The 72089-nt window shown below is 46.6% G+C and overlaps 1 protein-coding gene across 1 annotated transcript; it reads right to left on the reverse strand.

Annotated features, from left to right (window-relative positions):
- Window positions 1-1574: 1574 nt before the first annotated feature.
- Window positions 1575-48636, reverse strand: DUSP22 (dual specificity phosphatase 22; the record flags this gene model as incomplete). The annotated part of the gene is made up of 9 exons (XM_079712702.1): window positions 1575-1762; window positions 2932-3004; window positions 3440-3611; window positions 5241-5315; window positions 13985-14034; window positions 33319-33401; window positions 33847-33924; window positions 36965-36998; window positions 48616-48636. 9 exons carry the CDS (start codon window positions 48634-48636, stop codon window positions 1716-1718), a joined length of 633 nt encoding a protein of 210 aa, XP_079568828.1. The 3' UTR covers window positions 1575-1715.
- Between the last annotated feature and the right edge of the window lie 23453 nt (window positions 48637-72089).

The raw sequence follows: 72089 nt of genomic DNA on the forward strand, positions 1-72089 counted from the left end.
GTGCACACGGCAGCGGTGCTGGCTTTGGCTCGGAGGGCCGTGCACACGGCAGCGGTGCTGGCTTTGGCTCGGACGGCCGTGCACACGGCAGCGGTGCTGGCTTTGGCTCGGACGGCCGTGCACACGGCAGCGGTGCTGGCTTTGGCTCGGACGGCCGTGCACACGGCAGCGGTGCTGGCTTTGGCTCGGACGGCCGTGCACACGGCAGCGGTGCTGGCTTTGGCTCGGACGGCCGTGCACACGGCAGCGGTGCTGGCTTTGGCTCGGACGGCCGTGCACACGGCAGCGGTGCTGGCTTTGGCTCGAACAGCTGTGCACACGGCAGCGGTGCTGGCTTTGGCTCGGACAGCCATGCACACGGCAGTGGTGCTGGCTCTCCCAGGGGCCCTGGCGTTAGAGCCTCACAAACCTCTAAGTGCAAAGCCCAGGGCACTCTGTCCCTCCCTCTCACACTGCACACTGATTTGAGATCAAAGACCCAGGTTCAGGTAAAGTAGCACTAACGTTTTTAGTTTTCAGTGTGTTTCAAGTGAATGAAATAATACCTTCTCTGTGGGTTTATACAGCTTCAAAGTGATAGTTCGTGGCCCACAGAGCACTGATTACTAGGTGATTGTCGTGGGTGCCACGAGGGGTAGGGGCCATCACCAGAAACACTGCTTCCCTCATGCTGTTTCCTCATGCCCCCTGGCATGCCCTCACAGGTGGGCAGTGGAGACACCTCAGGGCCTCGAGGCCTGGCACCTCCACCTGGATGACCTGTTTGTCACCCCGGTAGGCCTGTTAAGTCAGAAAAAGCATTGTGATGCCTGTCCTCCCACACCCATCAGGGGCCGTTCTGGCACAAAGTGTCCTGCCCCGAGCCCTTGCCAGGAGCGTCCAGGCACTGCAGACGCAGCGCACAGGTCAAGCCTCCTTCCGCCACTGAGCCCACGTGCCTCAGCTCCTGTGATCCCACCAGACCTCTCCTTTAAGTAAAACGTTCCATCTCCTTCTTCCCCCACTGGAGTGAGTTAGACGAGAGAACGTTGGGAAACTGACTTCAAGTGCTTCTTCACACCAGCTAGTGTCCTTCACACTGAAGCCGAGACTGGAGTTGGAAGATGGCCCTGCGCACCCCCGGACTTCCCTCTGCTCGAGCGGGGGACCTGCTTTCTCTCCCAGGGAAAGTAGTTCACGTCTCCTGCCGTCACTACCCTCCTTCCGGAGGAAGGCAGTGGCCTTAAAATAAAGCAGCGTCACTGCCAGGGGCAGCCTCCGAACGTGCCTCGCGGCGCCCGTGGCAGAAACAAGTGGGATCCACACCCCAGCTGAGGGCGGGCGTAGCCCGTGCAGCGCACGTGTGGTGGAGGCGAGACCCCAGGACGAAACAGCCCAGGAGACAGCCCCCAGGGGCAGGTGTGCCCAGCAGGGTCCTCAGGAGTGGCGACCGCGATCACCGCATGGTCACCGGGTGGGGCAGCAGGGCCCTGAGATGGCCTGGGGGCAGCAGGGCTCCGGGCAAAGAAGGAGCCGCAGCAGGGGAATCAGGTAAAAATCCTTCCCTTGTCAAAGAGGACGCGTAGTTCCCAACGTATGATGACACAATTGCATATGTATTGTTTAAAATGAAAACAGGTGAGTTCACAAATTACTTCTGGACACTGAAAAATGAATTCTGGTTGCTTTTCTTCTGAGCAGCACCTAAACTCTGGCTTTGCAATATTTCAGGTACATTACAGTCTTCTGAGAGAGGCCCAGTACTTCAGAATCCCTGGGGTGGCTGTGGAGAAAGAATGTTACTGGCGACCGATATTAGGACAACATGTCAGGTTACAGGAATAGGTCTAGGCGTTCACATTGTGTCCGCATTTAAGCCTTCAAGCTGACTCCTAAATACTTCTTCTGTTAACATATTTACATTTCTTTTTGGTTTAAGGAAAACATCACTTTAGAGCAAACTGTCTCAGCTGTAGGTGAGAAGCTCCGCGGCTGTGCTTTCCTTTCTTGCTGCACATCTGGGGCCTGCACGAGTGTGGAGCCTGCCAGCTGGCTTGGCCTGACGTCGGATTTACCCACCGCAAAGTGCTCCCAAAGCCCGCATCAGAAGCTTCGAGTGGCCCAATGACATGATCCTTTTCCCTTTGGCTTCAAAAGCAATCGTGACCAAACGCTTTCAACCGTGAGGCACAGTTGATTGGAATAATGAAAAACACTTTTTCACAAACCATTTCATGAGGTAGCTGAGATCAAATCCCAAATCCACAGCAGACACGCAGGCGCTTAATAAGTGCTCAGGCATTTTAAATGTATTTTTAAGTGCAAACCGTGACAGTGCCTTCCCAAACCCCAAAGGTGCATGCAAGCCTTGCGAAGAGGCCCCCAGAGTGAGAGCAGCGGGGGGCTGGGAGGAGGGGAAGCTGGATGGGGGCCGAGGGCGGGCGTCTGGGGTGCTGCCCACACGACCGAAGGGCAGGTGGTTCAGGCGGGCACCACTGAGTAGGGCGCAGAAGGGCAGGGCTGGGCAGGGCCGGCTGCAGCAGGGGGCCCTCCACGGCCACCTCCAAGGGCCTTCCAGCCGACCTCGCACGGGGAAAGGCCGTGAGGCCGCCGCTGGCAGTGCGGCTTTCACGGCAGCTCCCGCAGCGCGCACATTCAGGACTCACGCTCACTCACTCACACGCGCGCGCGCGCGTGCACGCTCCCCAGCCTGCCCACGGGTGTGAGGCAGCAGCGTCTGGGCGGCGCAGAAGCTGGGGGTGGGGCTGCTGGGGTCTCGGGGGGGGCCTGGATCCACCGGGACACCCCTTCCTGTCTGCGGGCAGGGGCGCCGAGGGCTCGGCTAGGTCTCCGTGGTGCAGCCGCCGTAGGCCAGAGGAGGTGAGGCGGGGAGGCCACCCCAGCGCCTGGCGCCAGGCGGGGGCTCCGCGCGCCCCTGCTCTTTGTATTTACCCAGAATGCCTCTGGCTTCTTCTGCATCCCGCAAAGGGCTCTCTCCGTACTCCTCCTTCAGCCACTGGCGGAACTGGAGAAGTGAAACAAGCCAGGACGTCACACAGCTCATCCCCTACACTCCCACCTGTTACCTGATGGTGCAGGTTTGCCCCTATGAACAGGGGCCCAAGGGGCATCGGGCAGTCAGCTCTGAGGCTGGCCAGCCAGTGTCTAGCAAGAGAAATGACTGCTTCTTCCAGGTTCTGGCCTGAGAATGTGAAAGCAAGCCTGACCAAGGAAATGGCACTTGACCCCAAGGCAGAGAAACAGAAGCTAACATGGGGCCTGAGGACGGTGGGAAAAGGGAATGACCGCAGCGGCTGGTGGACGAGGGGCCAGTGATGCTGCAGAGGGGCTGAAGGGGTGTCCTCGGACCAGCCAACCTATGGGGGCCTTTCCAGCCGCCTCCACAAGTCCAGGTGGGCATGGAAGGACGGAGGTGTGTTCCCAGCCCCTGAGCACCCACCTGATGCACCTGGTGCTCCTCAAACTCCTGAAGCTGCCTCTGGAAGCCCAGGTTGGGGTTTGCACAGGACCTCCCCGCACGCACAGTGCGCAGGGCATCTTCCCAGCCGAAGTCGGTGACCGTCATGATGTATGCGACCACCAGAGTCACACTCCTGGAGACGCCGGCCAGGCTGCAGGGCCAAGAACCACACAGGCAAGGGAGGGTCGGGGGCTCTGAGGCTCACTGAGGAAGCCTTCCTGCCTTGGAGTGCGAGTGGACAGCACGCCAGCACATTACTAGGAAATTACTCAGAACATACCAGCTCTCCCTACTTTACGACACTAGAACCTCAGGCATCCTTTACCTGTGTAGCCTCGTTGTTTTATTGGTTTTCTACTGGCTGTGTCTCCGGACACTTCATTTTCTGATTCTCTATTGCTCCTGAGCTCCTCTTCAGATAGTCCCCATTTCCCTGGACAGATAAAGTAACTAAAGGACATCCAGGGACTGGACGGGTCCAGGATCTGAGCAACAAACCCAGGTATAATCTGCAGCCGTTCAGACAGCTTCATGTTTTTAAAGTCTGGTTTTCTTAGGGATATAAGGGCCAAGTCTATAACTTAAAAAACTCATGAAATACAGAAGCCCTTACCAAATATTTTGTGATCCTCTTCACATACATAAGCAGAATGCCAGCGTGGGCACGCTCTGCAGGCCATAACGGTCAATTTTCTCTCACAGGCTGAGTAAGGGGACTGATTTTAAATGCACATGCAAATTACGGCGGTCCCAGAGAGGTTGGGCTGCGTCAGACTTGGAGTGCTCAGCAACGGTTTAAGATGGGGAAGTTTAGCACAGTTCTCATTTTTAGAAAAGCCTATCTTCAGATTGACACAACTGTATGAGATACAAATTCCTAGAATATCAGGCCTGCACATATTCAAGTATAAATAATAGTAAAAAACCACTCTCAAGTAGCGGTTCTTCCTGTGTATCAGAAAAACTGAGAGAGCGTTAAAAAAAAATACATACTCTTGGGCTGCACCCGGGCAGATGCTAACTCACCAGGCACAGGACTCCAGAGCCCCTTGAAACGGCTCTGACTGCACCGCAAAGTGTTTTGAAGCAAATGTGAGCAAATGTCACAAAACCTGCACTTTGTGTTTATTACATGTCCTGCTCTTTGTAAAAGTAAAATGAAAATGGGCAGTGATGAAACAAGGGCCCACATTCCCTGAGTACTTGCGATGTGTCGGGTGCAGGGCACTGTGCTTGAGTTCTGTGTTTCAGAGCAGCCTTCTCTGCACAATGTGTGCACAGGTGTATGTGTATGTACCACACAGACGGCAGCTGAATGCAGGCGGATAGCTGCATAGGAACTGCTCAATTCTAAGAGTCTGTTCAGTTCTCTTTAAAGCAAAGTATAAGCCCCAAACACATAAAAGCTCCCATCTATAAACTGAGAAGAAATGGGCATTTTGGTGTGACAGTAACGCAATGCTAAACACCCACACATGCAATCAAAACTCTCCAGCAAGAAGCAGTGTTTTGCATGGGCACTGGGCAGAGCCCGTATTCTGACGGGATCTCGGAGGAAGGCTGGAAAACGAGTGTCTGTGTCGTGACCTCAACAGTGCCTGCAGAAACCTAACCGAGAAAATGAAAATCCTAAGTGAAAAGGAAAGAAAGAATGTACGGTTCTCTCCGCACAAAAGCAAACAATGGCTAACAAACAGGTGGGGTCAGGTGGGGTGTGCACTGGGCGTTTGGGGGAGGTGAGCAGAACAGGCCCGGGGTCATCTGGCAGGGGCACACGTACCAGTGAACAAGGCAGCCCTCACCTCGCAGGCGGCACTCGTGGATGAATTGAATACTTTCTTTGAAATGTCTTGTCCTGGGGTGAGGAAAAAGGAGAGACGTGACATCTCTGTATTTTACTCAACATATGATGAAAAGAAAAATCCACTGAGGTTTATTGTAAAGGTCTTGAGTTCACAGCTTCAGACCCCAGTCACCGCCCGGGGCTGGAACGGCCTCAGCTTTGAATCCGACCCACACTGCTGAGATCTGGGAGGGCAGCCCATCCGCTGGAATTTTCAGAAGTTCTCTGCAAGGGATCCCTGAAACACACAGTTGCCACTGACTTGTTGGGGGGTGGGTCCTGCCCAGCCCCATGGTCAGTTTGGGTCCCTCAACACTCAGCAGTACAGTGACCTGCTTACCAGCCACCCAGGCGAGGGAGGTGCCCACCCAGTGTGGGCTCCCTGAGCCCTAAAGCCAGTTCACTTCTGACCGTCTGTGGATAGGTCCTGTCTGCCCATCCTCCAGGCCGGGGAAGGGGAACTGCAGCTCCAGGCCCGCTCGGCCTCACCGGATGGACTTCTGGAACATCACCTGGCTTCCCTTAACCTCACTTAGAAAGTGGGAGCTACGTGTCACAGGCTGGGATGAAGAAACATACACCAATGTGCTTTGCAAACTCTGAGGTCCTGCATGAAGATGAAACCATGATCGTTTCTCCTGACCCTCGGCTTTTACACGACCCCCTTCCCCTGCCCCGGGTTCCTGCCCAGCTGTGTGCACGAGCATGTTCTAGATGGGTAGGTGGTTAAGTACAAGTACTCTGAGGGGAACTGCAGGGTACATGCTTCTCAATGTCTCCTGCCTTTGAAGGGCTTATAATGCAGCAAAACACCTAAAGGTGCCCATGGACTAAAGTCACAATACCTACTGAGTACTGATTATTCAGCAGGGACTCTGCTAAGATGCAAGAGATTCAGAGCTGAATAAAATGTAGTTCCCAGCCACACAAACTAGGTCTGCTGTCTCATGTCAGGGTGAATGAATCTAATAAGAATGGGGAAATTCAGGTGGTGGGACAAACAAACTCAGCCAGCTACTGACTGCAGAAGGCAGCAACCTAAGTGCCGGTGCCCGGCTAGATTAGGGCAGCTGGCACAGAGGAAATTGTAGTGGCAGGCCTGATGCCACCATGTGTGGAGGGGCCAGGGTCCCACCCACAGACTCTAGACTCTCACCTGAAACCTGACTATAGAGCAGGGCAAGGGGTGCTTCTGCTGACTTTCCCAGGGGCAAACGCTCCCAGTGTAAACGTACAAAGTGAGCAGGGCGCCGCAACGCTACTCCTCCAAACCCACTTGTTGTAAATCAGGCAAGGAAAGATTCCTGCTGTGATCCTGAAATCCGAGGAGACCTCCTCGGAGCAGGGCTGTGAGGCAGAAGCCAGGAAGGCCAGGCAGCAGAGCAGGGAGGGGCAGAGGGTGTGGCCCTGGAGGCGAGGCTGCCCTGCGCAGGCGGGAGTGATGCCGCCCACCCCGTCTCCCAGCAGGCGGAGCTGGCGGTGAACTCTTCTGATGACTGGGAAGCGCTGGGGCTGAGGGGGTCTCCTCCGTCACCCTGAGGCTGTCGGGGCAGCAGTTCCCAGTCCCTCGGAGGCCCGTCTTCCCTCCAGTTCCGGCCACAGAGAAGTAAAGGGGAGGCTGTGGGCTGGGGGCCCCTCCTGATAAAAGGAAGGGCATCTCTGCCCCAGGCTTCCTGCCAGGGGACTGGGAAGTGGCTCGTGCCCAGAGTTGCGTCAGCCGCTCTGCGACCACAGGTGGCAGGCCTCCGGGGTGGAAGGGGGCTCCAGGAGCTGCTGCCCAGACCTGGAGCACCCACCCCAGGCTTCTTGGGCAGGGAGTGAAGTAAATCAATGTCTTTATAACTTAAAACACTGTCAATCAGATATTCTGCTATTTACAGCCAAGCACTGTCTACCTGATATTAACAAGTGCGATGGTTTTAAAGACACTGAGCCACTCACGTGGCCGAGGAGTGGCTGCAGGCTGCCCGTCCACCCTCTGCCTCGTGGTTTCCCCTGCAGACACGCCAGAGGGTGGGCAGGTTTGACTGTAGGTCCAGGGCTAGGCAGTTCGCCCAGGACCCAGGCTCATCTCAACTGCAGGCTGGTGGCCGAGGGCACACGCCTCCGTACCCTAGGCTGTGGCCACACTGCAGTATCCAAGGGTCCCCAAAAGGCCTCTCCACGCCTGCAGCCCACGCTCTCGCCTGTCCTCTGTGGGGCTTTTTCTGGTCCAGGAGAGCTGTGTCTGAGATGAGACAGGTGGGAAGAACACCCTCCCAGCAAAGGAAGAGCTAATCAGGAAACAAGAGACAACGGCCTGAGCGCGTGGGGAGGACGGACGGCCTCGGAACATACTGTGGAGGCTACACCAGGCGTGTGGCTTGTCCCGGGGACCTGTCGGCCCTGGGGAGGCCACCGACACCTTGCAGAGATGACAAGTGAGCCCCTTTACTGAAACCCCAGGGTGGGAACCTCTTCTGCCTTTCACGCCTGCACGTCCGAAACCACACGCAGGATGAAACCCAGGTCCTAAATAAGGCGTGGTGCCGGGTTCAAGGGTCAGTTTTGCCACATCTCAGCATGAGAGACTGAGGTGGGGTGTGGTCAGCAGGGAAACATCTAAAGTGGCCAGAGCCCAGAGCGTGTGTGTGAGGGGCCCCCTGACAAGGAAGCTGTGAGGAGGGTCTTCCCCCAGCCTTTCCTCTTTCGGCTCTGTCTGCATCAGGCGTCAAGTCCAGGAAAAACCCACCGATGGCTCCTGCCCGTTGCTGTGTTGGGACAAGGGCTCCGGCCCAGGAGCTTAATGATGCCCATGGAGGGCCCGCTCGGAGCCCCACCTCGAAACCTGACTCACCAGCAAGACTGGGCACGAGGCCAAGCCAGACAGACACTCCTAGAAGTGCCTCTTCCAGGGAAAGCCAGGAGGCAGGTGCGCTCAGTGCTCTTGGGGTAGGTTATTTCCAGGGAAGCTTGTGACATAAGCCCTGGCCCGGTCATCACACCCCCTCCTCCACAGTGGGAAATACCCGGGGCTCCGGGCCACACGTTGCTCAACCCTGGATCAAAGCAGAAGCCCAGAGGGAAGCACATCCGCCACAGGCTGTTTCACTGAACGCCGGTTCCCTATTCCTGATCTTTGTGCTGTACCTTTACTTCCACACAAAGACACGCGGGCAAGCTCTGTCGGAGGACAGCCACCTGGGCACGTCCACAAGGACGCGCACCTACACGCGCGCGTGGCTGCCAGCGTGCAGCTGCCGACAATCGCCGAGAGCACGGGGGCCGGGCAAGAGATGCCCTTCCGTGGGGTTGGTACACAGCCCGGCAGCTGTGCCACTGTCCCTTTCTTCCTCCTCCCCAGTCTGTGCTGGCCCTCCTCACTGGCCAGTGCATCCCAGCCCGCCCTCTCCATCCAGAGGCCAAGAGCAGGACCAGCTGGGTTTTCCTGACCTTTGGGGAAGGATGCTGGACGAATCTAGCAAAGCTACACCACATGACGCTCATTCTTTGAGTTTGGACAATCTCTTCTTACTCCAAGACTGCAAGACTTGGAGGCTGTGGTCCCCACTGTTGGGGGGTCTGAGGCGGTCCTGTCCTGCTGGGAAGGACTCTGCTTGTGGGAGGTCTGGCCCAGCACCTTGGGGGGCAGCTGGGCTCACCCCAAAGCCAGCAGTGCCAGACCAGGCTGCGCTGACAGCACAAGCCACAACAAGATCCAGGCCACTTCTCCTGCCCCTCATCAGAGTATGAACATGTGTGTGTACGTGTGTACGCACGTGTGTGCAGTATATAGTATATAGGAAAGCAAAGGAGAAAAAGACCAGGAAAGGCCAGCACCCTTAGGGGTTTTGTCCCTCAGAAAAGAAAAAGCCTATGGGTGGAGTGTCCTCTCTGGGTGTAGGCTCTGGAGGGTGGGCTCAGATCAGAGAGCTGTTTCCCCCTGGGCAGAGTCAGTCCAGACCCCCAGGCCCTGCGCTGACCGGGCAGCTCTCACTGCAGCCGAGGTGAGCGGGAAGGAAACTTCCTCACCCGGAGCAGACTGCACACAGCCTTCAGCACATTTATGTCAAGGCTTCCGCAACTTTTACATTTCCTGCATTGTCAACATTTAAAGAAAAATTGCGGGGAAAATGTGTTCTGTACTTTTCATTTTGCCAAATAAGGTCATTTTAAAAACAAACAGAAAAACATCCCCTCTCTACCATCTACAACATCATTTTACAAAGAACAGTTCCACCCCAAAAAAGCAAGGACGACATAGTCTAAGACTAAAAAATAGGTTTTGAAGTTGAATAAGTGAAGTCTTATGAAAAACGCAATACACATTTTCCACATATTTCTCATTTCTGCGACTGCAAAGTCCTCAGGAGTCATGTATGTGCAGGTGTGTATGTGCATCTTTGTCTGGAAGCAGGACAGAGCACATCAGGGCCCACTTAGCTCTGATCTTGCAAAACTGCTTTTTAACAATAAAAATAAAGAAAAATGTAAATGAGAGAAAAAGAGAGCTGGAAGTACAGAAGACATGAGCTAAACTAAAGAAAACACACACAAGAAGACAGGAGGTGGAATAAAGCAAGGAAGGTTTAATGCAAGCTCTCTGCATTTCTGGTGCCTCTTCTCTCCACAAAAACCCCAGGAACCTGAGACCCTGCTCGACTCTCAAGCCACTGTTGTCACCAAGTTTCTGCTGCGAAGATACGATGCTGCAGCTCCACAGAGAAGACAAAAAAGATAACCCTTCCCTTATGGTGTCTAAATACAAATACCAATCTGATAAATATTAAACTAAGAATGAATAAAATAAGCTGCGATACCTCCAACCATTCACTCTCAAGATACGTTAACACTCCTTTCTTGAAGAGGCAGGATATGGAATCTGATTCTTTGGAGACACTTAGTGTCTTTACACACTTGCACTACCTCACCTAATGCTACAGAAATCGTGTGAGACAGGTATTTCACAGGGGAGACAAGTGAGGTTCAAATGACTTGCCCAGGGAAGCACAGACAGAAAGCAAAAGCAAAAATTTCCAGAAGCCTCAGTTCACTCAACCACTGCACGTCTGCCACTGGCAGAAGGGGTGTGCATTTGAAATAAACCCAACGCCACCTCCAATTCTGCAAATCACACAGAACGTGTCAGCCTGGGGTCTGTGGGGTTGTCGCCACTGTGAGAAGCTGAACTTTCACGTGTCCTGACTTTGTGAGGCAGGGCGGTAGTGGGGACCAAGCAAAAATTCTGATGTGTTACTGTTGTCTCCAGCCAGGGTTCTGCATTTCAAATTCCTGGAAGATCAGAGGGGAGTTTGCGAGGCGTTCGGCCAAGACAGAAAACTGACCTTTCGGGCGCGTCTGCGGTGACCGAACGCAGTTAGTCCCCAGAGGTCACAACCCTCTTACTAAGCATAATTAGCAAGAAGAATTCCTGCTGGTATAGGGATTTGTGGGGAAAGTGTTAGGATATAAAACCTTAAATTATGTCCAAAGTTGGAAATAATTTTTAAAATCTTTAAGTTTAAAAAAATAAGCAATACAGTTTTCTAGAATTAATTTTTGTCATTAAATATAGGAACTCTTAGGCACCAGGAAGTAAAAGTTGCTAGACTGAAGGACTCCTGGTTCTAACTGGGTTTCCAGAGCAGTAAGAGGATTTGTCTCCTGACCATCTACATTGGTTGATGATACAGAAACGGAAGGTTCACGGTCAGCCTGCACATGCTCCTACTACTTGGTGAGTAATAAATACAAGCTACCCAAAGTGAGGTGGGTGATACAGAGAAGTCAAGAGTTCTGCCTGCCAGCGTTAACCGTCTCACTCTATAATGAACGCATGCTCGCTGTTAAAAGGCAGGCTGTGCTTCCCAATGAAATATCTGTAACAGGTAGAGAAACTCAAACTATTTCATAGGCTGTCTCTTAACATACGAAGTACCCTCGAATTCCAAGCTTAACTTCACGATCTCTATAAAACTTCACTAAAGCAAGGAACATTTATAGAATCGTGGACATTTATGCACCTAAATCCTTACTTGTGTATAAGCTTTGCTATTACTAATGGATCAAAGATGAAAGTTTCCCTAAAGAATCACACTCGTGCCTATGAGCACAACTGTCTTTCCCTGAGTTATGGTCTGGACCCCGTTTTCCAACTGAACCCGAGATCGGGCTGCTGCAGGGCTTCACTCACAATGGCAGCAATGGCCACTGCCCAGCTCGACCTGTCACCAGCCCCAAGCTCAGACGCCGCAGCACCCACCTGCTGGACCACACGCTTGGCCAGATTCAAGGAAAGGGTAAGAAGGCAAACCACACATCGTAACAAGACATCTGTACATACTTGGGACAGGAGAGAACTAGTTCAAATCTTAGGAGCTAGTCCTCTGGCCCCAGGTTGACTGGGCTCGGGGCTGGTTTTGCCAGAAGATCTGAACAGACCCAGGAGACGTCGGAAGTCAGGGGACCGGCTGCTGCACCCTCTGTCCCCATCCTTCCCTGGATCACACCTTCCCAGCATCCGTAGTGGGCGTCCTGAGCACCAGAACTACCCTTCCTGTAACTCTCAGGCCGCACCAATGCACTTTGAGTAAAAACACACTTATTGTCAAAAGTGCTCGGAGGTCACAGAGAACACTTCCACACACATGGTCTCATCTCCACAAAGCCTGGAGGCAGGCGTTTGCAGATGAGAGAACTGAAGCTCAGGGGCGTTAGAATTACGGGCCCGAGGCAGAGGGAGCTGCTTTTGAACCTGAGATCTCTGAGCGGTCTGGGTCGACCGCTCACTTGTCTGCACAGGGCAGGACCGCTGACTGCTGTCTTCACCTGGTGAGTCAGGGTCCTTGCCCCAGACGTGGAGCACAGTGCCTGCCTCCACCGAAGCTGAAGAGTCCTGGGGCGGTTGGAGCACAGTGGCCATCTGCCCTGACCACAAACACCCATGGGCTGCTGCAGTCGGATCCTTCTGAAGGGTCAGAATGCCAATCAGGTACCGACAAGTTCAACAGTATGTTAGAATTTCGGTTTGAGATAAGAGCAGAGCAGCCAGTCTAAATATAGCCACCAAAACACGGGCAGAAGATTGCCGTGGTCTCGAGAGAAAGGCAGTGGCTCGCTTCCTTCCGTATACACCATGCCCTCCAACCACTTCTGTTTCTCGACACGACTAGTAACCAAGGAAGTTCTCTGGTACTTCTTCTCCTTCCAGATCTAGGCTACTCCTGTTTTCCTGGTGATCCTATAAACTCTTCCCTCACCATCCTCGATCGTAAAGATTGACGTTTTCTGTGAAATGTGGAGACACAGGCTCTGGGTAGGAGGTGTGGGCCCTGCGTCCAGCCTCCCCTGCCCCTTCCTGGTCTGACTCTACACCTCCTGCCCCTGCCCTCACCTGGACTCTTTCCCCCACCCGTCCATCTGCCTATAGCCTCCCGTTTTTCCAAACAGGTAGACCTCACAAAATTATTGCATAACCTGTGATTTCTCTACTCTCCAGCAGTGAAGAACCAAGGTTGGCTGACATTCAGTATTGGACAGACTTCAGAGGGGTATGATTGTATGGTCTGTACTTCTGACATGTAGGCCTTGCAGGCGATAAAGCTTGAGAACCATGAAGGTTCTCAATCCTGACAAGCCCGTGGACTCCCAAATTCTCAAACACCACAGCCTCTTCCCTGATGAAACGCAGCAACATGTCATTCTGGAAGGGCTGTTGTGTCTGACCTAAAACAGGCAGCACAGGTGAGCCTGAGAGGCTGAGGCTGGGCTGCTGGACATACTGAACAGCCATGTCCTCGGCTCCTGTGCCTCTCAGCCTGCCTGGTTCAAATCCAGGCTCAGGAAAACGTTCATCTAGTCCACGTCACCTCCAGACACCGAGGAGTGTGGTGTCACAGCTGTAACCTCGGTGGTCTCCAACCCCTGTCTCCCATTCGCCAAAGCCCAGTCCCACCGGTCCTATATGACTGTGGGGAATCTGGAAAGCAGAGCGACTATGAATCTCTCTTTGGAGGGACAGACAGAGCTAAAGCGGCACCAGACATGTATTCAGCTGTGGGGAAGAGAGGGCAGGACTTTCCTAACCAGAAAAACCTGGTCTCTCAACTCAGACCAGCTTTCCAAGGATTCCGTCCCTCAGGTGGCCATTGGCCACGTGAGGCTGCTAGGCACTTGAGACAGAGCTGGTCCGAATGGAATGTGATGTAAGTGTAAAAACCACACCAGATTTTGAAGACTCTGTATGAATAAAAGGATATAAAATATCTCATTTTTTAAATGCTGAGCACATGTTGAACTGATAGTATTTTGAGTATATTGGGTTAAATAAAACATATTACTAAAATTATTGTCACCTGTCTCTTTTCTACTTTTTAATGTGGCTCCTAGAATATTTAAAATTATATGTGTGGCTTGTATTTGTGGCTCATATTCTGTTTCTATTGGACAAAGTGCAACAGCTTCCAGGGAAAGGGTGAACATGCTCAAGGTTTGGTTTGAGGCACCCTTTACAAAATGAGGCTCCTCATACACACCCCACCGTCAGAGCTGCACAATGGAAGGACCAGCAAACCAGGAGCACTGACCTCTTGGGCCCCCCACCTCACCGCAGGGCAGCAGCTGTGCATCGAGGTCCCTCTGCTCTGATGACTTTAAGTCCTCTTTATCTTTAACATGTCCAACTAGTACAGAAAAAAACTTACAGGTTTTGAGATGGTGAATCCGCTGCTGGAATGCACAGGTATTTAACCCCCTGTGGAATGATAAAAAATAAAATAAGATAAAAAGATGATACTCTGTGGAGAAAAATATTTAAAGGAACTATTTACTCAGGTCAAAAAATAAAAAGTAAAAAGGAGAAGTTTTTCACTCATCTTCTATCGCCAAGGAACCGGAGGAAAACTCTTAGTTAAGTTCCTGGTCATTTTCTATGACCATGCACACAAATATATTCATGCTCTAGTTTGTAGGTTAGACAGGGTTTATCAAAGAAGCGAGATAATTGAGTCCTTCCCAGGAAGTGTCTACAAGTTTCAAAACTATCATCTCTGATGCTTGTTCAAATACTCTACTCTTTAAATCTATTTCATTTAAGATCCTGAATGGCCAAAAAGGAAGCACTGATAGTAAAAGCCTTATCATGATGACATGTTATATGACAGTCTTAGGAGGAGGAGAGTTACAGTTTCACTGATGCAATGGTAGGAGCTTCACACACTGGAAACAATTTGATTTATTTTGCTTGCTTTTCAGAAGAGTAAAAGTTTACATACCAAACTAATGTTTTTAAAAGAATGACCCAATTTGAAAAAAAATGAACTTCACATTGTTCACTATAAAAATCTATAAAAATGTTTATGTAAATTCATACTATAAAAAATCATGCCAAATTTGAGTTTTATTAAAAGCTTGGTTGCCTCTTCTTTGGAGGCATTTAAAGTATAATTCAGAAGGTCTTCAATGTCAAGTAAAAATACAAAGTCTAGAAATCTCAGCAAACTTTGCAAAGGAATATGGCTTCATGAAGACTTAAATAAACCACTTTTAAACCTTTCTCTCTTGATAGCCTAATCTAACAGAATCTAGCCACCAGGTCATAGATAATTAATGGGGGGAAACATTATCAGAAACTAGAAAAGTAACCAACCTAAGAGAGTCAAAGGAGGAGAAATATGTGGAATCATGGTGCAGACAACCACAAGTCCCTTAGCAGTTGAAGGCATAAAATTGTTATTTCTAGAATTATTTGCAATTTTTTTGCAGTTGGTCATTAAAACTTTACACTCAACTCATATCATTAGGAATTTCTGTGCTGTATTTGCTAGTGCAGTCTTGTGAGGAACATGTGGTCCTTCTCCCCGTTGTGGGTCCCACCTTCCAACCCAGAAGCTATTGAAACTATGTTTCTTAACCTCCTTTGCTGTTAGGGTGCAGATTTGAGACCTGGTTGCATCATCTGACACACCTACTTGAGGCAGATTTGGAAACAGGACACGGGAAGGGTCAGATGGGTAAAGAGCACCTGCTCAACAGGTGCAGGTGGTGGCAGAGGCGGGAAGTGCTGGGCGGACGTGGCAGCAGGTCGCAGTGGGCAGTCGCATGTTGTGCACTGGGTGTTGTTCCTCGAGCTGCAGTTGGCAGCCTGTCTCTCCAGCTCTTCGGAGGAGAGACATGGCCCTCGGCTATTAACAAGCCCCTTTCTGCTGAAGTGCCTCAGAGTGGAATCTGTTGTCTGCAACTAAGATCTGAGTGACACAATTCCCCTTCCTGTCCCCCACCGTTATGAGAGGTCAGAAAAATCATTTCTCCTGCTTATTTCACACACACACACACACACACACATGTATATGAATATATGTATATATATATTTTTCAGTTTTGAGTCAGTCATGACATCTTCCAACAAAGGCTCCTTTGGATCTCCAAGAAGATGGGTTTTACTGCTACTTGTCCGCAGAGGAACACTCCACGTGTGGCCAAACGTGCTAACACGCTACGGGTTAGCTGCTGGGAGAAGAACGTGAAGCAGCAGGCTGTCCCTCACTCAAGCTTCGCTTCGTCACCTCACTGTCTCCTTCTGTCTCTGTCCCCGTCCCCCTGGACTCCGGGCATTATGCTCTGCTGGAAACAGTGAAGCAGCTGCCTGAAGTTCTAAAGCACCTCCAAAGCCAGAGAGGTTTGACAGCCCTGATTTGAAGGGAAAGAAAATGGAAAAGGAAACGATACTGTTAAAAAGAGTCATTTCGCGCCTCCCCTCGTGGAGGCCAACAGGCTCGCTGGTGTAGACACACACTGCTCATCTTGTAATCCGCCATTGAAATGACTCATTTACTTTTTTCCTTTTACTCTTAAGTGAGAGTTGGCTGGATCAGGCCCAGAAGCTTGTGAAATACTTCCCTCCCACACACTTCCCCCAACTTCCTTCAGACCAACCCTTCCAGAGGGACGGGAAGGGCTCTCAGGGCTCCACTTTCCCTTCTCCTGCGACTGGCAGGCGGAGCAACTTGTCAGTCAGCGATGCTGAGGTGGGTCCCTCTAATGTGGGATGAAAGCGGCTGCCATACTTTCCGACTGACAGCCCCTTAATTCTGCAGAATCCAGAACTCGCCCAGCCCATACGTCAGGAGGAGAGAAAAAAATGGAGAAAAGGAAGAGAAGGAGGGGAGGGTAAATGGCTCTTAGCTTATTGAGAGCGTCCACCATTGACGCCAGCATGGTGTTGGGGGAAGCGCCCTGCTTCTTCAGGGTTCTCTGGACGGGGTCTCGTTCCCCTCTGTGGTGCTTGATGTACGAAGGGAAAGAGGCCAGCACCACACAGCAGGAGCAAGCCCGGAGAAGGTGGCAAGGGGTGTCCGCACTCCGTGCCTGCCGAGGGTGAGGAAGCACCTTTCGGCCATGTGGGTCCCCTCAGCCTCACTAGCTGGGATGGGCACGTGGCAATGACGGCTTCCCATCTGTGACACGTTTAAGGAGGAACACAGGGGCTCCTGGCCACAAGTTTGGGGATCCCCTACTGCAAAGGAAGGATGCTGAAAATATAAAATATAAGATCATGTTCTCTCAAACACAGAATAACAGCAATAATAACCTTCCCTGGAATGATGCCTGGCATACCACAGGCACTTACTAAATGTCTGTTGGATGATAAGAACAAGGTGAAAATCAGTTAACATGAAGATCACATCGTAAGAATAGTACAAGGGAAGAAAAATATTGTGAAGTGCCCAGGCCTTCAAAACAAGACCACAAAAACAAGAGCCACGCCATGCTGGGGGCACGCGCGCACACACGCTCCAGCGGGATACAGCTAAGAAGCAGCTCACCGTGATCTACAATAAGAAGGGAACAAACTATGCAAATACAGTGAAGAAAGGAGTCAAAACTGTCGAAAAGGTTCAGTTGCTCACCACCCAAGAACGTCTACTTATCCTGGCTTAGTCATTAACAAAGCACAAAAAGTATCTTTCTTGGAGGCCACAGACTGCAGAACATAAGGTGCCTGAAAAAAGGCTTCAGATGCCTGCACATGTGTACAATTCAGTTAATTACTAATTCAGAAAGCAGCAAGAGTGCTGGCAGCGTGAAGGACCTCAGCGCTAATGAGAAAGCTGGACAGACTTAAAATTACTAAAGGACTGGGCTCTGCAAATGTTTTCATATGATGTGGAATAGAATTTTTCATCTACTTGGACCTAAACAAAGGACCATTCTGCTGGAGTTCAGAGAGACATATGTTTAGCTAAGTTACGGAAAGTTTAGCAAAAAAAATAAAGAACATCTTATTATAGGACAAAATTCTAGAGCAATCTGAAAAATTCACAAGTAATAGAAACAGCAGCAATGTTTTCCCTTACTAGAGCATTTGCTAGGTGGTATTTCCTCCTTCATATTACCGCTAATATTTTTTTTTAAACCCTAAAATCAGTTATCTTCTTTGAAACAAAATTCTTACTAAATAAATAAAAATTCAGTATTTCCATGATACTTCAAAAAAGTGATTGTTGGAAAGCTAATTGACATTAAACTTTTACGGAGCTAATAAGTGTCGAGTTACAGACTCTCAACTTAGAGAGCTGGTCCAGGAGTGCCTCCTGAAGCACAAAAACAAGCTCAGTTAAGACGGCCATGGTTTCTACGAGGGGCAAAGAAAGAGCAGCCAAATGCTTTGGACTACGTGACATTTTGAATGGCCTCACATGTCCTGAGAATGGCACCAATGCTGATGAAATGGGAACCAGAGGGAGGAAAAAGGCAAAAAACATATACACTAAATATTCACAATACCAAGTGACACATCGATTAATGTGACATGATGTCACACTAATGTGACACAATGTAGGGAACAATTAGGAAAATACAGGAAAGAAGTAAGAGTTAGGTGGGATTTGCCAAGGAGCGTTTTTTGGATGAAGTTTTTGTTTTTGTTAGGCTTTCAAAGAAGCGGTAGTCATCACTTGACTGAAAAGAAAGTTTAGAAAGTATTCCAGAGGCTCTTCTTGAACAAAAGGTTAAAGCTTTCTAAGTCCGTATTCTCAAAAGTTCTAATAATTTTCAGTTTTCTGTTTCAACAAGCATAGTAACCACCAAGAGTCAGGTTTTTGCCTTTCTTTGGGTCTGAAACTAAAGATTACACTTAAAACGATACATAGGCCAGTACTTGAGAAGCAGGGCTGAGGCTCTGATTTCAGGACTCGTGAAGGGATCACACTCTCTCTTGTTTCAAGGACAATTTCTAAAGTTCACTGTTCTTTTCTTTCTGAAACATCGTAAGTAAGAGTCTTCTGAAGAACCTAGCTGACGTTCTACTTTTCAAAGGAAAGGCCAAGCCCTTCAGAGCTGTCTTCTCTCTCCCAGGCAGCTAATGGAGACCAGTTACAGAAAATAACTCCTTTCTGCCTATTTACAACCTAAGAGGAAACGTCAGTAGGAGAAGCAGGGGCTCACTAAGGGGCCAGAGTCGGGAAATCCAGGCAGAAACGACATAATCAGAAACCTTGGTTTCTCATTTATCCCATTCAGTGCCAGCAGCAACTTGGCTGTGCATGGGAGGACCCCTGAAGAGACTGCATTTTTCCTTTGACCAGCATGTTTGGGGGCTGTACCGCACGGCTTGAGAAAATACGCTGAAGACCCCACGAAGAGCTAGTTTCACCACCTTCCCAAAAAACTCTGAGTCCAGAAAAGAAACATAAAATTAAAGAGAATTAAATGTGGCGACTTCCCTGGTGGCGCGGTGGTTAAGAATCCGCCTGCCAATGCAGGGGACATGGGTTCGAGCCCTGTTCTGGGAAGATCCCATATGCCGCAGAGCAACTAAGCCCGTGCGCCACAACTGCTGAGCCCCCGCACCCTAGAGCCTGTGCGCCACAACTACTGAGCTCATGTGCTGCAACTACTGAGCCCATGTGCTGCAACCACTGAAGCCCGTGCACCTAGAGCCTGTTCTCCGCAACAAGAGAAGCCACTGTAGTGAGAAGCCCGTGCACGGCAACAAAGAGTAGCCCCTGCTCACCACAACTAGAGAAAGCCTGTGCAAAGCAATGAAGACCCAACGCAGCCAAAAATAATTAATAAATAAATAAATAGGACTGGAAATACAGTGTTGAAAAAAGAAGAAGTAAATTTGAACTGTCTCACACCTGATCAGAAGCAGGACCACAGCTTATATACTAATTTTTAAGAAGTCTCTCTCACTTGAGACAATCACTCTCTCCACTTTTTTGGTGTGGTAAAATATACATAACATAGAATTAACCATTTTAAGTATACAGCTCACAGGCATTAAATGTATTCACATTCACATCCCTGCCACCCATCTTCAGAACCTTTTCATCTTCCCAAATGGAAACTCGGTCCCCATTAAACAATAGCTCCCACACCTCCCAGCCCCTGGGAGCTCTCTACTTTCTGTCTCTATGAATTTGACAACTTCTGCACTTTTATATAAACCTAAAGGTAGGTAAACTCTGAAAAAATTAGTCTGGCCACACTCTTAAAGGTCACATACCCAACAGATGGCAACTGCTGACTTGAAATTGCTTTTGGACAAACATACCAGGTTTGACAGCCTCACTGTCTGTTTCCAGGGCCCCTCCTGGCAGAGTCTCAGGGCAGAGATGCCCAAATCGTTCATGTACGTGGAAGCCAAGCCCAGTTCCTGGCACATACATTTTGATTAGTATTTTTCCTCGATTTAAGAATTTTCACCCAGTCAATAACATTTTAAAGGGAAAAAGTACAGTACAAAATTATATCCATAAAGAGATTACATCTGGAAAACCCGATGTACGTCTGTGGACTAAGAACTGGAAATCAGCATAAAACACCAAACAGGGTAGGTCCAGAGGGTGAGGTTCCCGCCATCTCTCTTTTTGGTTGTTTATACCGCAGCAAAAATCTCAAAGAAACTACTGTAGAAAATTACCCCAGAAGTTAAATGCGGCCCTTTAGTTGTGCCATATAATACACGTTTTAAATCCAGGTTCTAAACCGAAGATGCATTTTCTTAACGTCCCCATTTGCCACTGATTCTTCCTGCATCAGCTAAATTTAGGAAACACCACCACAAATAACAACTTCCAAGAACTCTGTGGTGTTTGGTGGGGAGGGGAGGGGTGGGAAGGTCAGAGTGGAGAAACAAGATTTAGCCCTCAGTTTGATCTTGTGAGAAAAAATGCAAATGAGAACCCTCCAGCACCTGCTGGCTTCTTTCAGGTTAGTCAAAAAACGACATACATTTGACTCCTCAGGTCAACAGGTGGAGAACCCAAAGGCTTATTTTTGCTCTAACTCCTTTTGCTAACACGGGCACAGTCCGCTGGAGTCCCTCAGGCTGCGAGGGCGGGCGATGGGGAGGTCACGCCAGCCTAACCACCCAACCCTCTTCTGCGATCTGGGTTCTCTCTGAAGACCTGCTGGTGCGCGCGACATGACTCATGAAAACTGGGCAGTTTCGGCAAAATCTCTCCAAATCGAGCAATTCTATGGTGTAACCTAATGGGTGTTAATGCTACACGACCATGTTGAAAGTAACCACGAATGAAACACTCCTCAGGAGTGACCAGCAGTGGACCAAGTTTGCCTGTAAAAGACACAAAGGTGGATTTTTATCTGATCATGTGTCTCGGCTGGTGAAACACCCCGTCTGCAAAGTAAAACGACCCCCTCCCAAGCTCTGTGGCTCTGTTACGACCCCCCTTCCTCCAGCTCACCAAGCCCGGGCACCTGCTGCCTGAGTCCCCCAGGTGTCCTGCACTTTCCTGCCCACCCCTCCCCAGGCTCCTGTGGGTCCTTCTCTCCCTCAGGAGTCCTGGGGGGCACTTCCTCAGAAAGCATCCCCGTCCCAGGCTGACTCCAGCGATTTCTCTAACTGCCCCCCAGCACCCAACGGGCCGCACAGGGTGCCGGGGCCCCAGCACAAAGGACAGTAATTGATTGGAGGGTCAGTCTCTCCCTTAGACCCCAAGGGTGCCGGGGCCCCAGGAGAGAGGACGATAATTGATTGGACGGTATCTCCCTTAGACCCCAGTTTCCTTCAGTGCCTGGGTCCCATCTCATTCATCTTTCTTGCAGCACCCTAGCACCTCTGTCTCCAGAGATCATCAATACATGGTCACTAAGTGAAGGAAGGGAGATCCACCTTTAGAACGTTAAATTCCAATGTGCCCTGAGAGTCCCGTGTCCAGAGGTCCCTAGAGTTGTCAGGAAGCACCACCCAGGGCAGGCAGGCAGGCAGGCCAAGCCCTCTTCAAGGGCAAAGTCTCCATCTGCAGGGTCCTATGAGCTCTAAATCTCAGCAGGATGCTGTGGCCGGTCTCACTAACAGTGAAAAACTATTACTAAGGTGGAGGCTGGCCAGATGCTCAGAAATTTCCAGGAGTGCATTAAACTGGGGACTCAGTGGCCCCAAGTTTCAGACCCAAACCAGGCCCCTGGAAGCCGCTGGCTCAGTCCCTGAGGTGCACCCCAGCTACGTTCCCTGCCACCTGGTCACCAAGACCAGAGGTGACAAACAGGCCCGTGTGTGTCCGGACACAGCCCGCCTGTTCATCTGCGTGTGGCCGGCAGCTTCTCTCAGGACACGGTGGGAGGGGGCGGCGGAGTGCTGCTCGGAAACCTCAGGGTCCTAGAAACAAACGTATTCATCATCTGGCCCTTGACAGAAGGTGTGCTGAGCCCCCGTCGGACAGTGACGCTTCCCATGGAGCTCATTCGGTAAGTCACACATCGCATTTCTCTTCCACACATGGGATGTGAGGAGACAGCCTTGGGATTGCCTGATCCTAAACCATCACTTGTGCTTGGCTCTCTTCCTCGCTCTGAAGAGAGGCACAGAGGAATTTCTCTCCAACACAGGACTTTTTTTTTTTTTTTTTGGCAGTACGCGGGCCTCTCACTGCTGTGGTCTCTCCCGCTGCGGAGCACAGGCTCCGGACGCGCAGGCTCAGCACCATGGCTCACGGGCCCAGCCGCTCCGCGGCATGTGGGATCCTCCCGGACCGGGGCACGAACCCGCGTCCCCTACATCGGCGCCACCAGGGAAGCCCCCCAACACAGGACTTTTTAAAAAAAGGAGATTTGATTCCACCTGTGAAGCACTGAGCGGTGGGAGGTGCTAACAAAGAAACAAGGTGCGTGTTGTCACCAGCACAGACCAGGCTGCAGAGGTGTCGCCCAGGGGTTTGGGGGCGCCCAGCCCCTCCTCCGCAAGGAGCTCAGCATTTGCAATGTTGTCTGCGGTCCCTCTTGCAGGTCGCCAAGCAAATGAGTCCAGACTCCCTCCCTCCCAATGGGACGAGACCTCCCTGCAGGCGAGTGGCCAATGCTGCAGATTCCACTGGGGCGCAGTCCTCCGCACTTGAGGAGCTTTCTCTAAGCGGCATTCAAGGTCCCTCGGGCCTAACATCACGTCCTCCAAGTGGGGTCAGACCCCAGAAATGGTGTGTTTCGAGGATGAAGCAAACACTGACCCAGAGCAGGGCACTGCCCTGCGAGACAGCCAGTCCCGCGTGGGTGGGGTCAGGGTAAGGACACGCAGAGGTGAGATGCGGTAAAGGCCAGCGCGTGAGCCCGTGACTCCCGCTTCTCCGGGGCGTGAGGAAGGGCGCGCTCTCCAAGGCAGGTACGTGCAGACGGTCAGATTGCACTGGATCTCCCTGCCGCACGGGTCGCTGACATACCACAGTGTGGGGGCCCAACCTCCGACACTACAGGGGAGGGGCACCCTCCTTGCTCTACTCGAAGAGTGACTCTGCTCCGCTCAGTGTCCCAGGTCTCCCTTGAAGGGCAACGCTTCACCAAGCCCTCCCTCCCAGAGGGCTGCCGCTGAAAGCAAGCTGACGGGCTATTTTTATTTTGACAGCTGCATCCTCTCGCAGTGGGCACAGAGGGGAGAACTGTGTGGGGAGGCCAGAGGTCCCTCATGGGGGTGGGCAGGACGTCAAGACAACTGGTTGAAACCACTGGTCTTGATGCCACTGCAAGTGCAGGGGTGGCGGCAGGAGAGGGTTCCAGCGGAAAAGTGGGGAAGCGTCAGGTTACAGGAACACGGGAGGGGACGTGGGAGAAGCAAACACTTGGGAAGGTAGTTCTTTGCCGTGAGTCAGGGTGTTCTACAAGGCCGTTTGAATTCAGTCCCTTTGGGTTGATCTGGGGATCTGGGAGTGTCTTCCACTTGGATTCCGTGGGGCTGGTCTGGTTACACAGGTAAGTTCAGGTTGGACCAGCTCCACCGTCGCTAGGCCCTGATGACTCTGAAGGCCCGTACAGTCGGCAATGACCTCTGAACTACTCTGGCTAGGAACAGTTTCCAGGACTGGAAGGCTCAAGCCGAAGTCCAGGCTCCACTCTGTCATCTGAGATGCCTCAGGTGATCACACAAGTCAGGGCAGCGTCCCTCTGCAGCCACTGGGACAATGCAGGGTGGCCTCTCCTTTCTCTGGCTCTGGCTCTGGCAGTAGTTCTACGGGTGATCTTCCTTTAGTTGGGACAAAGTCTGGGAAGCAACCAAGCCTGTCCACAGCTGGCCCTCAAGAGGAGGAGGATCCCACTCAGAATCCAGATGCACCCGTGTCCTCTCCGTCAGCCAGCCTCCACCCTCAACGAGGATTCAGTGATTTCCCCTTAGAAGAGAGCAGAGCCGCCTGCAGACGCCCAGCTCAGTCACGGACGTTGGAACCACACTGTGCTCCTCGTGGTGACAACTGAGAGGAGAGAAACAATTTCTCACTCCAGGCCCGGGGCCTCCGCCCGTCCTGCCCCGGTACACACGCAAATGTCCCGCGACATCCCAGGAGTCAGAGCACAGAGAGGGGAAGGCAGGACCTCGGCTGCAGCGAGGCGATGGCACCAGCTGGTACTGTTGCTTCACACCCAGCTTCTGGAGTCAGGTTGGGCCACTTCCCTTGCAGGTGTGGCAGGCACAGGGCCCACTGGCAGTGCCCACCTGGTAAGGAATTATAGGAGCACCTGAAAATGGCAAAGCTGCTTAGGGTTTTATAAGGTGCCCACAAGGATTCTACTTTGTCTTATAAGACGATTACTATGCCACCTTTCTTCTGGTTCACGCTTGCTGGAGACCCATCTCCCATCCTTTGGTTTCTGACCTTGCGGTGCCACGCTGTGGAGGTGACTGCTCTACGTCCCGGTGCCCCAGTTCCGCCCTCACGATGTCTGTCCAGGATGACCATAAAAGCTTCCCAGCAGTTTCTTTGGTGTCTGTCTCCCTCACTCCATCCCATCCCCTAGGCAACATCTTGGAAAAGAAATGTGAATGAGTCACCTGACTTTGTTCATAAACCTTTGCTGAGTCTCTGCTTCACACAAGACGAAGCTCAGACTCCTCGGCTTGACGAATAAGACCTTTCCCCATCCTCCCCGCACCTCCTCCTCCAGCCTGGCTCTGGCGTTCCTGCCCTGCTGAGCCCTGTGCTCCGCACACCTGGTGCCCTTGCACACCTGGTGCCCTTGCACACCTGGTGCCCTGCACACACGCCCTCACCCAGAATCCTTCCCCCGCTCCAACTGCCCCTCGTCACCACCGCTACCCAGCAGACCCTCCTATCCTGGAGGGTCACTCCACACTGCCAGCTCTGTGGCGAGGCCTGGCTGACCCAGCGGGGATGGTGCCCCAGGCCCCTCAGCTCTGTCGTGCACTCGCAGCTCGTGCCTGTCTCTTCTTAGTGCTGGGCCACAGGTACTTCTCTTTGCATTTTATCCCCAATCCCTGCTACAAGGTAGGTGCTCAATTAACACTTGCTGAATCTGAAGGAATAACTCCCAATTTAGCCAAAAGGAGAACTGAAGATGGCACCACCCTCACCCCACCACGCTGACCACCCTCTCACTCTGTAACCAGACGACATCCACACGTGTCCTTATTTCCCCCTTCCTGACCAGCCCGGAAGGGCTGGTCCTACTTGAGACACACCTCCCCACTGAAGCGGACACACCAGTCCTGCAAGGCTGCCTCAACGCTCCTCTTCACAAAGTCTTCCCCAACCCCCAGTCCATGGGCATAAGGACGTTGTATAAACAGACCAACTACCATCCAGCACTTACGGGCAATCCTGCTGCAGTGTGTCAGTGCACACTGCCATTCCAGCCGGAGCAGAGGGGAGAGACCACGTGTCACACGCTTCTCCTGAGACCTTGGTCTGGAAATCCTGGCAGATCCTGCCACTAGCATATTCCCCGTTGAGGACTCTGGGAAGGGTCTGAGCTAGGAGAGCCCCCTCCAGAAGCAGCGCTTGGCGCCCATGCTCAGGACGTGATCGCACAGGGGCGTCTGCAGAAGAGAGAGGAGACGGAAGCTCAGCAGGAGATGCTCAAGAAACTGGGACTTGACTGAGAGGAAAAGTCTAGGAAGAAGAGTGTTTTGCAAAAGTCTTCAGTTACGTGGTGGAGGCTGGTCAGTAAGTGTGAGAACTAGAGAGAGTGCCCACAGCTGAAGTGCCAGGAGCTCCAGGGAGCCGGGCAAAGGGAAGTTAACACACCTCTTTCACTTAGAGACAAGAAGCCCTGCTTTCCCGCCTGGAACCAACGCAGGCCTCGGCAATTTCAGCCCCTCTGGCTCATCTGCGCTGGAATTCTGGCTTCAGAATTCCACTTGTCACAGAAGGCCAGCAGCCAGGGGAGCTGCCTTCTTCGCGCTTGACGGCCCACACACGGGGAACTCAGACACAGCTGGATTTGAGAAAGAGCGATTACTAGACAGTTTTCGATATCTACCATAATCATTTCTATTTGAGTCATTTCTATTTAAGTCTGGGGTTGGCTTCAAAGAAATTTACCTCAACACATGAAAGCTGCAAACTTTTGGCACAGGAGGTGCCACCGATACTCAAACACTTTACCGGAGAGATGGAAACAACTGTCAACCTGAGAACGATCCCAGGTCGAACAATGATTTGCTTTCAAAGGCCCTGGACCTCATCAGCAATTATGATAGTGTGGTGGTTTCTGTAATGCCGGTAAAGTAACAGAACTCATCCACACTGACCAATCCGACCAGGAAACCCTGCCCAGTGCTTCAAGGTGTATCACTAGGGGATCTGTGAATCCTAAAAAGGACATAAACTCATTTAACTGAAACATTCAAGTAGAAGTACAACATAACTGATATTGAAAATAAAATGTGTACAGTTGAAAGGTGTGTCATGGGCTTTCTTCTCCCTTTGAAGATTAAGGTGACTACAAGAGATGCTTTGTATCCACTGACCGAGGAGGAGGACAAGCATGCAGTGTGTCTGAGGTCACACATTCACACGTGAATCCATGGGAAACATTGTTACCAAACATCACACATTCACACGTGAATCCATGGGAAACATTGTTAACAAACATCACACAGTCACACGTGAACCCATGGGAAACACTGTTACCAAACACAGAACCCATTCCAGCCAAGCCTGCACATCCAAATGCAATCTACCTGTCACTACTCCAGACACCAGGTGTGGCCACCTGCTTACCTTCCTTCCCTACCTCTCTTCCTTCAAAATGATACTATGAAGATACTCCCATTGTAGAAAATAAATAGAGAAAAAAGTGAAACTCATCCTTTCCACCCTCTTCTCCTATCCTACTGCTCTTTACCATTCCTAGGAGTCTGATGTGGTCCTTTCAAACTCTTATCTGTACATTTACCCACTTATTTATGTACATACAGGAATACACGATTGATATGCAATTTTATACAAATGGGATCATATTGTGTATATTATTCTACAACTTGCTTCTTTTGCTCAGCAATTAACCTTTTCCTGTGCACACATGTAAGCCTTCCTCTTCTTTGTGAACTGCTGCAGAGTGTTTCTTTTACATGGATGTATCACAGCTGACAGGTACCCTTCTGCTGAATATGTGGGTTGGCTCCAATTTTTTGCATTACAAACAGAGCTGCAGTGAACCTCCCTGCCTATACCTGTGTGTACAGGACAAGGCATGTGGCTTTCAGCAATTCTCTTCCTCGTGCCAGGGCAAATGTGGCCAATAGCCCCTGTGACTTCAAGGTCATGGACAGGAGGGGCCTCAGAGTCCTAAGAGCTGAGCTGACATGGTCACCAGGTAGGCAGAAAGGCAGAGCTGGGTCTGCCTACGAAGCCTCCAGAGGAGGACAAGGTAACCAAGGTCTCCCTAATGCATCAGAACACGGCCCCAGTGCCCGGAAAGTCCTCCCAGCCTTTCATGATCCGGCCACAAGCCCCCGAGATCCGAGAGGATGTCTCAGCCAACCCTCCCGACCTCGAGCTGCCTTGGTTGCGGCCAGTCTTCTTTTAATTGGTCGTCCACCGTCCGTGTCTTAGACTGTGCTTTCCTTGTAGGACCAGGCTTCCAATGCACACCAAAGGTAGATGAAGCACCGCTGAGAGGTCAGCCAGAGAGTCACAGAAGAGTCACGTGGTTGCAGGAACTTAGCAAGAGGGAATTCTGAACTGGAGGCCACTCCAGCTGTGTATGGCAGAACATCTGCACCTGCCCAGGCTTCCTGACAGTGGGGGGAGGGCAGTGAGGCTGCGCTGCATTAACAGACCTCTGGCCTCACAGATCACTGGTGGTCAATATACCATTCTTGACACTGCTCTTCTTTCACACCCTGAAGTCAGCCACAAATGACCGAAGACATGGCTTCTCACTTGGGAGGGGAGCTTAAATGCACTCGGCTCTGAGTTTGTCAGCAAGCATCTGCAGAACCAGATCCAGGCTGAGTGCTGGGGAGACCAGGAAGTCCAACACGGCAGAAATCCACTGTCTGCAGTGGCCTGAGACCAGCTGAGGAGCTAGACCATCAGACGGAGGTCAGACAGCCATTTGATGGCCTGCAGGGTCTGTCACAGAGCACGCACAATTCAGGGCCCAACAAAGAGTGCAAACTATAAGTATTATAGGAAAAGGGGAAGAATTCCTGAGGTTGGAGGTCACTGGGAGTATCCTTCTCAGAAAAGGAGCTGGGCCAAGGTCTGAGGGAGGGTAGGACTTGGGTGGGCAAAAGAAGGGTAGAAGAAAGAAGCGGACACAGAAGCACAGCTTCTTAAACTTCAAATGCCATTTCACACCTTGGACTGGGCTTGTTTTACATTTAGGAAGCCAGCAAAAATTTTGAGGGTGAGAAACGGGGTGGGTCGCCAGACAGAAATGCAGCAGGGGAACGAGGTCCCTACAGGAGCCACTCAGGCTCTCAGCACCACTGTCCAAGCAGACTGGGCATCTCTTGGAGATACACACCTATATGTACAGACACATAAATAACAGTAAGTATCAGAACCAGGAGAAGTGGTCAACTACAAACAAAACTAACAAAATTAACTTCTGAGTCTGGATACCTCAAGAAAATGTCTTTTGTGTTAAAGGAAATATAAAACAGAATCACCAGGAATAAATGCTGGCCTACGAAAACATCCTATTCTTGAAAACAAAAACAAAAACAAACGCTTAAATGGTTCAAAATACGAAAGTCACAACTTAAAATGGGAAGAATATCCAAGCCGAACTCAAGCTCAAAAAATCTATCTGGCATGCATGCAATGCCCTGATTTGAATATATGTATATAAAGTATTTTTTTCTATTTAATCCTAAAATATAAATCATTTAAAAATTAAATTGTTTCTGTTATTAGCCCAGTGAAGGAATGAGAATACTTTTTAAAGCATTTTTGTTAATAGTGAAAAATAGTTGTTTCCTGCAGGTGCTCTGGTTAAATACCCAACATGAAAAATGAAACAAACTCTGAAATTTTTACATTAGAAAGATAGACTTCTGGTTCTTTTTTCAGAGGAAGGGAGAAACCTTTCATTGCTCAATATTACTTCCTCAGCACCTACAACAACACGGGGTTTCTGATTTGAAAAAGCACTGTCTTTGTGACAGGACTTTTCACCATCCCTCAAATCTGGAGCAACCAGTAGGCGCTGAAAACACGGCTCACAAATAAGGAAACACTTTCAGCAAATGCAGGCCACTGCCCCACCCAGTCCTCAATGTGGAATCGGAGGAAGGGATTTTTCTCCCTTAGATGTTATAATTACAGATTTTGGCTTAATTCCTACTTGAAATTCATCTACATGGCAATGATTTCTCCCCTGGCTCTGCCATCTGCTAGCAGGTGACGTGAGCAGGCCACCAGGTCTGGTTATGCTACAAAGGAACCAGGACACTGCTATCCTCCAGGCTGGGTCCCCAGGGTCCATGGGGGATGAGAAGGACCGATGTGATTCCGTGGAGTCAGGGCCCCACCAGAAGGCATATCCTGGTACTCTACTAACCAGAACGGTACCAACCAGATTTTCTAAATCCCCAGTTGTCTCCAAAGGCCCAGCCAAAAGCCCAGCACCGCAAATGCCTCCAGACTGATGTGGTAAAGGAGGAACCTTGTTCTCTGAGTGTTTCCTGCCCTGAGCCTGATGGTCATTATTAGTAATATGTATAAAAGAGTTACCGTGTGTATTTTGTTTATTCACTGAGGGCTTCACCATGGCAGACACTGGCATTCACTTTATCTCTAGCACCTGTCCCAGGGACCTGCATGTAGCAGGAGCTCAAGAGTAAACCATCCACTCCCTGCCTTCAAATGGAAGAATTGTCTGGACAGGGGACTCGACAGTGTGAGGAAGGCATTCACAGAAAATAAAACAAAACAAAAATACTGCTAATTAAAAGTAAAGAAGAGCAAAACTCTGTGCTGGTGATGGTTTGGGGAAAGAGGTATTTTGATACGCTGCCAGTGGGGGTACAAATGGTACAACCTTTCCAAAGCTGGTGTCAATATCTACTAATACTGCTAAGCAAAGTCAGAAGCATCAGTCATGCTAGAAGAGGACCAAGGCAGTGAAGCATTCTGGGAAAATCTCTGGCCTGGGAGAGAAGATCCAGGTTTCCATCAAGCCATCTAAAACAGCTGTGGGATTGTGAGGGTCCCTTCATGTCTCTGAACTTCAGCTTCCTGTCCACATAGTGATGGAGTCAGGTAGGTGACCTCTAGGACCCTGTGCAGCTGGGATTTCTACAGCAAACAAAGAGCAGCAGCATAAAAATGGAGCCAGAGCTCCTCAAAATCTCAGACACTAGTTTAGAGCTGACTCAGGGAGCATGAGGCTCCTAAGTTTCTGCCAAGTCTCTAAGACTCTTTATTCTGGAAGATCTAACCCTCAGATACTCTTCTGAAGAGACAGCAATTGGAGCCTTGGACCTCTTTCCCTCCACTGACCACCTCGCCACAGCGTTCAGAGGATAAGCAAACCTGATCTCATCCACCAGAGAAGCACCTACGGTGTTGTGCAGGGCGGCAAGGCTCACAGAACTCCCGCATGGATGTGACAGGACTGAAACCTTTCTATTTTAGATAGTAACAACCTCCCCACTTCCAGCCCAGCCCAGCCCAGCCCAGCCTAGGGCTGCCCAGAGAAAGTTAGGGCCTGTTCTATAAACATGCATGGCTTTGAAGATCTCAGAAAGGTCACGAGGTGCCAGCTCCCTCCTCTCCTATCCCTTATCCCTCCACCCTTTATCAGGGCCCTGAAACCATCTGCCCTCTCACCTCATCCCTGCCCTACTTCCATCCAAGGATCAGGGCCAGCAAAACATGGAGCTGCTGAAACATAAAATCTATCCATTAATTCCGTACTGACTCCAAACAAGTAATTTCCCTGACTCATCTCAGGCTGGGTGAAATTATGGCTTCTGGAACTGAGTTTGAAATTTAAGAGAGACAACTGCCTTTATGCATCAGGCAGAGGGCTAAACAAAGGTCTGGAACTTCTGGGACCCTGGCGAACTTCCTCGATCCCAATCACTTAAGGCAAGCATGCCCGATCAAATAACTTTTGATGCCTCAGTTTTCCCCACTTGTGCAATCAGAGAGTCTATTGCTTTAATTTTTAAACTAAGAATATATTCATGAATTACTTGTGAAGTTAAAAATGAATAAAGTAAGAGGGGCAACGTTAAAGTATGTCATGCTGTAAAACGAAGGTCTAACCCTTAATAAAATGAAATCACAGGAAAGTACTTACTATCAAGAGAGGTAATAAAAGCACGCAAAGGCTGAAACAGGATGTTGCCAAATAAAAGCAGTCCCGTGGGGAAAAGGCAGTAGATCTGGTACCTGGAGGCTCGGACCTCTTTCCCTCCACTGACCACATCACCCCAGGGCTCAGAGGATGAGCAAACTTGATCTCATCCATCAGAGCAGCACCTCCAGTGTCGGGCAGGGCAGCAAGGCTCACAGAACTCCCACGTGGAGGAAGTTCTGTGAGCCTGAAGACCTGGTATCTGCACGGAAGCCGCAGCGTGGACGGATTTCGGGGCCGTGTTCCTACCTGACAACGTGTTGTGCTGAACAGGGCAAAAGGGTGCGAGGCAGCCTAGAGGGAGAGGGTGGGGAGGACATCTATGCAATTTATTAAAATAAAGGAAACCTCAAGCCTCATCTTGTGATTTAAGAGGAAGTAAATCATGACCAGTTTACATTTAACTTATCATCTAGGCCATAGCTTGGCTATATGTTTAATATAAACTATTGTTGATATATGAAAAATGGAGTAGCTATTTTCAAGGGCAACGTTAGGCTCCAGAAACATGATGTGTTGTTGTTGTTGTTTCCAATAAAATCATGCTGCAGCACAAATTACAGCACCTTAACAAAACCCATGAGCTAAAACAACAAAGGGAAGTGCAAGCTCAAAAATCTGGAGAAAGGAACAGAGGTTTGTTCACATCCCACCGTCCTCTGTATGGTGATGTCAGTAGAATCACTTATTACTCTATATCCTCATTTATTTGAAACTGACTGAAATCTGGCAGTTCTAATGGCCAAGTAAAAGAGATAAATTTGAAATAAAAATATATTACCTACTGTTGTATAATATCAATTTAAGTGTAAACTGATTGAACTAGGATTATTTCTTTCAGAACAAGCCACACCTCCCTCTCCAATACCCAACCCTAAAACAGAAAAACATACACATCACAACCACATTCGTATTATTTTCTAAAAAGAGGTAGTTTGGGCTCTGTCAAGGCTAATAAACAGAAATATATTTTGCTCCCAGCCAACAGCTCAAACCGTCCATTAGGGTAAAATTGAAGATGCTTTTGGAATTAGTGTAAAGGCAGACACACCCTGTTTACTTTAAAACCTAAAACACAACAACAGCTTCTGCACTGGCAGCCTGCAGAGAGAAGCCCCGGAAAATCTGCAGGGACAACTTATCCTCTATTGCCTTTTTTTTCCTAGTAAATAATTGAGCTTAAATGGAAAAAATCAGGAAATGAGCAGCCTGAATTCTTCTGGATTCTAAAACGGGAGATAATCTTGAAAGGAATTAAAATAGGTTTTAAATGTCCTTAAAATCCAAAGGGAAGGGCTTCCCCGGTGGCGCAGTGGTTGAGAGTCCACCTGCCGATGCAGGGGACATGGGTTCGTGCCCCGGTCCGGGAAGATCCCACATGCCGCAGAGTGGCTAGGCCCGTGAGCCGTGGCCGCTGAGCCTCCACATCCGGAGACTGTGCTCCGCAACGGGAGAGGCCACAACAGTGAGAGGCCCGCGTACCGCAAAAAACAAAAAAAAACAACAAAAAAAAGCCAATCTGATTAAAAAATGGGCAGAGGATCCAGACATTTTTCCAAAGAAGACATACGAATGCCAGCACGCACATGAAAAGGTGCTGAACATCACTAATCATCAGGGAAGTGCAAAGCAAAACCACAGTGAAACCCCCTCACACCTGTCAGAATGGCTCTCAAAAAAAAAAAAAAAGAAAAGAAAAGAAAATCCAAAGGGAAATGCAGCATCAGCTTGTTCTTTGGCATTTAGCCAAGAAAGCCAAGCTAGCAACGTAACAGGAGGACGATCAGAAAAAGAAGGCATCCTCCTGCCATGCCATGCCCCAGGCACAGGCACAGATACGGTCTGAGCACAAGATTAACACAGCCAGTGACAGAGGAGCGCACTGGTGCTGGAGAGAACACGGCTGCTTCGTCAGTGCCCCCTGGACCCAGGAGCACAGCGCAGACACGCGTGCAGCTCAGTTCTCTCTTACCTGCAATGTTGGCCTGGCGCTGTCGTGCACAGAGAGAATGTGTGTCACCTTGTTCTTGCTCAATTGCTCTGCATCTCTGGCATCTGTCATAGAAGAAAGAGGAGGACATGTTAATATTTTCTGCAAGTGAAGTACTCCTTAAGTTTAGCCGGCAAAAAAACACAAAATGACTTGCATATTTCTCTCTTAAAAATTCATAACTGACTAGACCAGAATAATCTAGACTTAGGGAATCTAGGATTATTGCTTTTAGGTATTCTGCAGATAACTAAGTTTATTTCTGATTGGCACATCTTTTGTTAAAAGTGGTCATATAAAACTTGAAATGTATTTAGATTAATAAACATTATAATCATGAGTGTTACTGTTTAAAGGAAGTCACTTCGTAGTTGACACTTGTTAAGTTGTAGACCCTTAGGTTAGTCTTTCACATAAAACATGTAATAAGAAAGATGTTTTAAATATTTTTAAACTACCTCTTAATGATTAGTAATCTAAGTTAAAATTAAATACAAAAAAGCAACTTACTATATAAGATATAGGAATCTGCCAGACTTATCAACCCTAATGTCAAACAGCAGGGAATGGCTCCAGATGCAGGTAAGACTGTGGTTTATAACATCTACATTCACTTTATGGCAAAACTAAAAATGGAACATTTTCTGGAAATTCCAAACAAAACAGTCCATAAGTTATACGTTGGTTATTAATTATCCGCATATGAAACTAAGGAGACACCAAAATTACATTCCCTTCCAGTGATCATACCTGGAGAAGAAAGTCGTAATAAATCCCCTCAAGTTGGAACTTCTGCTCATCTACAAAACAGAGCCCAGCAAGAATCAAGGAGGTCCGCTCCCCCTCTGCCCCTGTTCTGGCCTGGGGCAAGCCTTTTATTTTAAAACGTCAGTTTTACTTTAAGACTCTCTTAACTGCCGCTACAACCCCAAGCAGCCTCCACGCCCATCACACAGGACCAGGCCCGGTAGACCCTCCACCAACTAACTACCCCAAGCCGGTACCTCAGTGAGTTTTGAATTTGGCGGGAACTGGAATTATTTAGGGTCCCACAGGCAGGCAGACCCCACATGTTCACCAAGGTGTGGTTTTCCAGTCCCCACCAGTATGTGCATTTTAGACGAGCGGTGAAACAAGGTCAAGCTGGAGCTTTCGGCGCCCAGACACGGCGGGGCAGCCGAGGAGGGAGAGGCCTTTGGGGTCTCCAGAGCAGCGCCAGGCACTCCAGGCCAGGCTCGTCCAGATTCTGACTCCACCCAGGACTTGAATTTTAAAGACTGTTTAAATATACGTGTTTTCCTTTTTTAAAAAACAGTGTTATTGAGATAATTCACATACCATAAAATTCACCCTTTTAAAGCATACAATTCAATGGGTTTTAGTATATTCAGAATTGTTTAACCATCACCACAATCTAATTTTAGAGTATTTTCATCACCCCATAAATATACTTTTGTAACACAGATTAAGATAAACAACAACAAAAACGGTGGTTTGGGGATAAAATTGTTTTTGAATACAACCACCCTTGATACCACAGATGAGAAAACTGACTGTTGGTCCCCAAAGAAAACAGAAGTGACTCCTGGGGATGCTTGTGCCCCTTCTGCTCTGTGCTCCATTCTATTCTCTTGCAGCACCGTCCGCATGCATACGCCACCTTCGGATTACTCTTTCCCATAGCACAGGCTCTGTCCACCCATTTACGTGCATAAGTGCTCAGCCAACACTACTGGAATGCTGACATTTATTCTTCAGGACTACAAGTTATTGGTGGATGGCTGTCTAGAGCCATGGGCACCGTGGTAATGAGTGTGAATGCAGCTGGAAGGTCTGCCGTGGGGTCATCAGCTCGCCCACGTGCACATGCACAAGCTCTTCCTGAGCACAAAATCTTAGGAGAACTTAGTCCTTTGCTGCTGAAACCGAGGTCTGGCAAGCAGCAGCCTGGTACCATCTGTAAGCGTGATGGAAACTGTTGGCAGAAGTATTGAATTTGGTTGGTATTTATTACAATCTTTGATTTGTAAAACTGTTCTCCCAGCAATTCTACTTCCAAGAATTTACCCTAAATTCTGTTGTTTTCAAAAACAAAGACATTCCCCTCTCCCCATGAAAGCGTTGATAATAATTCACTAAATGGCCATAAAGATGTTCATGCGTTCTAGCACCACTCGCCTACCTGCCACAAAGTTCTGTAGTTGTTCAGAACTACAGAGCTTACTAATTTAGGAACTCCAGGACTATTTTTTAACATGTCCTAGCAGCAATTAGCAGCTGTCAGCTCACTGTGCTCAATTCTCTTTGAGGCCAGTTAGCTGCCCTCGGAGCCCAGGGGGAAAAGGAAATGAACATCACGCAGAGAAGTCATTGAGACTGTTTTAACAATCGATGTGAACCTAACTCACAGATTTAAGCAACAACCAGAAAAAAGACAGGAGTGTGTTCTTGTTTGTCTGGGGAGGGAGGCGTGGTGAGGAGGGCCCTCTCCACCAGAACAGGAGACTTGTTTCTGCACGTGTCCCGGGCCCAGTCCCTGGAGGACGCACAGTCCATCTCCAGCGCGAGGGAGACCGGGCTCCCCATCACACACACTCAAATGCCTCACGACGTGGAGACCAGCCCCTCCCCTCCGCATGCACTTTGCTCCGTGGGTTGCTACTCACCTTTGCATCTACAGAGCATTTTGAGACAAACGAGCTAAAAATAAAAGGTCGGTAGCAGACAGCATATCAACAAATATTCAACAAGCTGCAGAGACATGTGTAAGCAGAAAAGTCAACACAGGGTAAGAATAATCTGCTAGAGATGAAACTGCCACTTGTTTTCCCCAGGTAATTAAAAAAATGGGTTTCTGAAAATTTATTAATAACTAGAAAATAAAAGTGATAAAGATGACAAACAAGTTACATGGCTGCTGAATGTGCCTTTTAGCCATCTTCTTTTGACAATAAAGCTCCAGCAAGCATGCAGAGTTAAAAAGAAGGTCAGAGGTCAAGGTGGAATCTGCAGGGCTCCACGCCACTCTGCCAGCCATTGGCCAAGGCGTCGGGGTACAAGGACCAGAGGACAGTGGTGGCCATGTCCAGACCAGACTCTTGATGAACTGACATCTACACCTGGACCCCATCGTGCGTGAGAGCCTAAAGGTAATCTTTAAAAAAGCGAACTCACCACTAACGGGGGCGTCCAAGTGTCCGTCCACAGGTGATGGACAAACACCGTGTGGTTCATCCACACATTGGAACATTATTCAGCCTTAAACAGGAAGGAAATTCTGACGCAGGCTACAAAAGTGAATCAACTTTGTTATGCCCAGTGAAATAAGTCAGTCACAAAAGGACTAATATTGCATGACTCCACTCATACGAGGTCCCCAGAGCCATCAGATTCATAGACAGAAAGGAGGGGTGTGGTTTCCAGGGGCTGGGTTGGGGGATGGGGAGTTAGTGTCCAATGGAGACAGATTCAGTTGGGAAAATGAAAGTTCCGTGGACGGATGGTGCAGACGGCTGCACGATGGTGTGAATGTACTTAATGCCACTGATCTGCATGCTTAAAAAGAAGTTAAAATGGCATATTTAATGGTTTGCATATTTTACCACAATAATAAAAAAGGAGAACTCACCTTTGAAGTTGCCGATATACAGGCCAGGCAGGATCTAGGGGGAGACACAGACCAGACGCGAGCGTTACAGGCCCGCGGCTGACGGCATCTGGCACGAGGCGGGGCCCTCCCGGAGGTGGGAGTGCAGCCCAGGCCTGCGCCCACCACACCCGCCTCCCAGCACCTTCCCAGATGGACAGCACGGACAAGGCATCCTTGTCTCCGGGACTCGCAGTGCTCGCCGGCTTTCTGAGTCCAGCCCCAAACCAAGCACCACCAGCATCCCCTCCACCCGTCCTGCCTGCCCGCCGCCCCACCCCGCTTCCTCCTCTCCCACTTCTCTCTCAGCTCCAGCAAACCCGCCCTCTGCAGTCTGAGGCTTCGCACATGCTGTTCCGCAGCCAGGCAGCAGCTCTTCTCCCGCTCTCCCTATCCTTCAGGCCCCAGCTCCGACTCATGCCCTGGGGAGGCCTGTCCTGAGCCCTGCGTCTGGGGTGACCCCTGCTTCAGCGCCCACTGTCTTCCCCTTGCAGTGACGCTGTCATGGGCGTTACTAGGTGGAGGTCTGTCCCCTCTGCTGGGCTGCACACCCAGCTCCCGGCCCAGGGCTTGGCCCGTGATTACCATTCAGTAAAGAGTTGCTAAATGAATGAAAAAACTGTCTAAACGTTCACGTTAATAAGAACACACATTTGCTGCAAAACATCTACTTCTAAGGCAATGGTTCTCAAGCCCGACTATCCACCAGAATCAGCGGAATCTATTAAAACTTCAGATTTCTGGGATGCCCCCAGCCCCAGGCTCCGCACAGAATGATTCAGTAGACCTGAGATGGGAATGGGTGACTGTAATTCTCACCCTAAAGCACCCCCCACTTTACAAAACACGAAGCTAATTCCTGTCCTGCCAGTACTCTGTATGGAACCTCTGAAATCCAAATATGGACACTGCTTTGGAAGCTACACCACCTATATGATTTCCAAGTGCATACAGCACACTGGCCGTGGTGACACTTCACTGCAACCCCTGGTGCCTTGGTGACACCCTCATCAGCACCACTGCTACACACACCTCTCAGCCCCATCTGCTTCACACTCCCTATTGTTTTTCCCACTTCCACTAAGAAAGCTGAAAGCAGCAGGTAGTAACGCGTGCTTCACGTGCTTGGATTCCTTCAAGCATCTTCCTGACAACCAGCTGCCTGCTAAAAAGTCACTGTGGGGATCTACTGGGACACAGCAGTACTGGGTCCAGGGTCAGCATCTGTCATGGGGGACCAAAGAACTAATCGACCAAAACAGGACACTTGTGAGAGTGAAAAGAGGTACTATTAATAATCTAGGACAAAAGGCAAAATCCAGAAGTGACATTGTCATCATGGAGACATGCGGTCACTCTGGCTGACTCAACACCCTGGGAGGCAAAACTGGCTTGGAGAGTGCCCCAGGGGACTGAGAAAGTCACAGCACTGAGGCGGGCAGGGTTAGCCCTGGAACCAGGAAATGTAAAACTGCCAAGGAACTAAAACACTTGACAGGTCTTTCTTGAAACATAATCAGTCTTTGGGATTCTCCTGGGAGGAAGGGTGGAGTAAATAGTTCACCATTCCTGTTTTAAAACAACGTTGTAAGAACAATGCAAGTTCACCTGGGAGACGCCTCAAACTGACGCTCTGGCAGCTCTTGCCTGCACAGAGCTTCTTCACGTGTCATCTGCGGGTTTCCAGGGTCTCTCCTGTCTTTATTAGATACTCAAGGGCAAAATCATCACCCAGCTCCTTTGGCTGATGGGGACACAGACTTCCTCCCTGACCGAACTTCGAGTCTTCTCCACCTGGCTGGTCCTTGGCCAGATTTAGCCAAGAACCCTGCTGAGCCAGTTGTCAAGCGCCCACCCGCTCTTGGTATCAGTCAAGCCCCCCTTCCTCCACCCTTGGCTACTGATCAAGCTCCATCAGTGATTTCCACCCACTCCCTCACCTGCCCCGGCGGCACTGGGGGTGGAGCTCCATCGCCCACTTGCCATGGTCTTCAACAGAATCTTCCTCGCCATTTCCAATGTGTCAAAGTTATTTTTCTTTCCTAACACTGACCACAGAAGTCTCCCAATTCATACAGCTGACAGTTACAATGGACCACAACACAGTCATGGAGCACGTTTGCTTCCCCAAAGTCGCAGAATGTATTACAGTGGCTGAATGGTTTCCTGAGTTCCTGTCACACACGGGTACCCTCTGGGCACTCGGGATACAGTGTGACCAAGAGACATGGCCCTGCCAGTGTCCCACTTCCCTTGCTGAGTTGCTTGCCTAGGGAGGGAAGAGGCGCCTTGACCACTCTGGGATCCCCGAGGACCTTCAGGAGGCGCCGACACTCAGGGGCCCTGATGTCCAAAAGAAGTGGGCTGGGAGAGAGGAAGGACAGGCAGGGGGCCGGTGGAGACAGCCAGCCTGAGAAAGAAGGCCCATCTCTCCAGGGAGCAAGCCTGAAGGAGGTGAGACGGGAGGTGCCGAGGATGGGCAGCTGCGGCAAGTGTTCAGGCTCTAGGTTAAGTGCCACTGAGAGGCCGGGTGTGTGGGGCTGTTAGAAAGGAGTGTTTCTATCTACTGTATCTGGGAAAGATCATGATAAATATAAAGGAATGCCTTCCTTATCGTGCTCACCTCTGTGAAGGGGACACTGGGGGCTGGGAGGTCTGGAAAGACCACTTCTATATTTCCGTCTGCACTTTTCCATATCGTGCACATGCATTACCTCAATTTAGTTTTTCCAGAAAGTCAAGTGGGGTTATTTGGGGAAAAGATTATGGCCCACTTTTGCTTTTCTTCTTTGTACTTCTATTACCTTCTCTACTAAACATAAGTGAATATATTTCATATTATTTTCAAATAAAATAAAACAGGGGCATGAGATTAGCTCATCTCTGGGCTCTACTGCTCTCAAACTGATTGTATGATCCTTGAATCCATCCTTTGGAACTCACCTCCAGGGCGTCTTCCACACTCTGCACCCCATTATCCTCCCACCCCCACTACTGATCCCACCTGTCCCCTCACGGTGTCACCTTCTCCCCGTCACCCAGAATGAACAACGTGGAGTCCCCTCCCAGCAGGGCACCCCTCAGTGAGCTACCAAGTCCCATCACGGCCCTTGCCCCTTGGTAGTGAGGCCAAGGGTCCCAGTGCAGAACCTCACAGGCTAGAGCAGTAGCCACTGAACTTCTCTGTCTCATCAAATTGATTTCTGAAAGCCGTATTCTCATTGGGTCATCTTCTAGGTCAAAGTGTTTGTTGGCAAACCCTTTCCCAAGAAAATGAAGGCCAAAACTGAAAATGAACTGAGAATTTCCACATGGCGTCCTACCTCTAAAGGGTTCCCCACTTCCCTTCAATCTCCAGTCACGCCAGATAACCCCTATCTCCCCAACATCCCCTACTGGCTCCACCTTGGAATATCTGCTCCCAATACTCTCTCTAGACAGGGAAGAGATGCTCACTCTTTGGGGTCCCTCATCCCATGGGTATGTTTGAAAATTATAAACCCTGTAATTGACAGCTATCTTATTGGTTTCCTAGCCTCTGAAGCCCTTTCCTGTGTTTAGAGAATCCCCATCCCCACTCTGGAGTCTCAGTGGGAAGCAGAGCCCAGCTCTTCCTCCATAAGAGCCCCACGCCCATCTGCCTTCCTGCTACAGCAGGGACATGGGACATAAGTGCAACACGTCTCCACAGCTCCTCCAGACTAGAAGCCAGAGGTAACTCAGAGCATCCTCTCTTCCAGCAGGGCAGGTGGAACATGCAGGACCCACTGGCAGCAGCAGGGGCATCTCGGGGCAGCCGCAGAAATGCTCTCCCCAGACCAGTTCTAGGATCTGCTCCTGGCAGAGTAGCCTAAATCTGGTTCTCCAGACTTCCCAGCCTTCTGACCTATTCTACCTAAAGGAGTCACATTTGGATTCTGTTGCTTACAACCAGGGACCCTGACGTTGGCCTTTCAACCCAGAAAAATGCACAAATGCAAATGAACTGCACAGACCTTCAAGCAAGTCATAGACTAGCAAAGCCCTACCCACCTGCAAGGGCAGCCCCACGGGCACTCCAGGAGCCAACAGGAGATGCCTCCCTCCTCTGGACACCAGTCCTGCCTCAGTCAGCACCACCTTCCACTCCTCCACGGATCCCCAGTTAGTCCGCTCCTCTGGGCCCTGGTGCAGTGCCTTTGTTCAGCTCCCGCCTGACCTACTGCAACAGCTCTTAGAGACCTGCCTACCTCTGGACTGGTCTCTCCAAAGGATTCCTCAAGCCTCCTTCAAGGTGCAAAGTCGATCACACGACTTCACATTAAAATCTCCTTAGGGCTCCAAGTAGCTATCAGAAATTCGACACCTCAGCAAGAAAGACCTTCAAGGATGGAAGTTTCTATGTCTTTAGCCTCCGCCCGGCCCCATGCCTGGCCGAGGTGATGATGCAGAGATGCAGGCCAGGATCCCCAATTCCAACATCTGGGTTTTATGGGAAACAGCCCAATTTTCAAATACTGTCAACTGTATTTTTTTAAAAACCTTAAATACCGTGATAAATAAAACATCTGTAGGCTGAGTATGAGCCGTAGACATCTAGTTTATGACCTCTATCTGCTGCCTGCATCATATTTGTGAATGTCTTCTCTAAACTTGAGTAGTTCTCCATTGATTGGTAGATACTTAAGTAAATGTTTCTTCAACAAACGAATGAACAAATAGACAACGTGAGTCAGGTGGGAGGGGGCCAAGCAAGGAAGAGAAAGATGGAAAACCATGATGAGCGAGGCCTGAGAGATCAAGCTTTGCCCCTTTCTGCTCTGGGAAGTTTTCTGTTCAGGGCCAGTGGCTCTGGGGCTGGTGTTAAAGGAGAGAGGCTCCCAGAAGGGACCCCGGGGCAGAGCGCTGGCAAGGACAGAGGTCTGAACTTCGCAAAATCCAGGAGGCAACTTACCAAACATCACGTCAGATGCACATTTTACATGCACTTAAATATTTTAATTATAAGGAGAGGACAGAGTTGTGCCAGTAAACTTTTAACTCCATTTTCCAGACCAGGAGAATAAGCTACAGATTCAGGGGCTGGAAATAGAAAGCAAATTGCTCAATCCCAGTTTCTGCAGTTTCTTCCATATAAAATTACAAAACAAGATCCAGGAAGGCTGGAGAACTGGCCATTGCCAGGGAGAGAAATTACATTTTTGTTTTCAAGGAGAATAAAAAGCCCGTAAATATTTAAATTTCTACACCAGTCAGCCTCAGTTCAAACTTAAAACTCAAAAAATTTGACTGGTTGACTTCCCTGATATTATTGTTGCTGGTAATCCCTAAGTACAGAGAAAGAGAAAATGAAATGAAATATTTTTCCGGCAGGCTCATGGCTCCTCTTGGCTCATGGGGGAGGCCAGGGAAGAGCAGAGTGTGCACCTGGGACAAAGTGGCTGACCAGTGAATTCATGGAAAGTCTGAACTCAAGCCCGAAGCAAGAACACAGGGGGAGTGAAGTTATCACCACATAGTGAGAAGTAAGGATAGATCAAGGAAAACGTCTGTAAATGCAACGTGGGAAAGTTCTATGGCTCTAAAAGAAAACTATAGAGAATTGGTCCCAACCATCCTTGGGCCTTGGAAACCACTGTTCTTTCCCTCTGCTGAGGATGTTCACGCCCCATCATCCACCTGGGTGGCTGCTTGTCACTTAGGTCTCATGTTGAGATAACAGCTCCTAGGGAGGTCTTCCCTGACCATCAAACTCCCTGGCACCCTCTGTCACATTACCCTGTTTTATTTTCTTTATCACGTTGATCAGTGCCTAAAATTTTTTCATTTGTTTGCTTACTTTTTTGATTGACCTTGAAGCAGGGGTTGTGTCTGTCTTGTTCCCTGCTGTGTCCCAAAAGCCAGGCCCAGAGATGGGCACATGAAGCAATAATCACTGAATAAAAGGTGATGAAGCACATCACAAAGGGAAACACTCTCTGACACCCTGCTGGTCAAAAATGATTCTTGTTTTCTACTAAAACACTGTCTGGGAGAGATAACGAATATCCTGCAGAAACCCTGCCTGACCATGGCTGATGGCTCCTCTTGGTCAGCATCCTCCACAGCCACACTGTCCTAATGCTGACCACAGACACATGGACAAAATCAAATCCTTCGCCACAAAAAAGCACTTGGGCACAAAACAACATTGCTTCTAAGACAGGAAATATTTTAAGTTTATTTTTTAAACATTTTTCTTAGTACTTCAGGATGCCATGGAATCCGAGAGCGCCACCCAAACAGATGTAAGATATAATTCCTGATCAAGTAGCAGTACACGGTCATGGGGTGGGGGATCTTAATTCTTCCTAGGTTAGAAAGGACTCTGTGGGTTTCAAAGCCAGGGGCGACGGGGAAGACTTTGGTGGATTCCCTGAAGGTCTAAATGTCACAGACTTTCTTAATGCCATTTGGCCATGGACTTAACAGTTTGCATTTATGAAACGAAGAATCCGAGAATACTCTTGTGTGCACTTAGAACGGTGCCTTAAGCATCTATTTCTTTAAAATGAAATAAAACTGTAATGTTGAGAAGAAAAAACATTCAAGGGGTGGTGTGGAGAAGACAGAAACCACCAGCATGGAACCATGCATCCACCAGGCCCACAGCCGCGCCGCTTGCGGCATGCTCCCTCCTGCAGGACTCCTCTGTAGGCTGCCTGTGCTTGTCTTTCACGTTATTTCCCACTACAGGACCGAGCACGGTGCCTTGACGACAGCAGGAATTCCATACCCTTATTTGATGCACTGGTGACTGGACAGATGACTGAGTTCTGAAGGCAGCCACATCTGGTGCTCCACTGTGGGAAGGACAGCATCCAACAGCACAAGGATGTCTGACCGTCTAGCCCCTTCCCAAACTAAAACCATGCTTCTCAACCTTTTCAGCCTTATTCCACCTTCTGATAATGATTCAGTTCCATATCACACAGGGCTCAGGAGACTGTGAATGGAAAACCCCAGGCCAGTGGTTCTCAACTGTAGTTTTACCCTCCAGAGGACACCTGTCAGTGCCCAGAGAAATTTCTGGTTGTCACCATGAGGGGAGAGTGCTACTGGCACCTAGCGGGTGGAGGCTGGTATGCTGTTCACCACAATGCCGTGAAGCCCCCTCTGGGGTCCACATCAAAGAATGATCCAGCCCCAAATGTCAACAGTGCAGAGGTTGAGGAACGGTCTATGCCTAGGGGGACGTATTCTCCTTGCTCTTTGCCCTTGGACTATACTCCTTTCTCAGCTGTACTCCCTTGTCTTCCTGAGAAGTCATCCTAAAACAGGTGTCAACCATATCTAAAGCAGATGTCTTTGCTGTCACCGTTGATGGGAAAAATCCAAGAACACTAATAGCAGTGTATATTTGTACTTTACAGTTTGCAAAAATGTCTTCTAATACATTCTCATTTGCTTCTCCCAAGAATCTGGGTAGTAATTGGGGGAAGTAACATAAAGAGACTAGTTAAGCAAACCACCATCCCTATGAATCAAGGGCAATAAAGAAATTGATGCTCAGAAACACTGAGTGACCTTTTCAAGGACACACCCATGCAGTAGCAGAGTGGCAGACACCACAAATCAGACTTTCTGATAGCTGTGGCCCTCTCTTTCACAACAGTGGGCTTCTCATAGAAAAGTGATGCACCAAGCTAAGTGTTTGCCTCCCGCTGCCATGAGCAAGTTGCCCATGAAATACTGGGCAGCATCCGTTTCCACCAGGTAGGATGCTTTCAGGGGAAACAGGGCAGTGAGGAAGGAAAAGGCCACCAGACTGGGCAGCTGTGTGCTGGATGAACTGAACCAACGCTGGGTCCTTACAATCTGCCCTAGAATGGTAATGCTTCAGCCCACTTTTAGATCATTAGTTCAGGTTGCTCAAGATAAAAGCATGCATATTTCTCTAATAGAATGCTTGGCCAGAGAGATTAGATTTTTGTTTTTAATGGGCTATTATAGCACTTAAGACTAATAAGATGAGAATGAGGACTTTTCTTTACAGGCCCTCCCCCAAAAGATTTGGGGGTCAGACCTTTGAGAAAACTTCGACTCAGCTAGGAATTTTCAAAGGCTCCACAGGAACACATTTGCTTGCAGCAGCCTGTTTAGTTTAACCTAATCCTACTAGAGACACTTGCCAGACTGGCCTTCAGCAGCAAGGCGGGGCAATCTGCATGAAGCCAAGAGCTAGGCCACCTGGCTTTGAGACCAGGCTCTGCCACTCACACAATGGGTGACTCTGGCCAGGTCATCTGTAAAGCAGGGATGAACATGGCAGCACCTGCTTCATGGAGTTGTGGCGGGGATTCGTTGAGTTACTCCATGTGGTGAAGTCTCAAAACAGGCCTTGGCACACCATAAGTTCATCAGTGACTATAATTTTCGTCACTTTAGAGGATCTATTTGGAAACTGCACAAAAAACAATGAAAAAATAGTTGTAGTTGCCTGACTTAACCCTCTCCTCCTTATCAATATCAAACATGAAGGGAGAGAGGAGATGGCTTTTCCTATTTTGCACCTAATTTGGGACTCCGGGGAGCTTTTTTCAGTGTCTTCACAAATCACTTGGAATGAACTGGTATTCTAGTTCAAAGAAAGACTCTTATCTTCAACATCAGTGGGAACTGGGTTCAAAACCCAGTTCTGCCACTTCCTAGCATTAGGACCTTAGACGTGCTACTTAATCTGAGTCTCCATTTCCTAATCTGCACAGAGAGTAAGATAAGACAGACTAACTCCTAGGGCTACGGTGAGGCTTAGATTTATAAACTGCAGGCACGTTGTATGAGGCTCAAAAAAAAGATTACAACTGCTGTATTCTCTTCTGTTCCCTCATCATCTTTAATTGGCCAGAACACAGATGCTTCTTCCCCTAACACTCTCCACGTAGCACGCTGTGTACACCTAACTGAGATGGGCACGATATTCTGCCACACAGGAGACTGGGGGTGTATTGATGAGAAGATCCTCCACGAGGACAAAGAATAGAAATGAAAACTGCTGTATTCAAAAACTGCTGCATTGCTTAGTTCATAAGTTTCCTTTTGCCAAGGATGACCGACTTCTGTGAGACTGGAAATAAATCTTGTCCCAAGCACCTCAGGTAACACACAGCGCAAATAAAGTTTTCAGTTCCAAAGGCACTGCATTTTTATCTATAAAAGTTCTTAGAAAAGCATTTCTACGGCTACCACCTTATACTAATTCCACTACGTCTGCAAATCAACCATTCTTTTTTTTTTTTTTAACAGAGAAATGAAGCCTAGTTCCAAGTCACACACTAACACATGAGCAAATTCTAATTAAGGCTTTTAACTTCTCGCTTCCAGCAATCTACTTTGCCACGAAATAACCTTGCAACTTAGAGCAATTCTTCAGATCTCAGCTTAAACATCTTTTCTCCAGCATGATCCTTGGCCTGGACTGAATGCTGCTTTTAAGGCTGTGCTCATCACATCTACTTACCCGACTCTCAAGAAATTGCCTATCTTATCCTCTGGAGCCTCCACTCCTCCCCACCTTGTGTTTGTTTTCTCTCTCTTTCTCAAACACACACACACGCACACGCACACAACCCGTGTTGTGTAATACAGTAGCCATTAGCCACAGTGGCTTTGAGTACTTAAAATGTGGCTAATCCCAAGTGAGATGTGATTTAAGTATCAAATACACACCAGACTTTGAAGACTTAGTACAAAAAAAAATATACAAACCATTTTAAGAGTAACTTTATCACGGTTAAATGTTGAAACAACAATATTCTCAACATATTTCAGTTAAATATATTATTAAAATTGGTTTCTTTTTACTTTTTTAATGTGGCTACTAGAAAAATTTAAGTTACATATATAGCTCACATTATATTTCTATTGGGCAATTGCTGGTCTATACTGAAGGTTCTGTGAAAGCCCTCTGTCTGTGTTTTTTACCACTGCACCTCTCCTAGCCCCCTCAACCAGTACAGCACCTGGTTAATAGGAAGTACACAATAACAATTCGTTGATTTAATGGTGTCTCTAAATCTGTCTGTATGTATGTTTCCCCGTCTCTACATTGGAGATAGTGGCTCTACTTAAAATATAAGATGGTCATGAGAATAACATCATCAAGAAATGTAGTGCTTTCTTTGAAAGGTAAAAATCATGATATGAATATGACTGCTTTTGCTGAAAAGCCTGCAATTAATTTGGAACTCTTAGGCAATGATTTGTATTCCTAAACACGTTCTTTGAGTTATAATAGAAAAACATTACAAATTAAATGCTGAAAGAGGTGGAGAGTGAACACCTCAAGGGGAAATAACTGTAGGAAAACAACAAAGTAAAGCTGAGGTGTGACCACAACTAATGGGAAGGCAAACAGAGCCCACAAACTCGCAGAAGCCCCTTTATTGTTCTGTCTGCATTAAAAAAGCAAAAGCGCGTGGTGCTGACGGATTCTAGTGCTAATGGGGACATACATACTGCGAGTACTTATCCAAGAAAGAAAGAGTCTCTTTCCACCCACCCTTCCCACCAAAAAAGCCCTCACAAGGAATACCATTCTGGTTACCAAAAAACCTCCGGTACGCAGGCCTAAACCACACAATCGCCCTTTTATATAAACTGAGTCTCCATGACAGTGAACTTGACGTGGCAGGTGAAGAGTTAAGTGGGTACCTTTCCTACCTGCCTGGACTGCTGACACTCCAGCTGAAAGAACCCCAGGGCTGACAAATCAGCTTTATACCCACCCAGTAGGGAAGCTGAAAGCTCGCGGAGACGCGGGTGAGTGGAATACACCGGGGAAGAGAGGCAGACCAGGGACTAATCGCTGATCCAGGACCATTTCAAAGACCCGTGAAGATGAGGGCTTTTTAAAAAAAAGTTTTGTAAGTCTTTTCCTTAAACCAGTAGTACCAGATCAAAAGCTCCTTAACCTTGCGTTTGACATGAATACACCCCAGGCAACTCTTAACTGTAAGAGTTGGAATCTGGTCCCCTCCACCGGCAGGAAAGGCACAGACCGTCCCACGGCCTCGGAAGAAGGGTCTGGGGCGCCGGAGAGCAGAGCAAGCCGGGTTTTCTATTCCGGAAGGCACAGGTCGCCCTGCGCAGAAACCATACGATCCGGATAAATCAGCTCTGAATCTGTGCTCTCACCACCCGCCCCACCCGCCCCCCAAGGAATTAAAAGCACCTCAGGATTTAGGCCTCTGTCAACTTTTCTGTCCACAAGATAAAGTTATCTGCGCACACGGAAAGAAAAAATCTGGGAAGAGGAAATTACGGAAGAGAAGACACTTATCTACCCCACTTTAGTAATGACGTGGGTGGTGATGCTTCTAGAGCCGAGGCTGGGGGTGAAGGGGAGGGGAGAAAAGGCAGAAACCACAATCCTTGTGAGCTCAGCCCAAGTCGGGGTAGAACAAGCGCCGGCGCCGCTAAAGGGCACGGCTGGTTCTCAGCCACAAGCCGGAAGCGACGGGGCCCGGGGGCCTCGCGGACGCAGGCACGCGGAGACCCCGCCTCTCGGGGGCCCGGGGGCGCGGACGGGGCGCGGAGGGCTCCCCTCGCCGGCGAAGCCCCGCGCAGGCAGGCTGAGGAGTGGAGGCAGAGGGCAGGAACGAGGGACACGTTACCTTGTTCATCCCATTCCCCATGGCGGCCGCGCGGTCTAGCGCCCGGGGCGCGGCGGCAGGCGCACTGAGGGCATGTTGGAGCGGGCGGGGGAGCAGTGGGCGGGCGGGCAGGGGGCACTGCGCGCCCGCAGCGTAAACAGCAAGAGGGACCGGCGGTGCCCAGGCTTCTCTGTCCGCTGCGCTCCTGTCCCCCGCGGCTCCCGGGCTCCCCGTCCACCGGGCAGCGGCACAGGCGCCCCTGCGGGAAGGGGCTCGCGGCGCCCGCCCCCTCCCGGAGTGAGCCCGGCGCCTGCCACGCCGGCCCCCGGGACTTGTGGACGCGGTTCCTAGGGGCCCGGCCGGGGCGCAGGGATTATGTCTCCCGGGGGCCGGGGCGCAGGGACATGACTCCTGGGAGCGGGGGCCTCCAGGATTCTGGCTCCTCGGGGGCCCGGGCCCAGGGCGCACGCGCACCCCCGCCCCGGCCGCCGTCGCCCTGCGCGTTCCGAGACGGGGCGGGGCCGGTGGTCACGCAGGCGCAGCCCCTAGCCAGTGAGGCGTGTCACGGGTCGCTCCCCCGGGGTCAGGGTCACCAAAACTCCAGCAGGCCTTTCCCCGGGGCCACTGGGGGCCTGTTACCGGCAGTCGCCGCCCTGCCTTGACTGCCTGGGTGAATCAGGTGCTAATCGAAGCCTTGGTCTTGCAGGCTCCCCTGCCTGGGTTTTCTGAGTGCTACCGATTTAGGCCGGGTGGGGGGATTCCTACGGTCCTGCCGCACCCACGAAGAGCGAGAAGGCTCACCCGGTGGAGAAAGGTGGGCTCGGTGACTCATCTCTGGGATGACCTAACCTCCCGACCCTGGCGGAGCAGATGTCCAGATGTCAGACGTCATACCGTGACTTTGGACGGCCAGTGTGTCCCCTTCAGATTGTAAACTGGCTCTAGTAGTTGCATGGGTATGTTGATACAATTGCTTCCGGAAAGCCCCTTTCCTTGCTAAGCAACACGGTAATGTCTGCGCTGTGGTTCTGCCTGGAGTGGAATACTTTCTAAGCTGTAGCAGAACTGTGTAAGTATTCTGTCACCCTTACTAAACTCCTGACTTCTTCCCTGCGGACAGAATCCTTGAACTAGGCGTCTAGCCGTTTCATTTTTATATCCTCAGCAATACCCTGCACATCGTGGGTGCTTGATAATTATTTGTTAAATGAACGGATGCCTCATTCTGATACGGCCGGGCTCACCTCCGATGACCTCATTTCATCTGCTCCTCCTTTCCCCAGTCGCAGCCACACAGACTTTCTGTGTGTCCCGTGAACGTGCCACCCTTGGCGCTTGATCACTTGACCATGGCCTTGAGCCTTCGTGTGGGCTGTGCTCTCCACCCAGCCATCTCAGTCCCTAGCTGGCTCTTCAAGCTCCCAGCCCAAATGTCACCTCCTCAGAGAGGGCTTTTCCTGACCACCCAATCTAAAGGAGATCCTCCAGTCACCATCATATTATCCTGTATTGTTTTCTTCATAGCACTTAAGATGAGTGGACATTCTCGTATTTATTTGCTATCTATCTCACTAGAAAGCATCCTGCAGAGGAAAAGGACCTTGTCTGTCTTATTCACTGCTGCAGCCACATGGCCAGGGACAGGGCCTGGCACAAAATAGGTGTTCAGTAAATATTTGTGGAATAAGTTCACAAATTCCAGAAGACTGAGGAAACAGTAGTGAGGTTCTAAGGAATGCTGGCATTTTGAAAAGAACTTGCAGACTTCATCTTAGTCATTTCCCTCCTTGTTGATGTCTTCTGGGCCACAACAGGTACCAGAGCCCCATGTGTAGGAAGCCCCCCTTGGTGTACACCAAAATTGTCCCCCGTGGGTAGGATAGGACCCTTCCTATCCCTTGCTTCTGGGGTGTTCCTTCCCCACCACCTTCACTTCCTCTTTTCCCTCCCACTTCCCAGTCACCTGGACAGCCCACCTCCTCTGCCCCTCACCATCATTACTTTTACTGCCTTCCTGCTTATAGACAGCACAGCATGGTTAGTGGGCTGCCTGGGGAATCCCAAGACCAAGCTGTGTCCCTAAATCTCAGAGTGCTATTGGGCAAGATGATCAGCTTTTCTGAACCATTTTTTTCCTCCTTAAAATAGAGCATTGGACTGTGAGTTTTCAAAGGGCCTAGCCAGCAATCAGTGAGCGACTTTTATTTCCCTCCTCTACTTGTGCTGTTGTTGCTTCCAGTTCAGATGAACTTTCGAAAACATGAACAATTCTTGAGTTAGTATTTGCCCATAAATGACAGAGCCACACCCTTTTTTTCTTCTGCCATCTATTTGGAACATTTTCTTTCTCTTATTCATTTCTTATAAACTTATTTTTCTAGCTCAGACCATCTGCTTAACAAGCCCTCCTAAGCTCAGAACCAGCTATGGTGTGTGCGTGTGCGTGCGTTTGTGTGTCTGTATTTGTGTGTGTGTCTGTGTCTGTGTGCGTGGGTGTGCGCGTGCGTGTGCGTGCGTGGGTGTGTCGGGAAAGTTTTCCATGAGGGACTCTATCTCCCTGCACTCCCGTCCACCTTATCCTTGAAGCTAACCCCAACTCTCTGCATCATAACCCAAAAATTATCATTGTCGTGTGTTGCAATTCTGTGAGTAAAGAAAAGGAAAAGAGCAAGTCCGATCCATTTCAACATGTCCTGGTTTTCTCTTTTAATTTTCACAGCACCACCTCAGAGATTTTCAGGTTCAGCTCTCATGCTGAACAGGTGACATACTCATCTCCAAGCTCCTTCCTGTCTTCCTCTTTTGTTCTTTATAGCTGCTGATAATGGAAAGAAGGGAGGGAAGAAGACTCCTAGACGAAGCTGGCTGGCTTCACATTTAAAGTAGAATCTATTCACTTGCATTCTTATTCGTAAAATTGTTAAGGCATCATAAGCCTAGTGGAATTTCACTCCATGTAAGATTTTTACTTCTACTTTTCTTCCTGCTGTTTTCCTGTGTCTCAGCACAGCCAACACCACAAATTTTGGCAGCAACTCCCAAACAAATAAAGCTTTCATGTGTGCCCAGTGCGGAATGGTTACTAGTCACGTGGGCCAGCAGAGACCGTACGCATGTGGTTACGGATAACTGGTTAGTGGTGTATTTCGTGAGCGGTAACTTTGAACTTTAAGGTGGGAGTGGGTAAAAGCCCACAAGCAGAAGGTCAGCCGTTAGAGCCAGCCAAGTCATTACGGGTGTTGCTGATAATTCAGAGAATTGAGGTAGACCTTGGCCCAAGTGGGAAGTAGTTAAGTAATCTTCCTTGGCCTTTTGAACATACTGTAATCTGGAGTGTCTCAGCTTCAGCACTGCTGACATTTGGGGCTAGATCTTTTTTTTTTTTTCCTTGTGGGGCTGTCCTGTGCGTTGTACGATGTTTAGCGGTATCCCTGGCCTCTACTACTGGATGCCAGGGGCACCCCTCAGTCATGACGATCAGAAATGTCTCCAGCCCTTGGAGAGCAAACGCAGCCCCTGCCAGTGTTGTTTGTGCAGTGGGCCCATAGGGATGAGATCTCTTAGGGACGAAATTTCTTTCTCCGTGTGTCTCTTTCCATCTCCCTTTCTCTCACTTGATAACCACTTAAATGTACACTAGTAGGTGATGTTAGCCCTCTGCAGAATCCTCAGGCCACACGGTCAAATTAGAACAAATTAAGAACAAGAAGTTAAGGTGAAGAGCTAATCTAGCCAAAACATGACTAAAAGTTAAAAAAAAAAAAAAAAAAGCTAGAACCTAATGAATTGTGGAAATAAGTAAAAAAAAAAAAAAGAGTCTATAACTACTGAAACAAAAGCACAAAACATTTTTCTCTGCTTCTCCAGAACTGTCCAGAAAGAGAGTGGGTATCCAGTTGACTGCTTCGGTCTATGCCGAGCAGTCTGACCATGAGGATGGCCCCTTCAGTGATCTCAGCGTTTGACAGGCCACTAATTTCCAGCCCTGCAAGCAGTCTCCTGAATATGAACTTGGTTTCCTTCTTCCACTTAAGAGGTTTGGGGACCTCAGATCTCAGAGCACTAACAACTGGAGAGTGTGGCGTCAGGGGAAAACAGCAGGAGAAATGAATACCCAGGTAGGTAAGCAAGGCAGAGAGACGTGGTGGAGAGTCTGGGAGGAGGTAAGTGGAGAGATGCCAGCAGGCATGTAGTTGGGAATCAATAAATTACGTTGACATGTAGAGCTTCCAGCTGGGTTGGCAGAGGCAAGGCCAGTTGTGGAGGAATGGAGCTGTGAGGCCGATTATAGGGCAGAGGATCAGGCAAAGGGGGAATAAGACAGAGCCCGGGTCCCTAAAGACTGGAGGATGGTGACACTGCTGTCAGCCTGCAGGTTGTAGCACGTATGCCTGTGTGTTGTCAGTATACCTAGTTTCCAAAATTGTAAGCTTCATGAGGGCAGGGACAAGTTGTCATCAATCTTAGTATCCAGCACCTGAAATAGCCCCTACTATGTGGGGAAACTTTCAGATGTTTGTTGATTAAGGAGAGAAAACACAACTGGGAGATTGTTGCATTTATCCAGATGTAAGGTTCACAAATAATTCATCCCTTTATATGCCAGATACTCTATCAATGCTGTATCTACTTAGCCTGCCTCTTCTAGAGCAATGCAATTTCCATGTGGGATGACTGTGATCTAGGAGTGACCAAAGTCCTATTGTGCTTTGTTTTTGAAACTGATGCAGTATATACTGGTGAGAGAGAGACAGAGACAGAAAGACAGAGAGAGAGAGCGAGAGAGAGAGATTGAACACAGTGTTTTCATGTGTTGCTGTACCCTTCCTCTTGATTTGCAGCCATAGCTGTGGTTGGCAGAGCCCAGCACTTTCTGTAATTCTGCCCTTGACATCATGTTGTTCTTTGAGCTTTGGTTAGGAAAGCATTCCTGGTTTATGAACATCATCTTGCAGGTTGGCTGTGGTTCTTTTTCTTATTTGGAATGGTTTGACTCCACCTATGCACTTCCCTCTCTCTACTAAGGAAGGTCTACCTGAGGCAACAAACAGGTCCTTTAAAACTTTTCATGGTGAAAAAAAACAGAAACCTTGCATGGTTGATGATCCCAGCCCAAAAGAGCTGACAAAATCTGAACAACGAACGTATTTTAGATTCAGTAGAATAATTGTCCTTTCCATCTGTGTGTGACAAGGCTGGCATAAGGTACAACTTGGGCCTTACTTTTTATTCTAGCTCATCTGGGTGCAAGGAGATACACTAGGTACTTCCCTGATGATGATCAGAAATGTCTCCAGCCCTTGGAGAGCAAACGCAGCCCCTGCCAGTGTTGTTTGTGCAGTGGGCCCATAGGGCTGAGATCTTTTAGGGACGAAATTTCTTTCTCCGTGAGTCTCTTTCCCTCTCTCTTTCTCTCACTTGATAACCACTTAAATGTACACTAGTAGGTGATGTTAGCTGGTTTCATGTGTATAGCTAAGTGGTTCAGACTGTTTTCACGGTCTCTAGATCTTCCTAAAACCCTATTCAAAGTGACAGCATGGCCTGCAATCTAGTGGAGAGTGGGATAGTCCCTAAGTGTCCCTGGCCAGAGGATCCATCTGCATTTACCACACCTGCATGCCCAGCTGCCCTCTGGGAGGCGTACTTCTGCTTCTTCAAATGCCTTTGGTGGTTGGGGGCAGCCCTGAAGTGAAGACACGAGAGAAGATGGCAAGAGAAGCCTCAGCTCTGAGAAACAGCTGGGCAAGGGCAGCGCTCCTTAGAGAAACTGATCCCCATCTGCTGAATGTTACTTTAGAGTCCTTTCCTACTGAAGAGCTTCATGGTGGTTAGTTTTGTTTGGTTTTCCCCCCTTTTATGTGAAAGAGAAATTGAACTAGATCTGAAGACATTAAAAAGTATCTGGGTAGGGGGCTGGAGGGAGAAGGGGGTTTCCTCAGAGGATGGAATGTCCCAAGAGAAATTTCACTTATTGTGAGAGGGGAAGTCCATTTCATATGACATAATGGTGTCATTGTTCAACACTCTGTTGGGCAATTTGTTAATATTTATCATTATTTTGATTTGTCATTCATCATTAAAACCCTGTGAATTACAGAAAGACCATTATACATAAAGTGCTACTCAGGCTAAACAATAGATCAGGATCATTTTCTTTCTTATACATGACAGGGCATTTGTGTTTTCTCACTGACCATCTCTTGGTCTGCAGGAGACCACCTGCCTCCACCCAGACAAGACAAATTCACTCAGAGCTGCATATTGCTGTTCAAACACTGGCACCTTTCCAGTGCTAGTTGGCCTGCACTTTTTACCATCTCTGTCATACCTGTGTGTCCTTTCTATGCAGGGCTTCAACTCCAGATCTGCATAGACAGCCACTCGCACAGGAGCAACTGCTGCAAGGAGGATCAAGCCACTGTAGCACGAGGTGAATTCAGTTCACAGGAAGTTAGGGTGTGTTTCTCTTTCACCTCTTATACATCCAGTAACCCCTGAAAGAGGTCAGGAAAGTCTGAGGCAATGCTCGCCCTGATTCACCAACACACAACTTGCATACGGTACAGACTAGAGCGATGTCTCAATCTAAAAGCATTTATATTTGGCTTTATAATGGCATCAGTTTCTCCCCCATTCTGCTCCAAAATACAAGGAAGTCCTTACTTTACCTCTCTTGTAATTAAAGGGTCCATGATGGTGCTTTTACCCTATCAAAGGCACAGTTTGTCTTCAAGGTGATGTGAGATCTCTATCTCTAAACATAGAAAACTTTGTGACTTTTAAATATCAGTCTCCTCTCCTGCTTGTCAAGGTTTTGTAAGGCAGCCCAAGGGCAAGTGCAGTGGTTGGTTAGAGAGATAGATAATTGATATATAAGACAGTATGGTATGTGGACATCTTTCCTCACTGCAGTGCTTCTAAAAATGTGTATAATTTTTTTTAAGTGTAGTCATTTACAATATTGTGTTGGTTTCATGTGTATAGCTAAGTGATTCAGTTATATATGTTACACATTTTCAGATTATTTTCCATTATAGGTTATTGCAAGATATGGAATATAATAAAAAAATGTACAATTTAAGGTGAACTTTTGCTTTTAAAATCTCACTATTTTCATTGCAGTCATAACAACCAAGCAAATGGGGCAGGAAGCTCTCTGCTTTGTGGTTATTTTATTCAAGCCATGTATGAAGTTTCTTTTTGGTATAAAGGTATGTGTGTGTTTTTTTCCCTTGAGTAATAGTAACTCTAGGACTTCAGAGTCAGTATAAGTGTTGACTCTGATCTCCAGAATTACATATCTGGCTATGACAGGGCTGCAGAGGTAAAATGTCTGCTGTGTGGTAGAGGCAGAACTACCTTGAAACAGACCGTGTTCCCTTCTGGTGGTTAAGTGTAAAGTTTCACTGAGTCAAGATAATAACCCCTTAGCCCTCTTTACCTGTTTCCTAAAAAAATATATGATTTTAGTTTGTATCAGTCACTTTCTGTTCTTTTTAATTTTATGAAATTTCTTATTTCTAAAATGTTTAGTTATCACATAAAAAAGAGGGGACAGGGCTTCCCTGGTGGCGCAGTGGTTGAGAGTCCGCCTGCCGATGCAGGGGACACGGGTTCGTGCCCCGGTCCGGGAAGATCCCACATGCCGCGGAGCGGCTGGGCCCGTGAGCCATGGCCGCTGAGCCTGCGCGTCCGGAGCCTGTGCTCCGCAACGGGAGAGGCCACAACAGTGAGAGGCCCGTGTACCGCAAAAAAAAAAAAAAAAAAAAGAGGGGACAGTTTGGTCCCTTCACTCAGTATAAAGCATCTGTCATGAGTGTTACTATCTTGTCCCAGTTTGCCCAGGATTTCCCTCATTTTAGAACTGGAAGTCCTGTGTCCCAGGAAGCCCTTTAATCCTTGGCAATCCAGGACAGCTGGTTACCCTAGATCTATGATGTATCTTGGGGAAATACACATTAGCTTTAAATAAGAAAAAATACTTAATTGTTATTTAAGCACCTTCCTCTTTATTTACAAATAGTTCCAGGTGTGAAATGTTGAAAAGGGGCAGCTGTCTCCCATTACTGGACAGAGCCAGGCTGTCTTCAGCTGCTTCTATGTGGCAGGAACTGGTCTCTCCTCAACAGTTATAGCAGCTGCTACTTTCCAGAAGGGAAGTATTGGCTAAAGAAAAGTCAATGTCAGTATTTCTCCCTGAAGAAAAATGCATATTGATCTTCCCCCAAACAAATCAATAGTTGTGTTAGGTTCAATTTGAATATTTTCCCTAGAAACTATCTCAGAGTAACCATGAGAGCCTAATAGATTTTCCTTATAGTATTAAATTGACGAGATCACAATGCTTGAAAGTACTTATTTCAAGGAAAATGGACAGTTTCCTAAAAGCGGTTAGATTTTCATAAAGTGGAGGGTTTGGGTACCTAAGTGCTTTAACTGAGCATCTTCTTTCTCCTCTTAAATCCCCCTCACTGCCTAGTGTCCCTCCGCCTAGTTACTGCTCCCCAGGTAACATGGCCTTAGATATCCTTTTGCAACCCCATTTCCAAGCATTAAGGTGCCATTTTTATTCATTTGACCAACATTTATTGAAAACCTACTAGGTTCTAGGCATTGTGCCAGAAGCTTAGGATACAGAAATAAAAACAAAACTGCCCCACACTTAACTCACATTTATTTATAAGTTCATTGGAAATAGGAACTTACATATAAATAATTTCCATGTAATGTGGTATACTCTGAGTTTGTAAAGCTTGCTTTTTGGAACTTAGAGGAGGGCACTCAGAACTGCCTTAGCTGGCTCTTCTTTTCTATAAAAATAAGCATCCTATCTTAATAAGGAAGAGGCGGTTAGCACACAGACACACACAGAGGGAAGACCTTATGAGGACACAGGGAGAAGACGGCTGCCTGCACACCAAGGAGAGAGGCCTCAGGAGAAACCAACCCTGCTGACACCTTGGTCTTGGACTTCCAGCTTCCAGAACTGTGAGACAATAATGTTCTGCTGTTAAAAGAAATAACAGATGTTGTCTGTCCAGTCTGTGGTACTTTGTTATGGCAGCAGTTCTAGCAAACTAATACAGAGAAGGAAGCAGCCACTGCCAGAACCATGACTTTGTCAGGGAGGCCATGGGGAAGAGATACCCTAGCCTCTCTCTCCAACTGCTCTCTGATCTCACTTAAAAAATGAACCTACCTGGAGGCCGGCAAAGGAGCCCAAGTGATTTGTTCCATATGTACACTCTCCCAGGGCACTTGCAGGACAGAGAAGGGTAAGAATGGATTCGGGGGGACAAATAGAAAATGATCAGCAAAGATATCTCATCAAGTTTTGAAAAATCAAGAAGGGCTCCATGGAGGAGGTGGCTCTTGAACTGAGTGTGGAATAATAAATGAGTTAATATGAATAAAGTACTTAGAAGCTTATTTGTACCATAATATGAGTTGTGTGTGTTGTTGTTTTTACCACCATACCCTTTCTATTTATTATTTCTAGTTCATCCTAGCAGTCCAGGAAGGTTGGTATTATTTTCCCCTTTTTACAGATAAGAGAATTAGGCTAAAAGAGGTTGAGCAAATGGCTAAGCCAGTTTTCATACTCAGGCCTGCCTAGCTCAGAAGCCACCAGTCCAGGTTGCATCCCTGATAGCCATCAGCCAGATGATGAAGCCTGAATAAAGGACAATTCTGAAAGAGGATGTTACAGACACAAAGGCATGTTGGCAAGAGAGACTGTGGCACCTTTGGGGACCTGAGGTGGTTTACCAAGGTGGCAACATAGAATGCAAAGTGGAGAGAGGCAAGACATCAGTGGAAGGGGGGCAGAGCCCGTTTAAAGACATCTTCATATGCCATGCCAGGAAGTTTAGACTCCCTTTCAGAGATGTTGGGGACCCTTTTCAGGATTTGGATTTTAGAATGAGCATCCTGAGGGCTTTTTGGAATATGTCGTATTTTAGTAGGTGAGACTGAAGATGGGGAGATCACTTAGAAGGCCGTTGCCTGGTGAAAAATAATGAGAGCCCGAAATAAAGACTGGCAGAGGTGATGGAGAGAAGGGCTGGTTGGGGAAAAGGGAAGAGGGAGAATTCGTAGGACTTGAAGATTAATTGGATATAGGAGATTGGAAAGGGAGAAGAGCAAAGGGTTACCCCCAGGTTTCTAGCTTTGGTAACTGTATAGATGGTGGCGCCGTTCACAAGGGTGGGAACACAGGAGGAGGAACAGGGTTGGTGGGAGAGTGATGATTATTGTCTGGACATGCCGAGTTTCAGATACCTCTGGGTTATCCAGGTAGAAAATACAGAGCTAAATTACTCCAGAAAATACGGAAAACCCAATGATGACTTAAATTTTGTTGTATCTTACAGCATAAATCACAATATTTTGATTGCTCTAAAAAGTGATTATTTTTCCTACCTTTGTTCTGAGAGATAAACAAATGCCACCATGATTAGGTCATAGTTATAAGCATGTTATTTCAATAATTTTTTAAACAACAATTATTGTTCCAATTCTACATAAAGTACTAAAATAGGTATTGGGAGATAGTAAGGTAATAGTGAAAGATGAATAAAATAGAGTCTTCCAGGAATAGCTGATGGAGTTACAAAAATGAAACAAAAGAGTGACCCAAAGAGGATGGACTTAAATATGGACATGGTATGTCTCAAGTTTTCCAACTGAACACTAGTGTGATGACTAAGCTACTCATAAATCACATTCCAGTTATGTTGTCAGCAATAGAAAAGAATAATAGGAATAAGGGCCAGATAAAGGCAACAAGTCTTAAACCCCACTGGTAGAGCAAATTATACATGTCATGCAGGAGGCCTCTTTCTAGTGTATCATTTCAAATTAGCTCTAATAGGCAACAAATAATGAGGAAGTGAACTATGCAATACCGAAACTTGTAAAGATAGTAAAGATGCCTGTGTATTCTAAATAAGAGACTCCAAAGATGGTTTTATGAGATCTTAATTCGAAGTAATTTATTTTATCATCCACCTCAACTTCAGTGGCTTGGTAGTTCTGACAACCCTAATTATGGTCAGCAGGTATTCCTCAGGTGCCAAGTAGTATAAAAGAGAGACAGCCTCCTTGAAAAATGGCTCTCAGTCCTCCTAAAAGGCCCTTTGCAAAAACATCTGTGTGGTTATACTGTTGGTCAAACAAATGCCCCTAATATATATTTGGATAATACGAAAGATAAGGCACCATGCATTTTCTTTATTGCAATAAAAAAACTATGTACTTTGTTATATCCTAATTGAAATTTCACTTAAGACATAAAAAATAGAAAGGCAAGGAGTTCTAAACATACAGAAGACAAGGAGTATTGCTCCTACTCTAACAAGTAAAAACTAGATAAACAATATAATTATAACTTTTCTTGAACCCATCAGAGACCTGAGGTCACAGGTAAACCAAATAGCCCCAAGTCCAAGGAAAGGTAGGCCCTTTCAACGATAGAGAGGATACAAGCACTTGCCCACCCATGGTAGAACATAGCAGGAAAAGATATTGGGCACCATACAAGTAGGTAAGAGCTAAAATTTTGGTAACAGATTGCCAGAGGCCAAGTACGAGCTAGTGTGAAAGGCCCCCAGGTGACATGAGGAGAGTGTGTGCCCACTCACAGGCTCTTCCCCACAGACTCTCATCAGGGCTGGGGGTAGGAGGTGGAAGGCAGCCCCTGTGGGGCGCAGGCATGGAGGAGGGGAGTGCTGCCAGTCCAGGGAAATCCGAGTCCCATCCAGGCCTTTCTCCCCTTTTCGACTAAAGCTTTACGTCCCTGGGAGAGGGACATGCACAAAGGAGCATGCGTTGTGTCTGAGGAAAGATTAAAAACGATCTATCTCTGGGGGAGGGACAGAAAACGGTCCTGGCCCAGGATCCCATACCAGTACCTTGGAGGGCTCCTGCCACTGGGAGAGGGCTGGGAACTGCAACACTAGGGTTACCAGATTTAGCAAGTAAAGCTAGAGCTAAATCTGAATTTCACAAAATCAATAAAAAAAATTCTGTGTAGGTATGTCACCTCCCAGTGGTAGACGGCCGTTGCTTGTTCCTTAGCACTCACTATCTTTGTGATGGGAAACAGGAGAATGCTTTGTTGTCCTGGTCTAGCTTCAGTCTCAGATGGGCCCTGTGTGCCTGGCACTCCAGGATTGGGCTTCCCCTCTTCCCATGGAGTCAAATTATTCTGCATATCTTTGGCAGCTCAAGTATGGGTAGGGTTATCAGAAAAAAAAATTAAATTTGAATTTTACATACACAACAAATAATTTTTTAGCATTAGTATGGGTTATTAATGCTTACGGTTCTATGATTCCCATTCTAACTGACCAAAAACTAAAGTTAAAAGAGGGTAACTCCCCATAATCATGTGCTGAGTAAGTGGAAAGTGTGGTCTTTCTACCAGGTGGTGTGTCTTCAGGGCACCAGCACTTAACTGCTACTCCAACGTGAATTCTCTCTGTACTGTGCACACTTACTTACAACACTGTATTTCATTAGAGATAATTACAGAGCAACCCACATAGATTTCTAACAACCATTTTTTAAATAATAAAACTGTGTTTAATTTTTAGTAATATTAAAATTTTTTCCATATGTTGACCTGATTAATAGAATCACAGATTAGGACTTATTGTTTTTTATTTCACACACTTATATTTCTAGACATCTACTGTGATTCTAATTCTGCTAAAAAAGAACATCTGCTAAATATTTGTCTCTGCTTGACTGAGTTTGTCTAAGTTGATGGAGGAAGCAACAAAGAGGAACCACAACTCCAGATATAATTCTGAAGAATTACAGAGAGGAATATAGAAATTTCCTTGTCTTCTTAGAGTATAGACTAACAAAACAAAACAAAACAAAAAAATGATAATACTGGGCACAGCCAGGCACATGTCTGAGAGTCTTGGGAAAGCATAGTTTCCTTTAAATGCAGAGAAGATACGGTTTTAATTTTATAAAACTAAATTCTTGAATTACAAAAATTCTTCTAGTTCTACGGGAGGGAAATTGAATTTCCTGAGATAATATTATGTTAATTATTTTTCTCTTGCTGCTTTAACAATTTACCACAAACTTGGTGGCTTGAAACGAAACAAATTTATTAGCTTACCGTTTTGCAGGTTAGAGGTCTGACATGGGTTTCACTGGGCTAAAATCCAGGTGTTGGCAGGCTACCTTCCTTTCTGGAGGTTGTAGAGGAGAATCTGGTTCCTCCTCATTGGTCTGCTGGCAGAATTCAGTCCCTGCAGTTGTAAAACCAATGTCCATGTTTTCTTGCTGGCTGTAAGTTAAGGGCCATTTCCAGCTTCTGGAGGTCACTAGATTGCTTTCTCCATCTTCAAAGCATTAGCAGCCTGAATCCTTTGCACACTGCGTTTCTCTGAACCACTCTTCTTTCATTGTCTTCCACTTTTAAGGATTCACATGTTTAGACTGGGCCAGGATAATATCTCTATCTCAGGGTTCTTAACCTTAATCACACCTGCAAAGTGCATTTTTGCCATGTAAGGCAGCAGCATATTCACAGGGGATTAGGATGTGGACATCTTTGATTTATTCTGCCCACCATATATGGAGATTAGTTAAGAATTTTGAAGCTGCAAATAGAAAACCTGACTGCTAGTGAGTTAAAGAAATAGGAATTATTCTTCTGTGATAGAATGGGGTCTGGAGGCAGTGAGATTAGGTTTGGGTGCCCATCAGGGTCTGGCCTCTTTCATCTTTCCTCTCTATCATCTTTAGTGTTTTGACTTGCTGATGTTGCTGCAGTCCCAGGCACTATGTCTGCTTTCAAGGTTAGAAAACAGAGGGAGAGCTATTACAGAATCTCTCCTTCAAACTTCCTTATATATCTTTGATCAGAACAGGGTCATGTGGGCACCCTTGTAGCAAGAAAGGATAAAAAATAGAGTACCTGGCAAAGATGAACTATATTGTCTGGAAAGTCTTAGAGCAATTATAAGTCATCTCATGAGACCATCATGGGAAATATCTGGGGGTTTTAAGCAAAGAAGAATAGGGGAGGGTTCTTGAGTAGGCAGTGAACAATGAGTTATCTCACAGAATCAAATGAAAAATAAAGCAACCAATAATCAGAAGAGAAATTCCCAGCATGTCTCCAAGGATCTGAGCAAGAGAGATTTGTGAAGCTTGTCCCTAGATAATACAATAATGTGACTCTCCTCCAACAACTCCTAATATAAATCTGCATTTTTACTTCTAGACTTTAAATCCCTGGGAGAAAAAAATTTGATTGGCCCAGGTTAGGTGAGATGCCCACCCCTGGGTTTATCAATTATGACCCTGAAGTCAGGGACATTTAGTGAAGACAAGGCCTAACCCTGGACATCTAACCCTGTGTATTGAAGACTATTCTAGAGCAATGGTAATTATTAGATGAACCTTTAGCAAAGTGATGTCTGTGAACGCTAAAAAAGTAAATATGGATGAAACTTAAAAATTGAAATTCTGACCAGATGACTGGGTCATGATTTTATTATGTGATAATGATGGCCAACACAGTGTAGTGGCAGAAGTTTTTCCAAATAACATTGAAATATATTCACTAAGTTAAATTAATGTTTACATCTCATTTAACTTATTTGATGAGAACTAAAGTTAATGTGCTAATGCAAGAAATGTCTAGTGATGATTCTACCAAAAATATGAAGCGTATGAATAAGATTTTACACTAATACTTCAGAAGTGGTAACCTTTACTGTTGCCTGTTTATCCCTCTCAAAACTACTTACCTATATGGAGGATTCTATTAACATCATACTCAATGGTGAAAAGCTGAAAGCTTTTTCTCTAAGCTCAGGAACAAGACAAGAATGCCTCCTCTTGCCACTTTTATTTAACATAGTACTGGAATTCCTAGCCAGAGCAACTAGGAAGAAAAAGAAATAAATGACATCGAAAAGAAAGAAGGAAAATTCTCTATCTGCAGATGACATAATATTATATATAGAAAATCATAAAAGACTCTACCAACACTGTTAGAACTAATAAACAAGTAAAGTTGCAAGATACAAAATCAATATACAAAAGTCAGTTGTATTTCTGTATACTAGCAATGAACTATCAGAAAGAGAAATGAAGAAAAGAATGCCATTTACAATTGTATCAAAAAAAAATTAAGTACGTAGGAATAAATTTAACCAGGAAGGTGAAAGACCTATATTCTGAAAACTATAAGACATGGAGAAAAGAAATTGAAGATGACACAAATAAATAGAAAGATATTCTGTGCTCATAAATTGGAAGAATTAATATTGTTAAAATGTCCATGCTACTCAAAGCAATCTACAGATTTAATGTCATCCCTATCAAAATTTCAATGGCATTTTTCCCCAAAGAAATAGAATAAACAATTCTAGAAGTTGTGTAGAACCACAGAAGACCCCAAATAGCCAAAGCCATCTTGAGAAAGAAGAACAAAGCTGGAGGCATCACACTTCCTGATTTCAAACTATATTACAAAGCGATGGCTTTGTAATATAGTATAGACTTGGCATAAAAACAGAAACAGAGATCAAGGGAACAGAATATAGAGCCAAAAAATAAACCCACGCACATATGGTCAATTAATTTATGATGAAAGAGTCAAGAATATACAATGGGGAAAAGATAGTCTCTTCAATAAGTGGTGTTTGGAAAACTGGACAGCCACATGCCAAAGAATGAAACTGGACCCTTATCTTATACCATACACAAAAAAATCAGCTCAAAATGGATTAAAGACTTGAACATAAGAACTGAAACCATACAACTCCTAGGAGAAAACATTGAGGGTAAACTCTTTGACATAGGCCTTGCCAAAGTTTTTTTGTATTTGATACCAAAAACAAAGGCAACGAAAGCAAACATAAACAAATGCTACTGTATCAAACTAAAAAGCTTCTGCACAGCAAAGGAAAACATCACCTAAATAAAAAGGTAACATACAGAATGGGATAAAATATTTGCAAATCATATATCTGAGAAGGGGTTAATATCCAAATATATAAAACTCATACACCTCAACAGCATAAAAACAAACAATCTGAACTACAAAGTGAGCAAAAGAACTAGACATTTTTCCAAAGAAGACATACAGATGGCCAATAAGTACATGAAAAAATGCTTAACATCAATAATCATCAGAGAAATGCAAATCAAAACCACAATGATTTATCACCTCACATATTAGTATGACTGTCATCAAAAAGATAAGAGATAACAAATGCAGGCAAGGATGTGAAGAAAAAGAATCCCTGTGCACCATTGGTGGGAATGTAAACTGATACACCACGTTGGAAAATAGTGTGGAGGTTCCTCAAAAAGTTAAAAATAAGACTACCATATGACCCAGCAATTCCACTACTTGGTATATGTCTGAAGGAAATGAAGTCACTATATCACTATCTCAAAGAGATGGCTGCACCCAATATTCACTGCAGCATTTTCAAAATAGCCTAGGCTGGGAACCAATCTAAGTGTCCATTAATGGATCAAAGGATAAAGAAAATGTGATTTTATAGATCTATATCTATAATGCAATATTATTTAGCCATTAAAAATCCTGCCATTTGTGACAACATGAATGGACCTTGAGGGCATTATGTAAGTGAAATAAGTCACGCAGAGAAAGACAAATACAGTATGATCTCACTTATATATGGGGGGAAAAAAAAAAACCTCAGAGAAAGGGAGAATAGATTGGTATTTGCCAGAAGCAGTGGGGTGTGGGAGAAGTGGGTGAGGGTTGTCAAAAGGTACAAACTTTCAGTTATGAGATAAATAAGTACTGCAGATATAATAATGAACAGCATGGTGACTATAGTTAATAATACTGTACTGTATATTTCAAAGTTGCCAAGATAGTTGATCTTAATAGCTCTTATCACAGAAGAAAACATTCGTAACTATGTGAGGTGATATGTGTTAGCTAAGCTTATTGTGATGTCATTTCACAATATATACATATATCAATTATTATGTTGTACACCTAAAACTAATACAATGTTATATGTTAATTATATCTCAATAAAACAAACAAACAAAAAAGAATTAGAGAAATGGAGGAGGAGCTGGTATTATAGGAACCACAAAAATAAAAGTGGTTCTTACAAAAGGGAAGTTCTTGATATATTTTTCCATTTAAATAAAACACACAGTACAGCCAAGGATATCAAGGAGAAACACTGGAAAGAGAAAAAAAAACCTACAAAGATTAAATTTTTGTAGCATTTGTTAACTTATCACACAGTGGAACGAACATGGGCTATGGCATCAAACAGATTTCAGTTTAAATCTTGCTACACTCAACAGCCATGTAACCCTGGGCAAGTTGCTAAAGTGAGTCAGTCATCTCAGGCATAGTGTGTGACAAGATACCAGCTAGCACAGTTATGAGAATTAAGTGATATGTATGAAAGTGGCTAGTGTAGCTAGGAACCCAGGAATCCACTGGTTACCTGCCTTTGGTTCAGCAGGTCTGAGCCTAGACCGGGGTATCTGTGTTTTAAAAAGTTCCCTGGGTGATTATACTGCATGGGCAGGGCAAAGAAACATGTAAACAACTCAGTGTCTTGCCCATGGTAAGTACTTGGTGGTCATTTTTATGTACAGAATATAAGGATTCTATCATTTTTATTAAGGTTGTTGTGACTTTTTAAATTTAGCACAATGACAAGACCTGTCCTAAATAAGCAGCTCAGATTTTCTTTTTTCTGCCATGAGAGAAAGAGGGATGGAGGGAAGGATGGAGGAAGGCAGGGAGAGAGAGAGAAAACTAAAATGAACAAAGGAAAAATATAAATGCTACTTATGGTCTAAATCTGTACCATGGCATTTAAAGATTAAGTATGAGAGATGTCAAAGGTCTTTGACATATGGTCATGTATAATTTTGCTGAGGCAAATTTGAATCATTTTTGCTTTATAATGTGTAGGACCAAGTCACTTAGTTGATATGTGTGCTTACCCACTGATCAGTATCCAAATTTCATTTAGGGTTTGTTGTACTCTATTCATCACCATAATTAGATAAAAGCTTTGCTCTTTGTGAGATGGCCTCAGAAGAAATTCAACTGCTATGACACAAAGATATTTGCAAATTTGGGGAAATGGAAAAGGTCTCAAAATAATCTAGCAAATGTCAAAGATTTATTACACTATATATTTTTTAACATAAGGGAAAGGTCTCATTCCATTTCACAAATAGTTTTCAGCAATAAAATGTCACATGTAAAGGTCAGAATGCATGGCATATGATGCTCCCAATATTTCAAAAGTTTGTCTGCCTTTCTTCATAGGGAAATAAACAAAACAAAACAGCAGACCTTGGGGAATGGAGAGAATCTAATTTCCAGAGTCACCGTATTATAAGATTCAAATGTCCAGGTTTCAACAACAACAACAAATTATAAGGCATACAAAGAAACAGGAAATTATGACTCATGCAGAGAGACAAAATCTTTGGATAGAAATGATTCCTGAGGAAGACCAAACGCCAGACCTGACAAAGTCTTTAAAGCAACTTTCTTAAAAATGCTCAAAGAGCTAAAGGAAGATATGGACAAAGTCAGGAAAACAATGTATGGACAGAATAGAAATATCAATAAAGACACAGAAAGCATGAAAGGAACAAAAACAAATCCTGAAATTGAAAAGCATAACTGAAATGAAAAATTCACTAAAGGGATTTGAAAGCATATTTGAGCAGGCAGAAGAAAGGATCAGTAGACTTGAAGAAAGGACAATTGAAATGATCAAGTCTAAGGAACAGAAAGGAAAAAGGTTGAAGAAATAGGAATAAAGCCTAAGGGATCTGTGGAACATCATCAAGAAAAGAAACATATGCATTGTCCCAGAAGAGGAGAGAGAGAAAGGTGCAGAGAGATATTTGAAGAAATAATGACTAAAAACTTCCCAAATTTGAAAGCAAGGTATGAATCTTCAAATCTAAGAAGCTCAATGGACTCCAAGCAGGATAAATTCAAAGACATTCACACTGAGGCAAGTTACACTCAAACTGTTGAAAAACAAAGACAAAGAGTATCTTGAAAGTAGAAGAGAGAAGTTATTCATCATACACAGGACACCCAGAAGCCTTGGAGACCAGAAGGCATTGGGTTGAGAGAATTAAAGTGCTGAGAGAAGAAAACTGTCAACTGAGAATTCTACATTTAGCAAAACTCTTCTTCAAAAATAAAGGATAAATTAAGACATTTCCAGATAAGCAAAAGCTGAGGGGAATCATTAGCATCTGACCTCCTTGCAAGAAATGCTAAAGGAAATTCTTCAGGTTGAAATAAAAGGATGCTAGACAGGAACTCAAAGCCATTTGAAGAAATAAATGTTTCCAGTAAAAGTAAATACATAGACATTATGAAAACTAGTATTATTGTATTTTTGGTTTGTAACTCTTCTTTATTTTCTACAAGTTTTAAAAGACAAATGCAGGGCTTCCCTGGTGGCGCAGCGGTTGGGAGTCTGCCTGCCAATGCGGGGGACGCGGGTTCGTGCCCCGGTCTGGGAGGGTCCCGCGTGCCGCGGAGCGGCTGGGCCCGTGAGCCAAAATTACTGAGCCTGCGCGTCTGGAGCCTGTGCTCCGCAACAAAAGAGGCCGCGATAGTGAGAGGCCCGCGCACCGCGATGAAGAGTGGCCCCCGCTCTCCACAACTAGAAAAAGCCCTCGCACAGAAACGAAGACCCAACACAGCCAAAAATAAATAAATAGATAAAGCAAACTGTCAACAAGTAAAAATAAACACTAAAAAAAAAAAAAAAAAAGACAAATGCATAGAAAAACAATTACTAGTCATTGTTTTAGGCAACACAGTGTGTGCAACTTTGTAATTTGTGACATCGATAACTGACAGAGGGTGGGGACAGAGCTGTATAGGAGCAGAGATTTTGTCTGGTATTAAACGCAAACTGGTAAACCTCAAATTAGAATGTTATAACTTTAAGATATTAAGTATAACCCCCATGGTAACCACAAAGAAAATAGCTATAGTATGTACATAGAAGGAAATGAGAAGAGAAGGAAAATGTTTCAATTAAACACAAAATAATACAGTAATGCAGGAAATGAAGGACAAAGAAGCAATAAACCCTACAGAAAACAAATAGCAAAATGACAGAAGCAAGCCCCTCCTTATCAGTAGTTTAAATGTAAATGGATTAAACTCTCAAATGAAAAGACAGAGATTTGCAGAATGGATTTTTAAAAATAATCCAACTATATGCTGCCTACAAGGAATTCACTTTAGATTCAAAGACACAAAAGGATTTAGGGTGAAAAGATGGAAAAAGGTATTCTATGTAAATAGTAACCAAGAGAGTTGGGGAGGTTATACTAATATCATACAAAATAGACTTTAAAAAGCCTGTAAGAGACAAAAAAATCATTATATATTAATAAGTTTCAATACAGCAAGATTATATAACCATTATAAATATTTACACACCTAATAACAGGCCCTCAAAATATATATGAAGCAAAGACTGACAGAATTTAAGGGAGATATAGACAGTTCTACAATAATAGTTGGAGATTTCATTACCCCACCTTCAATAATGAATAGAACAGGGACTTCCCTGGCGGTGCATTGGTTAAGAATCTGCCTGCCAATGCAGGGGACACAGGTTCAAGCCCTGGTCCAGGAAGATCCCACATGCCGCGAAGCAACTAAGCCTGTGCACCACAACTACTGAGCCTGCTCTCTAGAGCCCGTGAGCCACAAGTACTTAGCCTGTGTGCAACAACTACTGAAGCCCGCATGCTCTAGAGTCTGTGCTCTGCAACAAGAGAAGCCACCACAATGAGAAGCCTGTGCACTGCAATGAAGAGTAGCCCCTGCTCGCTGCAACTAGAGGAAGCCTGCGTGCAGCAACAAATACCCAATGCAACCAATAAATAAATAAATATATATATATATTAAAAAAAATAATGGATAGACCAACCAGACAGAAATAAGTAAGAAAACGGAAGACTTGAACAACACAACCAACCAGCTACATCTAACAAACATACGCAGAACACTTCATCCAACAACAACAGCATACACATTCTTCTCAAGTGCACATGGCACATTCTCCAGGATAGACCAGTTAGGCCACAAAACTAGTCTCAATAGATTTTTAAAAATTGATATCACACAAAATACCTTTTCTAAACACAAGTTGAAGTTAGAAATTAATAACAGAAAGCAAACAAAAAAATTCTGTCTATCAACAGATGAATGGGTAAAGAAGATGTGGCACATATATACGATGGAATATTACTCAGCCATAAAAAGAAATGAAATTGTTATTTGTAGTGAGGTGGATGGACTTAGGGACTGTCATACAGAGTGAAGTAAGTCAGAAAGAGAAAAACAAATACTGTATGCTAACACATATATATGGAATCTAAAAAAAAAAAAAAAAGTGGTTCTGAAGAACCTAGGGGCAGGACAGGAATAAATACACAGATGTAGAGAATGGACTTGAGGACATGGGGAGGGGTAAAGGTAAGCTGGGGTGAAGTGAGAGAGTGTCATGGACATATATACACTATCAAATGTAAAATAGATAGCTAGTGGGAAGCAGCCACATAGCACAGGGAGATCAGTTCGGTGCTTTTTGACCACCTAGAGGGGTGGGATAGGGAGGGTGGGAGGGAGACACAAGAGGGAAGAGATATGGGGATATATGTATACGTATAGCTGATTCACTTTGTTATACAGCAGAAACTAACACACCATTGTAAAGCAATTATACTCCAATAAAGATGTTAAAAAAATTTACAAATATGTAATCATGTAAAAGTATAGTCTTTAACAAGCAAAGATTTCTTCTTTCTTGGTCAAAGAAGGAATCACAAAAGAAATTAGAAAATACTTAGAGTTGAATAAAAATGAAAATACAACATACAAAAATTGATAAGATGCAGTGAAATCACTGTAAAGAGGAAAATTTATAACTGTAAATGCTTACTTTAAAGAAGAAGAAAGATCTCAAATCAACAATCTAAATTTATCCTTTAAGGAACTAGAAAAAGAAGAACAAACTAACCTCAAAGCTAGCAGAAGGAAGGAAATAATAAAGATTAGAACAGAGATAAATAAAATAGAGAATAGAAAAACAATGGAGAAATTCAATGAAGCCAGAAGTTGGTTCTTCAAAGAAATCAACAAAATTGACATACCTTTAGCTAGCTTGACTGAGGCAAAAAGAAAGACTCAGATTACTAAAATCAGAAATGAAAGTGGGGAAATTACTACCAAATCTGCAGATATACAAAAGATTATAAGAGGGCACATAAACAACTGTATATCAACAAATTGGATAACCTAAATGAAATGGACAAAATCCTAGAGACACAAAACCCACCAAGACTGAATCATGAAGAAATAGAACATCTGAATAGACCTATGACTAGTGAGGAGGTTGGATCAGTAATCAAAAACCTCCCTACAAAGAAAAGCCCAGGAGCAGATGGCATCACTGGTACATTTTACCACATACTTAAAGAAGAAATAACAGCAATCCTTCTCAAACTCAAAAAATTCAAGAGAAGGGAATACTTCTAAACTTATTCTAAGAGGCTAGCAATGCCCTGATACGAAAGCCACAGAATGCTACAAGAAAAGAAAACTACAGACGAATGTCCCTTATGAATTATTGATCCAAAAACCTTCAAGAAAATATAGCCAAACTGAATTCATGGGCATATTGAAAGGATTATACACCATGGCCAAGTGGGATTTATTCCTGCAATGTGAAGATGCTTCAACATATGAAAATCAATCGTGAAATACACCTATTAACAGAATGCAGAGGGAAAAATTACATGATCATCTCAATTAATGCAAGAAAAGCATTTGACAAAATCCAGTGCCCTTTCATGGATAAAAACACTCAACAAACTAGAAATAGAAGAAAACTACTCAACATAATAAAGGCTATATATGAAAAACCCACAGCTAACATCACACTCAGTGGTGAAAGACTGAGAGCTTTTCCTCTAAAATCAGAAACAAGACCAGAATGTTAATTTTTACCATTTCTGTTCAACAGAGTATTGAAAGTTCTAGCCTGTTTTAGTCAGTTTGGGCTGCTGTAACAAAATACCATAAACCAGGCGGCTTAAACAACAGACATTTATTTCTCACAGTCCTGGAGTCTGAGAAAGCTAAGATCAAAGACAATATGGGTCCTGGTGAGAACTCTACTTTTGGTTTGCTGATTGCCTCCCCCTTACTGTACCCTCACTTTGCTGAAAGAGAGAGATCATCTCTCTTGTGTTTTCTTTTTTTTTTTTTAATAAGGGTATGAATCCCATTCATGAGGACTCCTCTCTCATGACCAGATTACCTCCCAAAGGATCCATTTCCAAATATCAGCAGTTTGAGGATTAGGGCTTCAACATATGAATTTGACAGTGGGGGCAGGGGAGCATTCAGTCCATAACATAACCATAGCAATTAGGCA

The sequence above is a fragment of the Hyperoodon ampullatus genome (assembly GCF_949752795.1).
Source record: "Hyperoodon ampullatus genome assembly, chromosome: 10".
NCBI classification, from domain to species: Eukaryota; Metazoa; Chordata; class Mammalia; order Artiodactyla; family Ziphiidae; genus Hyperoodon; species Hyperoodon ampullatus.